At 39.3% G+C, this 72089-nt stretch overlaps 1 protein-coding gene across 4 annotated transcripts; it reads right to left on the reverse strand.

Annotated features, from left to right (window-relative positions):
* Positions 1-2068: 2068 nt before the first annotated feature.
* DCP1B (decapping mRNA 1B) lies at positions 2069-57211 on the reverse strand. 4 transcript variants are annotated; one of them, XM_045874117.3, is made up of 9 exons: positions 56986-57206; positions 50947-50987; positions 46623-46750; positions 22582-22648; positions 20019-20154; positions 9543-9671; positions 7194-8051; positions 4856-5104; positions 2069-2290 (listed from the first exon to the last, which is right to left on the reverse strand). In XM_045874117.3, the coding sequence occupies exons 1-9, from the start codon at positions 57133-57135 to the stop codon at positions 2210-2212; spliced, it is 1839 nt and encodes a 612-aa protein (XP_045730073.1). In that variant the 5' UTR covers positions 57136-57206; the 3' UTR covers positions 2069-2209. The 4 variants fall into 4 exon arrangements, with proteins under 4 accessions (XP_045730073.1, XP_045730074.1, XP_045730075.1 ...); XM_045874118.3 differs by lacking the exon at positions 56986-57206 and adding an exon at positions 56629-56877; XM_045874119.3 differs by lacking the exon at positions 4856-5104 and having other exon boundaries at positions 56986-57211.
* Positions 57212-72089: the final 14878 nt, after the last annotated feature.

Genomic DNA, 72089 nt, shown 5'->3' on the forward strand with positions numbered 1-72089 from the left:
TCTGTGATGGTCTCAGAATTTGGGGTGTAGAGTGGGAAAAAGAAAAGTGAATTTATCTATGAAATCTAATTTGGGGTGCTTTAGATAACCCTTTTTATCTCTTTCTTGGCCTCTCTAGAGAAAGCTCTTTGTACAAAGAAGCTCTCCTCTGCTTTGCCACATAGAAGGGATAAGCACTCAATCACCAAGTGTCCTTTCAAAGGGTGACTTAGTCTTTGGTTGAAATGAATTGGGCCTGTCACTTTTAAAGTGATTCATTCCAGTAAAGGATGGAGAATTTATTACTTTTCAAAACAGATCACTGTGGTGTTGACCTAAAAAGGCCCCAGTGAAGCCTGCCGTGCGGGTCTGACCATGCTGGGCTCAGGCTCTTCCTTCTGTCACATAGCGCAGTGCACCTTTGCATGGGGGGACCGCAGCCGAGGTCTCTATTCTGGTTATTCAGTGCTGAGGTTCAAAAATAAGTATTCCAGAAATTAGCCATTTTCTACCCCCAGATATATTAGCAACATTTAAAATGGAATTCATTTCTCCCTAGTTCAAGAAGTTATTCTAAACATGTAATTAGGAGTAAAGAAAGGTTTTTAAAGAAAAGGTTGGCAAGCAGTTAAGTGTACCATTGATTTGGCTCCAGTTTTAGTACGTGTGTTGCAGAAGTGAGCACCATCACTGATGTCAGGATAACAGATCCACGTGTGTGTCTCTCCTTGGCCAATTCTCCTTATAAGAATGTGGAGATATTACATGTGCAATTATTAGTGTCAAGTATTTTGTTACAGCATCACATGGGTTTACATCTGTGTGAGACAATGGAGGAGATGACGGAAAAAAATGACAGAAGTCGTTCCTTCCTAAACGTAGGAGGGTAACAGCAGACTCCTCAGCCTAGTGGACAGCACATCACGAAGGGTCAGTAAGAGTCCAATCCTTTCCCGCCCACCTTTTCTCTGTAGAAGAAAAAGCACGCTCCTGCGGGAGGTGCTGGAGGTGGTATTCCGAGGAACACCGCTGATGGCGTGCCTGCACGAAGGGCCAAAGCTTGAAGCCCAAGTCAGAAGCTGCGAGGAAACCTACTTTTCCCATGCCTCCTGGATGACCTATAAAATGAGAATAAAACCTGTCTTCCGTGCAGTAAGCTACAGATTTTTTTATGATCTAAGAATAAAAAGAGTTATAGGAACACAAAGCTTTATTTATTACTAATACTCAGCAGGGACTAATTCCCATATGGACACTTTGAGGCCTTAACAACTTGGCAAGGGCTCTTCTGTCTCCCTCCAAGATTAAGCTCCTCATCTCTGGGAACATAAAAACCAATCTGCTATGTAGCTTGAAGAGTCCTTATCCATCAGGCCCCTAAACAGTCTACTACCTCTCTTCAGAGGCTAAGAAAAAGCTTTAAAATCTTCTGTGACCTTCCTCTCAGCATGTTTGGCTGAAAATGACAAAATGTTCATTTGGAAGCACAGACAGGCGTATTCTGCTGGTCGGGTCCAAAAGAAATAACAGGAGCTGGGATAAATGAAGTGTTACTGGAAATCTGGGCCACCTGCGGACTCCTAGAACAACTATCCTCTAGAAACTAGCTATAAATACCTTTAGAAATAATTTCCCTTCAAAGGCCCAGGGAAAACATGCCAACTGGATTTTTACAAATGAAAGGTTTACTTTGTCCGGTCAAAGAAAACCTTGACTTCCAAAGGCTCGAAGGCTTGAAGGCTTGAAGGCTCGAAGGCTCGGGCAGGGCCGGGTAGGTTAGTCTGTGGGGTGACACTGCCACCTGGTGGCTGACACGCACTATGGCATGAGGAGCTCAGCAACAGGGAAACCACTCCCGCGCTCAAAGAATAACCAGAGCTATTAATAAAAAAGAAACCCAGTTTCCAGGAACAGCCCTTCCTACTGAGAGGCTAATTCTTGTAGAAGTGGCTCCATACATGCAAGGAAAAAAAATAATTTAAGCTTGGGATTTACTGTGTGATATGAGCAAAAGACTTTTTCTATCCACTGGATTCTTAGTACCAAGTGTATTGAAGGATAGGATTAAAAAAAACCATCTTGACTGAAGAAAATTCTGAAACATTTTACTTCATATTATATATACTTTTTCTTTTTTTAAAAAAAAGGCAGAAACATTTAGGGTAATGCCATTGACGTGAAAGAGCCTTGAGCCACAGGACCTTGAAAATCAGTCTTAAAATGTTTTGCTTTACATCGTCTTTTTCATGGCTGCTTGTGTCATGCTGAAGAGATAAGCTTCATAGATGATATTTAAGAAGTTGTCATCGTTCTGGAAAACAAAATCAAAAGACCCAAGGGAATGTGATTTGGTTGGCAGAAACCAAAGTTGCTGAACTGGCGTGCTGACCCTGGACACTCATCTCTACTTGTCTGCTCCAACGGCTGGTAGTTCTTCACTGCATGTGTGAATTTTTTCTTTTTTAAGATTTTATTTATTCATTTGAGAGAGAGAGAGAGAGGGTGAGTGGAGAACAGCGGCAGAGGGAGAGGTAGACTCCCCGCTGAGCCAGGAGTCTGCCGCGGTGCTCCATCCCAGGAAGCTGGGATCATGAGCTGAAGGCAGACGCTTAACCATCTGAGCCACCCAGGCGCCCTGGATGTGTGAATGTTAAGTGGGACTGGAGGCAAGTGCCAGAGTCAGCCGCTGGTTTCCAACAGTCAATAGAAGCAGCAAGTGCTCATTACATACAGTCCAGATAGGTGGCCTAACCACATGGCAGAATGGAATGAGGTTCACTCAAGAAAAGCCTGGGTCTGTTGTGTGAAAAGACACAGGTCCTAACAGAAGGCTGGATTGGGAGGCAATGATCCAGATCAGGGGTTCTCGAAGTTTGGTTAGGAGATTGCTGGTGCTTCTTAAGGGTCCGCCGAAGTCTCCCACAATGTGTATACTTTGCTTTTGGCATTAGTTAAGATTTATTTGCAATATGCTGCATTTATATCATCAAAACCAGCATAATTTTCCCATTAGTCACAGAAAGTTTTTGGTCTTGGCAAGCAGGCAGCCGTGAGACTGGTAGTCTCTGGGCTCCTCTGCCTGGCTAAGGGCTGAGGGAGAATCACGGGTCTAAACAGTGGTGCTCTTGGTTTTTAATTCTAGAGACTTCTCCCTCCCACTCAAATCCTTTAAAGCTTTAGCAATTCACCCACATTTCACATTCCCCCTTCATTCCCTCTTGGCACCCCACGCACAGAGCTAGCATTATTCTCATGCAATGAAAGACAGCGATGTTATCCCAGTCTTTCCTTATCCCACAAAGTCCCTGTGCATGAGATTGTGTCCTACCAACAGGCGAAGGCTAAAAACAGATTGCATGAGTGACTTCCAAGAGTTCACCAGGAAGACGATGTCTGCAACACTGGGAAAAGTAAAGTGAATGCAGAGAATGGAGGGAACATAAATGTAATTTTCTACCTAGCAATAGACAGGGCCTGCTCTAGACTTTCAGAGTCTTGGCTCCTATACAAAGATCTATGGAACGATGTTTTTTAAATGGAATGAACCAGAGGATTTTTTCTTTATTGCTCATAGAAAAATGAAGCTTAAGATGTCCTAAGTCCTCACAAACTTATCACGAATGGTGAGGAATACTTTTATCCTAATATTTGTTCATGAATTAGTATGGCCACCCATTTGTGGTTGATCTTTACTGGACTGCTAATCTGCTTTCACACTCAGATGCTCGTTTCCAGCCCCCTCTCCTTCCCTTCTCTCTAAAATACGTGACCTTTAAAAAATGTTTTTAATAATAGAGACCACTGTCTTTTCAACCAGGATAAGACAAGTGCAAAGTGCTAGCCAGCACTCTGAAAGTCAGCTAAAGCTTAAGCGAAGTTCTACAAAAATTTTCTTAAAGATTGTATCAAAAGGACACCTAGCTTTGTTCACTGAGGTGCCTGAAGTCTGTCTGGTTGGAAGTGCCCCACTTTTCAAGGCCTCGCATCTATTTTTGGGGTGTGCTTCGCTAGGTGGATGGCCAATTGGCCTCCCGGGGCCTGGCCCTCCCACTCCCGTCACTACCGCAGCCCCCAGTCTGGCGCAGGGGAAGGAGCATTCTGCAGCCAGACTGGGGTTGAAGCCTAGCTCTGCTATTTACTAGCTGTGACCTCAGGCCCATCACTTAGCCTCAGTTTCTCTGTCTCTAAAACAGAAAAAAAAAAAAAAAATAGGGTTGTTGTATAAGGATAAAATGAATTAATGTAGGTAAAGCATTTAAAACAGCGCCTGGCACAAAGGTCTCCACAAGCGTCAGCTGTTACGTTGTGATCACCTCCCAGAGCCGAGTGAGACACATGGCTGACAGAGAAGTCCCGTCAGTCCATCCTGTCCTAATTAGCAGGTTTCAGAATTATTTGTAAAATATGCCCTTCGTAGTCACAGTCATGACTCCTTCCCTGTTCCCTCCTCCTTCAGCAGTCCGCTGGAGCCGTCCCTGAAATGCCGCCGCTTGCTCAACGTGGCTCTGACCTCTATTGCCCAACGGTGAGCTGTCTGGGTGGCCGCGCGGCACCCGGACTCCTCCCAGGGGCTGCTAAGGATACAGTGCATGCTTCTTTCTTTTCTGGCAGGTGACAGCCTGGAGGACCCAGGCAGTCCTCCATGTTACAAAATCCTTCGTGTCGTGACACGCCCAAAGCCACAGCTAGTCTTCCGAATCTCCTCCAGTTAACCGAGCACAGAAACCATGGGCCTAGTTTAGGTCGAACTGTTACGTGGTCTCCTTATTCTTGGGGAGTACTTAGCAGGCGTTAGCTAACTGACGCTTCCTCTCCTACAGCCCACAGGTCGGCAGAGCTGGTAAGGGCAAGAAGGGAGATGACACAGCCCTCCTACCTGAATGAGGTACAGCAGTGCTTCCTGAAGTTGTAGCTTGGTAAGTGGGCTGCTGGTGATCACGGGCGGCTCCGGGGTCCGCAGAGGCAGGAGGAGGCCGGCGGAAGTGGCAACTGGTTCTTGGCTTCCCAGGGGCAAGAGCCCAGCATCCCTCTCCTTCGGTGGGGCACAGGTGGGTTGGGTGAACACCATGGGGGACATGAGCAGAGAAGGAGCCCATGTGGCAGGGACGCGCGGAGGCGAGGTGCCCTGCTCACGGCAAATACACACAAAGGGCAGTGGTAAGTAGCGGCTCACCGAACACCGAGGGAGAGGGAGAGAGACACCCGTCACTTGCAAGCGTGGAGGGAAGTGAAGCTCAATAGGAACTGTTGCCAGTTCTCTTGGTGGGCAAAGCCTGTGGGAGCCTGATTCCTGTTCGCTTCTCCACTTGCACCTGCTGGGGGCACACACACATTTCCTCCACATGGAGGAAGCTTCCCAGCCTCTCTCTGCCTGCTCACTGACTTCTCACTGAGACGGAGGCAAGCTTATCGGGGTCACCCATCTTGGGTCCCCCTTCCTGAGAGGATCTGCCCGCTTGCAGACAGCATACACTCCTGGCGTCTCCGGCTCAAGTTTTGGGTGCAGGGAGGGCTGGTCGTGCTCAGCACTGCCAGTGACTTGTCTGTCCTCACGAGTATGTCTACCTCGCTTGGCTACAGACCTAAAACCAAGTTTTCCAATAGCCTTTCCAGTTATGCAAGTGACATTCTGATCTTCGTCTGACTCCTACGGCTAGCTCTCATTTGTTTCTAATGCAGGCGAGAAAAAAGAATGTTACTTATCAGCCTTCTAATGCCCCAAAAGAACTCACAAGAAGGGGGACATAAGGCCCGCAGTCTAGAAGCTGCTGTGATTTCACTCCCTCAGTATCTTTGTGGGCAGAAGGAAGCTTGGAGGAAGGTAGGTTGCTTGTTTCCTTTAAGTGTCCCTGTCTGCCGTTTGGAGCCGTTTGGAGCTGAGGAGCTAGAACGGATGCCACCCAGTGGGGGTCCCAGCACCCGCCGTGAGGAAGAGCGCATGGTCCACACCTGTGGGCGCTCAAGAGAAATGGGAATTGTGTCCGCAGAAGCCGATGTCAAACTACTAACCCCGGTTTTCCCAGTGTCCCATCTAGTGTCCTAGTTTCCCTGGTGTCCCATCCCACCAAGAGAAAAAAAGCAGGTATGAAAGAGGGGACAACACGCACTGAAATGGGGATGCGGGAGGCTAACAACCGTTCCTCTGTGACTGTAATAAATAATGAACAAGAATGCTGGGACTCAGGCTCTCACATACACAAAGACTTATGCTACATGCCCAATATCTTTGTTTTCAAAAAAGTGAAGGCTTGTTGAGGACCTGTTGTAAGCTACTTGCCAAAACATGACAAAAGGGCCAATGATGACATCTGTAATAAACAGGGAGAATGTCCTCTAATTATTAAACCCAATGCCTTTTCAATGCATTTGTACCAATCCAAGTGGGAAAAAAAAATCAGATCTCCAGATGTTCCTCACAGGCCATGAAATGGCTGTGGTTTCATCGCTGTTCCAAGTTACTGATACATAGAGAGTCACCTTCGTTGAGGGACAGTGTTTCTAAAAGTCACAGTATTTTCCCGACTGGTACTCTGTGTGTGTGGTGGGGGGTAGGGGGCGGGGACTCAGATGGCATACTTACTTACCCCTCTCTCACTCTTCATTAAGCTACAGTGCTGATAGAAATAAAAACAGCCTGTACCTTTGAGGAGTTGATGTGTTTTTCCTGTTGACTTCAAGCACCCTCGGGACCACGGGCCCTGCTGAGGTGTGAGTATGTGAGCCTCTTCACGAACAATGAGGTATGTAACCTCAAGTAGCACAACGCCTGGCATGGAGTAAGTGCTCAGAAATATGTACTGAATAAATAAACAGTAATGATTTTAAAATAATAAGAAGAAGTCAGATGTCTGGTATCTCAAATGATTTCAACGTGGACAGGAAGTGTTCTCGGTCAAAGATTCGGGGGTTTTCCTCATGTCTCTGTTGTTTCCCGTGTCCATGTGCTTGTCTCAGACCTTAGAACACCATGCCGATTTAACTCGACAAATAAAGTACCTCTAAAAGGAGGGAAGCCCCCAGATGGCTAAGCAAAGAAAGGCTGGTCTCTCCAGGCGGAAAGTTATGGGGATAATAAGATGTGCAGATGTGGCTTGTGGTGCCCCGTTCTACACAGAAGGGTCCCCAGAGCACCGAAGCTGATTCTAGGTCTCACCGAGTACTCACGAAGTACTAGAGCAATACGACTCCCCACCCCCACCCCCGAAGATATCTACCTGAAAAAGAGGAGTCTGCTTTTCTGCGCTGGCTGTGTTGTGCATCCAGGACTCCAGCACTTTCCCCGTCCCGGAGCTCTGAGTTACCGCGGGGAACTTGGCTGCCAAGGCTGGTCGGTTAGACGCGTGCAGCTGCTGTTCCTGCTGTACAATCTGAAGCTTCCTCAGTAACTCCTGAGGGGAGATCACTCCAGAACTGCTAGTCTGACTGCCAGAGAGGGGGAGCGTGGGTCTCAGGTGTGTGGACTGCTCTTTGCCGCGAGCCTGATGTCCTAGTGGCTGAGCTGGAAGGGAGCCATTGAAATACCCCGCTTGTGCCTGAGCCAGCCCCTTTACTGGGGCACCAGGGGTGGCCGTGGGGAGAGCGGTGCTGTGGTTTGGGGCCGCTGAGCTGGCAGGTGCTGGTGTGCTAGGGTCATACTTATTTGCTGGCCTCGGGGCACTATGAAGCTTCTCCAGCAGGCTCTGAGTTCTGGAAGCACTCTGTACATGCTGAGAAGTCCCAAAGCTATGGGGAGACCCTGGCTGCACAGGTCCCAGAAAAACTTCCCCAGCAGAATGGGTACTGCTGTTTCTGCAGGGCCGGTTTTCAGGCAGCTCTGACAAGGGGTGGAGGTCTGCGCTCCGGACCATGAGTTTCTGAATGGCTGGACAGAGCTGCTTCTCAATGGGGGGCGAGTGTCTTCTGGGTTCCTCATAGGAGAGGGAGCGTACGACCCCCTGCCTTATTGGAAGTGGCTCCTGGTGCTGTTGCTGGTGGATGGTCTGTGGGGACCCCACAGTTTCCTGATATGTAGATTTGTCCTGCTTCCCAAAGAGAGCTGTCAAGGACAAGTGTTGGGGTTCGGGGTCTAAGGTCTGGAAAAAATAAAAATGTCTGAAAATGCGTCTACATACAATTTGGTTATATGGCAGGCTATGAAACATTACTAACCTAACTGATGATTTCTTTATTACATAGGATCAATTACAGAGGATGAAAAACCTATAATTCTAATCAATTTTACAAATTTAAGACCTCCTTTCCAGGTAAAAAATTTTCACAGCATTCTTCACTCCTACTCCCAAGACAACAGTTATATTTTAGCATCTGCTGATTGATGAAATAGCCCTTGATGGGCCTGGGGTTCACAGACTAGGGACCACTGTGGCGTAAAGTTCTAGATACTGAAAGGGAAATGATCTCTTCAACAGGAAGTCCGCCTACCCCTGCAGAGTGTAAGAAGATGCTGAGAACACACAGGAATATGAGGATGTCAGTAGCTTTTCGTAGAATTAGAGAAATTTAGGATAAGTCATTTAAACTAACTTGATCCTTTCAACTATATACTAGTAGCTTTAAAAAAAATCATCATATGCAATCTACCCTGGCCTAGTCAGTCACAAAGGTACCTCCTTCCTGCCCTATAGCCCCTCCTGCTCCTTCTGGGGCTTTCCGTGTTGTTGGGCTAAGAAAACATGAGCTTCCTTCTAACATCAACATATTCCAGTTTCTTTATTAAAATAAAAAATTTCCATGGAAGGCAAAGAATAAAAGCAAGCTAAAAGATAATTAGAAAAGACTTATTTTTTCAAAAATTCAATACAAGACTTTCATTAGGCAGTCTTTTATGTCTTTTGGCTCTATGTTCATTTCCAAAATTGATTTAAATGAATTCCTTTAAAAAAACCCAAACCCTTAATGAGGAATAACCATAGGAAGTGGAAATAGCTATACTACATTGACAGTCAATAATGGGCTTTGCAGATGAACAATTTTGTTAATGCTGCACTATTTTGGAAAATACATATACTCATACCAAAAAATGCTATCATTTTCATATATTTAGATGCAAATACAATGATAACCCAGCAGCTCTACAGGGGAATTTTATATCACTCCTTAGAACAGGAATCCCATTCTATACACACCGTACCTAGCACTGTACCTGGGACGGAGGAAGTGCTCAGAAATGTTTAGCTGAGTGTTGCCTTGGCTGTCCTTCTCCCAGGCCTTGGGAAACCAGCCACCTACCGCAGAAGAATGCAGGCCTGGCAGGTAATATTCCTGTCAGCTCTGACAATGTTATGAGTTTGCTGTTTTTAAAAAATACATTATCCTCTAAGAAGTTCAAGTCCACAAGAGATGAACACAGAATACGGTAAATGCCAAAATTAAAAATTTCAACCCCCTTCTAGGAAGAATACATTATTAAAATGAAAACAATCTTGAAGTTGAAATCTCTCTTTCTTGGATTTACCCTGAAGCATCCTTGAACAGCACCAGTTTCTCCCTTGACTATACTCTGGGTAAGACTTCTTTAACAATCCTATAGAGACATTGCAAATGGAAAGCAGAGGACTTCATACCTGGCTGGGCCGAGGTATGCGCTGTTGCTGGTTTTCACTGGGCTTCACTGGAATTGGTTTGATGAGATTGGGGTTGTCATAGATGGCAGATGAACTGGTTATCTGTTTTGGCTCAGAACAGGTTTTACACTGAAATGGAAAAAATAACCTAATTTTTAGTGTAAAAGAAGCTTTAATCTTTTTAAAAGAATGTAACTTCTTGCTCTTTATTTTATCTAATTGGTAGCTATTTTTTGATAGACTTTCATGCAAAAAGGAAAATTACTTACTCTCCTCTGATATGAGCTATATTTGAGTATAAATCAAATTCCAATTTAATTTTTCTTAGTTGCACAATTTTGGTGCCCTAAAATATTACCAACAGCATCAGCCTGTAAGACCCAGAGGCTCTGAGATACTTGGATATTTGAAAGGCTATAGATACGCTTAAGAAGCAATTGTTTTAAAAATATGGAGTCTAATGCTTTTCAGTGATAAACAGTGATAGAAACAATTCTTTAAATGCCATGTCTGGATTACAGTATAGTTTTATTCACCCATTAGCAGTTGACTTAAAATTGGAGAGTTGCATCACCAAAGCAACTGTCCCTTTTTGGTCTACAAACCAAAAAGTAAAGCTGACTCAAACCATTGACGTAAAAGTTACAAACATCATCTTTATTTAATAAATGACTTTTAACACAAACAGGATAATTCAAATCTTGAGTGTTCTGAGCCACTCACTACAAATTAGAACCTCACAGAGAAAGAGATGAGAGACAAGACTCATCATTTCAAATACTGAATCATTATCATACATTAATCTAACCAACCATACAATTGCTAACACAGTAGGATTCATAACACAAAGAACACAGCGATGATGGCAGTATCTATTTTGTTAAAACACCAAATAAAACTGAATATAAAACCACTACTTCTATTCTATACTCTCTATAGCATTGCTAGTTTCAACTGTCAAGGCCTCAGGTAGGAAAATATTTCACACTGTCCCTGACATGGAATGAGCTATAAACACAATCTCGTCCCCCAGGAACGCAAGGCTTCCAATGTATTTTACAGTTATCGGGTTGTATTTTCTAATTCGAGGATGTAGGAGTATGGGGTCAATCACCACCATGTTCACTTGGGTTTGTAAAGTTAATTGTACAAAAGACTAATCATTTTCAACTGAGAATTCTATCAGTAATTTGGATATCTGGCACTAGATTAAGTGGGATGTGAAATCCCTTTATGAGTCATAAAATGCTATTTCTAATTCTTAGGTGAATGCTGGTGGTTAATGGTATGGATGCATGGACCAACTGGCCTGGCTTTCCACGGCCATAACCAACACAAGACGAGAAGACAGCCTAAGACAGAGTCACTTACAAAATTTTAGCATGAATTTCTGCTTGCTATGTAAAAGAAAGTGGAGCTCAGATTACATTCGCTGAATGACACTGTCTGTACTTTTTCTTTTTCTTTTTAAAGATTTTATTTATTCATTTATGAGAGAGAGAGAGAGAGAGTGCAAGTGTGGGGGCGGGGGCGGAGAAGCAAAGGGAGAGGGACAAGTGGGGAGAGGAGCAGAGGAAGAGGGACAAGCAGACTCTGTGCTGAGCACGGAGCCTGATGCGGGGCTGGATCTCACAACCCTGAGATCCCAACCCTGAGATCATGACCTGAGCGGAAATCAGAAGTTGGATGCCCAACCGACTGAGCCACCCAGGCACACCCCTACTTTTTCACTCTCTATGTTCAGAGACCTTGAATTTCAAACAAAGAAAAACAGATTCCCCCCACCTTCGCTATACACATATCTACCTGGGCTGAGAGGCTGCTCTGTCTCTTGCTATGTATAAGCCCTAGATAGCCTTTCTAAGTAAAATTGCTAGAAGCTGTTTTCTGTGTCACTATCTATCACTGAAACCTTGCTTTCATGTAAAAATTGCTCTCTATCAAATTGCTCAGAATTAAATATCATCTACCTCAATAGTTTGTAGCTCATTTTCCGCTGTTTAATTTTCTTTAAAAAAAAATTTTTTTTTAAAGATTTTATTTATTTTTTGACTGAGAAAGAGAGAGCGAGAGAGGGAACACAAGCAGGGGGTGGGAACACAAGCAGGCTTCCTGCGGAGCAGGGAGCCTAACATGGGGCTTGATCCCAGGACCCTGGGATCATGACCTGAGCCAAAGGCAGACGCGTAACAACTGAGCCACCCAGGTGCCCGCAGCTGTTTAATTTTCTATGCTTCTACTGACCCAAGTAACTTTAAGATACTTGGAAAAAAACACAGAGTTGGAAAAAGTGTATAATGGATTCTCCATAGAGATCCCGAAGCACTTCTTTAAAGCCTTAAAAATTATGTCACATGATCTCATTTTCTCACACACAAACACAAAAACATATGTACTCATGCCAAGAGAAAAGTCTGGAAGAAAATACACTGAAAGTATTAAAAGTAGACATCTACTTTTTTGAATTTTCTCACTAAGCATCAAAAGACACTTAATTTCTTTAATTTTATAAATAAATCAGAGTATATTAAAAGAGAACTATTAATTCTTGCCTTAAGCCACAAAACACAAAATAATCCACTTCTGCATACTCAGAACTCAACTATGCAGCCAAAGACCCTTTCTGGCCCTGGTTCTTTCTCTTAGTGAGAGTTGGTGGTCTTATTGTTCATTTGCATCTCAACCATGAGTCTAATAGGGAGGAGGTAAAAGGACGTGAAGTTCAAATTAACATCATGCTACTTTATAGCAGATTCACAGAAAGTTGTTTCTTAGGGGGGAAAAACATAAAATATTGGCCAAAATAAGGTTTTCAGATTATTTTATTAACTTCATGTAAACAGTTGCATCTGATGTCACTAGGCTTCACTTTACCAACATCATGTCACCATATGTCACTTCTAGCTGAAAAGTTTTCCTCCTCTTACTTTTTGGGATTTTCATAAACTGAAGCATTTTAAAGTTGGGAAAATCTCAGAAGTCACTGAGTTTAGTCCCTACCCAGAGAAGTGAGATTTTTTTCCTAATACCCCAGTATGTCCTCATGCAGTTTCTTCCTGAATACTCCCGGTGATGGGACAGCCACTTCCTCTCAAGAATTCCCAGGGAAATCTTGTCTTCTTCTCTTTTGCTTCTGTCTGTGTTCCCCCTTTCTGTACCTCAGAGCCATTTTACTCATGATCTCCACATCTTCTGAAATGTCTGTGTGTGGGAGAAGAGGTAACACAAACACAGGCAAATATAAAGCAGGTTTGCACAATGCAGTGGAAGTTCATGGGGAAGCATATACATCTGGTTGTGTAGATCAGAAATTACAGGATGGACAAAGAACATTTGAAATGGACCCTGAATGGCTGATCATACGTTGACAGGTAAAGAAGGAAAGGGAACAGCAAGGGAAGAAGTCCATGAAGGCCCTTTGAGGAAGCAACACTGTTATTCCATTTGGCAGGAGTTTCAAATATTTGTAGAGGGAAGTGTGGGGAGAACGTAGAGACGTTAAGAGAATAAACTGGGGCTACGTTATATAATCCTTGAAGAGTCCGAAGTTCATATGCTAGGCAATGAGAAACCAAGAAGAATTTAGACCAGAGAAGTAACAGAATCACACAGGTGCTCCTAGAAGGTTACATCCTCTGGTTGTTAATGGCAGAAGGGATAATTTCTTCTGTTGTTTATCACACAGTTGGAGCAATTAACATTATGTATATAACATGTATTTGATTATATAGAAAAGCAAGTCTATATACCAATGAAACATCTGTACTTCATGTCAACATTGTAACAACCAATCTGGGGGGGGGTAATGATGAACAGAACACTGTTTTGACCTCAACAAGTTTATAGTGGGAGAAGTTGACCTAACTGTAATAAATGAGGAAGAGCAAAATAAATTCCAAATAGTAACAGACTGGTGAGTTCAGTGGGAAGAATAATTAATCTGAATGAAGAGATCTGGGAAAACTCCATGTAAAAAGTAGAATTTTAACTGGGCTTGAAGAATATGTAGATTCTGAAGGGCAAATAAAGTGAGGGGGAAACACTGCAAGTTGTAGGTACAGTATAAAGTGATGGCTTAATTAAGTCTCCGAAACCACATATGAGTGTTTCTGTGTGTGCGTGTGCGTGTGTGTGTGGGCGTGCACGTGTGTGAGCACGTGTGTGTATTCCGTGTTCTTTTATGAGACAGTCAGGTGCAGCTAGAGGGGAGACACTGGAGGGGCTCAGGAAACAAATATACTCAAAGGTCCTATAGTAACAGGAGGCCAGATGGGGAAGCCTCAGGATGGGCAGGAGACAGAAAGCAGGAGCTAGGGGTAAGTCAAGGCTAGAACCTCTATTGGGGTTTCTGCACTTTAGGATTGGCTAGTTTGGATAATTTTCAGTAGGCTTTAAACTACAGGGTGGTCCCTAGTCCCCGACCTGAGATGATTAAGGCAGAGGAGTATTGCCTCCTGGAGTCCTGGGGGCCAGATAGAGAAGGGATGGCTCTGGATGGCTAGTTTGCATGGCAAGGGCAGCTTCTAGCTGGGACCTTGGCTAGCTCTAAGAATTAACTAGCCCAGGGGAACCTGGATGACTCTGTTGGTTAAGCACTCAGCTCTTGATCTCAGCTTGGGTCTTGATCTCAGGGTCATGAGTTCAGGCCCTGTGTTGGGCTCCATGCTGGGCGGAGCCTATTTATTAAAAAAAAAAAAAAAATTGGCTAGCCCAGGGAGGAGGATTCTGGCCCCAACCAGAAGACTTTTAAGATGTCAAAACATCATAAAATAAAAATAATACAATATGTGTGTGTGCTGAGAGGAGGGAGGGAGAAGAAAGAAAATAATTTTTGTTCAGTATTTGCATTTATTATTTATTGGCCATTGTTATGCTGTCCTCACAGAACCTAAGCTCCTGGAGAGCAAAAATGTCACCATTTAAGATTGATCTTTAGGGCGCCTAACATAGTACAGTTAGGTAAAGTATAATTAATTGATAGTTGCCAAGTCATTAGGATGTCTCTTAACAGCTGCTGAAGAATTAAGCAAAATGGAAAACTAATACAGAAATCGTTGTTACTGACTGCATCTTGGATTAAAGTGTCTCTGTCCAGGCCCTCTGATTGAAGGACAATGAAACTGTGATTAATTCATATTCATATGCATTCAGTCAATCAACAACCATTTATTTAGCACACATATGCCAGGAACATTGGAGACTAGGCTTATGAAGATGAATACAGGGTGTTCTCTGTGCTCAAGGAGCTCACAGTCTACCAATCAAGGGTAAGCCAACCATCAGGTCAAAGGCATGTTGGAGAAACTTGGCCAGTTGTCCTTTAGCATGTCCCACTTCATTCAGGACTTTTCTGATTGCTTCCTTGTGGTGCCATTTAATTTGTTTTCTGCCTGCCCTTCTCCCCTCTTCTCTTTCATTTTCTGTAAACTATTAAGTTTAAGAAAGCTCACAATGGGGATGGAACTAGAGGGTATTATTTTTTTTTTAAGATTTTATTTATTTATTTGAGACAGAGAGAATGAGAGACAGAGAGCATGAGAGGGAGGAGGGTCAGAGGGAGAAGCAGACTCCCCGCCGAGCAGGGAGCCCGATGCAGGACTCGATCCCGGGACTCCAGGATCATGACCTAAGCCGAAGGCAGTTGCTTAACCAACTGAGCCACCCAGGTGCCCCGTAACTAGAGGGTATTATGCTAAGCGAAATAAGTCAGTTAGAGAAAGACAAATACCATATGATCTCACACATAGGTGGAATTTAAGAAACAAAACAGATGAATATAGGGGAAGGGAAGGAAAAATAAAATAAGATGAAAACAGAGAGGGAGGCAAACCATAAGACTCTTAACTCTAGGAAACAAACTGAGAGTTGCTGGAAGGGAGGTGGGTGGGGGGATGGGGTAATTGGGTGATGGGTATTAAGGAGGGCACTTGATGTAATGAGCACTTAACTAAACTGAATTTAGATAAAAAAATTTAAAAAAGATTCAGGATCAACAATATAGATTTCAAGGTGGAACTACATAGTTCACATTATATCACATTAGGAGACACATGATGTGTGATTATCCAACTTTTAATGGTGCTGGTCAGTGGGCTCATGTGGTGGTAGACTGACTTCCATGGTCAAGTTTCCATCATCCTTTCTCATAACATTTACATTACTAATGATCAATGCTTGAATCACTTATTTGACTAGTGTGGCTTTAAGTTCTACCATTTCATCTATATTTAATGGCTGGAATTCTTCGGTAGAGAAGAACTTTCCCTCATCAACCAGGATTATATGGTTATTCTGAAAAATTGTCTCTACTGGTCAGGCAGGATAAATGCTTAATTCCTTCCCATTAACTACTAATTTTCAGAGGAAGGAGTTGGTGTCTTAGTACCTCTAAGCATAGCCAATAATTACTTTTTTGTTCTCTTTTATATTTTTGGTCTGCTTGCTTACTCATCACCATGAACTCACATATTATATATGCTTAGTGTGTTTCAATCCACTGTAGTCTTTCTTGTTGATGTCAGAATTTGATGTTTTAGTCAGTGGTCCCTTAAAGTTGACTACTGTGCCCCATTCACATGACCCTGTTTGTTTGATTTTCCTATCCCAGACATGGCATTGGGAACTTCTTTAAAGAGCCCTGATACCCGGCAAAGAAGAAGTCAAACTCTCACTCTTTGCAGAGGATATGATACTTTATGTGGAAAACCCAAAAGACTCCACCCCAAAACTGCTAGAACTCATACAGGAATTCAGGAAAGTGGCAGGATATAAAACCAATGCATAGAAATCAGTGGCATTCCTATACACCAACAACAAGACAGAAGAAAGAGAAATTAAGGAGTTGATCCCATTTACAATTGCACCCAAAACCATAAGATACCTAGGAATAAATCTAACCAAAGAGGCAAAGAATCTTTACTCAGAAAACTAGAAAGTACTCATGAAAGAAATTGAGGAAGACACAAAGAAATGGAAAAACGTTCCATGCTCATGGATTGGAAGAACAAATATTGTGAAGATGTCAATGCTACCTAGAGCAATCTACACATTTACGCAATCCCTATCAAAATACCATCCACTTTTTTCAAAGAAATGGAACAAATAATCCTAAAATTTGTATGGAACCAGAAAAGACCCCGCATAGCCAGAGGAATGTTGAAAAAGAAAAGCAAAGCCGGCGGCATCACAATTCCGGACTTCCAGCTCTATTACAAAGCTGTCATCATCAAGACAGCATGGTACTGGCACAGAAACAGACACATAGATCAATGGAACAGAATAGAGAGCCCAGAAATGGACCCTCAACTCTATGGTCAACTCATCTTCGACAAAGCAGAAAAGAATGTCCAATGGAAAAAAGACAGTCTCTTCAACAAGCTGTGTTGGGAAAACTGGACAGCCACATGCAGAGAATGAAACTGGACCATTTCCTTACACCACACACAAAAATAGACTCCAAATGCTTGAAAGACCTAAATGTGAGACAGGAGTCCATCAAAATCCTAGAGGAGAACACAGGCAGCAACCTCTTTGACCTCAGCTGCAGCAACTTCTTCCTAGAAACACTGCCAAAGGCAAGGGAAACAAGGGCAAAAATGAACTATTGGGACTTCATCAAGATAAAAAGCTTTTGCACAGCAAAAGAAACAGTCAACAAAACCAAAAGACAACCGACAGAATGGGAGAAGATATTTGCAAATGACATATCAGATAAAGGGCTAGTATCCAAAATCTATAAAGAACTTATCAAACTCAACACCCAAAGAACAAAGAACCCAATCAAGAAATGGGCAGAAGACATGAACAGACATTTTTCCAAAGAAGACATCCAAATGGCCAACAGACACACGAAAAAGTGCTCAACATCGCTCGGCATCAGGGAAATCCAAATCAAAACCTCAATGAGATACCACCTCACACCAGTCAGAATGGCTAAAATTAACAAGTCAGGAAACGACAGATGTTGGTGGGGATGAGGAGAAAGGGGAACCCTCCTACACTGTTGGTGGGAATGCAAGCTGGTGCAGCCACTCTGGAAAACAGTATGGAGGTTCCTCAAAAAGTTGAAAATAGAGCTACCCTACAACCCAGCAATTGCACTACTGGGTATTTACCCCAAAGATACAAATGTAGGGATCCGAAGGGGTACATGCACCCCGATGTTTATAGCAGCAATGTCCACAATAGCCAAACTATGGAAAGAGCCAAGATGTCCACCGACAGATGAATGGATAAAGAAGATATGGTATATATATACAATGGAATATTATGCAGCCATCAAAAGGAATGAAATCTTGCCATTTGCAACGATGTGGATGGAACTGGAGGGTATTATGCTGAGCGAAATAAGTCAATCAGAGAAAGACATGTATCATATGATCTCACTGATATGAGGAATTCTTAATCTCAGGGAAAAAACTGAGGGTAGCTTGAGTGGGGGTGGTGGGAGGGATGTGGTGGCTGGATGATAGACATTGGGGAGGGTATGTGCTATGGTGAGTGCTGTGAATTGTGTAAGACTGTTGAATCACAGACCTGTACCTCTGAAACAAATAATACATTATATGTTAAAAAAAAAAAAAGAAGATAGCAGGAAGGGAAAAGTGAAGGGGGGGAATCAGAGGGGGAGACGAACCATGAGAGACTATGGACTCTGAGAAACAAACTGAGAGTTCTAGAGGGGAGGGGGGTGGGGGGATGGGTTAGCCTGGTGATGGGTATTAAAGAGGGCACGTACTGCATGGAGCACGGGGTGTTATATGCAAACAATGAATCATGGAACACTACATCAAAAACTAATGGTGTAACGTATGGTGATTAACATAACATAAAAAAAAAAAGAGCCCTGATACCTTTTGCGGGGCGGATAATAATAATCTGGGAGCCAGAAGTGCTTGTTGCTGCTGCATTGTCACTTATTTCTTAGGTCTCTTCAGAGAAAAAGTCAGTAACTATGTATTTAAGAAACATTTCCACTTAAAATTTAACATTAAATGGCTTTAACTTAATATTTTTCTCTTACACTGAAGGTTTTGTTCTGACCGCATAAACATACTCATTTATTATATCCACAACAGCTGAAAACTTACAATGCCAATATTACCATTAACAATGAAACCACGGAATGACATTTATAATTTCTTTGCAGTTCTTTTTTTCTAAGGGTGCTCAGTCCAAATATGGGGTTCTGAAGTCACTCCCCAATTTCTTTTCTAAGTAATTATGTCATAATGATATTCAGTTATGTACACTTATTTCAGCTAGTTTATAAATTCTAGGTTTTAATTTTCTTTTTTTCCTTAATTTTCTTTTTTCCCATATTTCCAGAGAGTGTTAATCTTTTACTTCTCAATTCTTATAACAGCAGTTTATAAAATTGGGAAATTCACCCTCCTCCTATTACTTAAGTACAAATATTTCTCAGTTTTATATATCTTTTCACTTCGCTTGTGTTTTTTTTGAACCAGGCAAAACACTTAGTTTTTGATTATTATGTAGTTGAATTAATTGCTTTTGGGTTTTAAGGCAGAGTTTAGAAGATTTCCCCTTTCCAGATTACAAAGAAATCCATATAAATTTTCTTCTGGTATTTGGTTTTATTTTTAATATTTAAATTTCTAATACATTTGGAATTTATCCTGGTATAAGGTACAAGTCCAATTTTCTATTTTTCCAAATGGCTATCACTTGTCCCAATATCATTTATTTAAAGATCCACTCAAACAGCTGATTTGAGACTTTCATCTTTATCACATCCTAAATTTCATATACCCTGGGGTGTCATTTGGACCTTCCCACCTGTCCTATTGGTCTGTCTGGCTGCTTATGCACTGATACCATCAAAGCCATACTGTTCTAAGTGCTTAGGCTTTAATGCCTTAATATCAGATATGTAGAGCTTGCTCGCTCTTCTCTCCCTTCCAATATTGCTCTTGTTCGTCAAGGTTTTCCCCGCTATTCTTTCTTGTATATTTCTCCATATGAACCTTATATTCAACTTGTGTGGCTCCAGGAAAGAAGAAACCAGTCTGTATTTGTTTAGGAATCATCTTAAATTTGCAGATTAAACAGAAGTGAGAGTTTTAAGTTTTATCTTCTTATCTAAGATCAGGACATTTGTTCAAATCTATTTTTATGCCTGTCAGGAGTGTTTAAAAGTTTTCTTCATATAGGCTTTGCTCATTTCTTGCTAATTTTATTCCAAAGAATGTTATATTAATAGTTGCTACTGTAAATGGGGTCTTCTACTTAACCTTCTGATTGGATATTCTTTGTATATAGGAAGGCTGCTGATTTCTTAGGCTACGTTTTAATCCACTTAAAACAAATGGTCTTCATTAGCCTGCTAAAAGCAAATAGAGATTTAATTTTTCATTCGATTTTGTTTGGTGGAAGGAATAGCACTCACTCTTTTTCCACAAGCATATTACCACTGTAGGATTTAAGTATGTTTCACAAAGGAAGACAAAAACTCACCTTGGTGTATTCATCTTTGGCCTTGGTGAGCATTCGTAAGATATCTACTTCCTTGCCCTCTCCTGAATTGAGGATCATTGGGGAGTTTCCTGCTCCACCTCCCTGATGGGCTTTCAACTGTTCATATTGAGTTAGGCTAGAAAAATAGAGGGGAAAATCCACACAAGAAAAACAAACTCAATACAAATGGCTTTTAAAACCATCTAATTCCCATCCAATTGATTTTATCTTTTTTTTTTTTAAAGATTTTATTTATTTGTCAGAGAAACAGAGAGAAGGAGAGAGAGAGAGAGTGGCAGGCAGAGGAAGAGGGAGAAGCAGGCTCCCCGCTGAGCAAGGAGCCCGATGATGTGGGGCTTGATCCCAGAACCCTGGGATCATGACCTGAGTTGAAGGCAGACGCTTAACTGACTGAGCCTCCAGGCGTCCCCACTTGTTTTTATCTTGTTATAGTCATGGTAGAAGTAAGACTGCTTAGGAAGTGAAAGAAGAAAAACAAGAGTTGAGGTCCTGAGTATAGTGAGTACATGTATGAACCCAGAGGAGGGGTGGCCAAACTATGTTCTGCAGGCCAAATCCGGCACACCATGTGTTTTTGTAAAGAAAGTTACAAACAGCCACACTCACTGGTTTTTGTATCATTTACATTTAAGGCCGGCTTTCACACCATGACTGCAGAGCTGAGTAGCTGTTACACAGACCTATGGCCTCGCAAGGCCTGAAATACTTTTTGGTGTTTTTTTTTTTTTTTTTTTTTTCAGAAAAAGTTTGCCAACTCCTCATTTAAAGCATTTGAAAGGACTCATTAATTGCTAAGGAAACCCAATTTAGAGTTCTCAAACATTGAGCAAACCTCATGGCAAACAGAGATTGCCCCCTTCCTTGTTTCAACGTGCCTTGTAGTCAAAGCAAAATTGATCTCAGCAACTCAAATCCTATAGTCCTCTGGCAATTTATAAACAACGAAGATTCCATTCCAGAAGAGGGGGCATTAAAACAAACAAACAAACAAAAAAAACCCAAAAACGGAGCAATGAAGAGTGTCTTCTGTTTTCCTGAAAAAAATACAGGAGGGAGACCAGATGGCTCCTATATGGTGCCAGGGGACATTAAGAAAAATACTTTTTCCTTTTGTGTGCTTTGACTTTCAGCTCAAATTTTTATAACGGCCATGCCATTTATGGTAAAAGACATCTGAGAACTTACTGGGAGATTTAATTCTAACTGAGGAAGGGCTCAGAATCCACACATATCAGCTGCTTATTGCTAGTCAACAATCAATTTCCTGCCCCAGCTGTTAAGTAATTACTGCAGAATGCTAACAATTTGAGCACGGTCTCTTGGCTGAGCCACAGGGTATTTTTTCATCTATATGAAATCCTGCTATTATTATCCGTTGTACAGTTTACAATAACATGAATGTGTTAGGAACTAGTTGTTATGGGGGTAAATACCATTTTGAACACACTTAATCACCATCTGCAACGTGAGCTGGTTACCTACAATTAGCTATCGCAAGCTAGATTTTCAGAAATCTGTTTATAAAAAAGTGTCCCACACATTTCATTTTTGGGGGTCACTTTTTAGTCATTTCATTGCCCCAGGATTTAAAATTGGAAACCGGTCCTTTCACAGATGGAGACGTGTTGTCAGATTTGCGTGGGCAGAAGCCATACTGTGTGTCTGGCGGAGCCCAGTCACCGGCCGGGACACAGCATGTGTAGGAAACGTATTTCATTCTGAGGCTCTAAACCATCCCCATAAAGCAGGGAAATACTGCGTCACAGGGAGCAGCCTTGGGGCTCAAGAACTGATCAAGGATTTGACCAGTCACAGAGGAAACAGCACGCTTACCTGGGCCTCCCTTTCAATGCAGTCAGGGGGCCAAGAGTAGGACAGTCAGACCCTGATTTAAGTTTCCCAAAACGCAGGTGAGACAAACCACAAGGTATCAAGAGATTAAAAGAAAAAGAGACTAGCAGCAAAAAAAAAAAAAGGGACTGCCTACCAATCACTAAACTAATATTAACTCCAAAATTTCCAGTAAGATTGAAAATAAAGTCTATCCTAAGTACTCACAGCATTTGAGATGTGAGGGAACTCTGAGCTTCCACAACCATGGAAATGCAGTTAAAGGAAAGCGTTTAGGGTGGAAAGGAAATGAAAGATTTTAGAGAATGTGTAGCAGCCTTTAAAATATTCCGAATGTTCTTTTTACTGAAAGCTATACTGATGACTTTTCAGAGAAAAAAAGCCTGCTAATTTACAAATGAGGAAAATATTGAAGAAAACTGCCATCTGGAACGATTCATATTATAGATATTTCACCCATGAAGAACAAAAATGAGGTGAACTATTCTACATGATAAACCTTACCTAGTGAAAATGTAAAAAGTTGTGACTATGTTTATTTTTCATTTAAGTAATAGTAAATGTTTTCCTAGCCATGGAGGAAAGGGCTGCTGTAAGAGATACAGTCTGCTAAAAATATAGTGGAGTTACTCTTGAGAAACACAAACAAATGCATCACGTCCAGAAAAATACTTAGCCTTTCAGCACCTACTTTTTCATAAGCTCTGCAATTCTTTGGCATTCTTCCTTATCGTAAAACCAAATCCCATATATGGACACTGCAAAAAACACATCAAACAAATTATGAGCACCTTTAAAACTACAAAATGGAAAGAAATTCCCTTTCCAACTTGAAGAAAATACATACTTATGGATAAACAAATCTAATCATTGGAGTTTAAGCTTGAAAACCTAGTGTTGGAATTGTCTAAGCCCACAGAGAACTCTGGAGTGGTCTTCTGCATATGTGGGGACACATATGCCCCCCAATAATCTGTGCTATCCTTAACAATATAGCACCTGAACGTAACAGGCACTTGGCAAATGCTTCTTAAATGAATGAATACAGATTGAAGTGAAATCAGAATTTCTAAACTCCAGGCTTTGAAATGTCACTGTATCCAGGGAGTCTGGGTGGCTCAGTCGTTAAGCTTCTACCTTTGGCTCAGGTCATGATCCCAGGGTCCTGGGATTGAGCCCTGCATCGGGCTCCCTGCTCGGTGGGAAGCCTGCTTCTCCCTCTCCCACTCCCCCTGCTTGTGTTCCCTCTCTCGCTGTGTCTCTGTCAAATAAATAAATAAAATCTTAAGAAAAAAGAAAAGTCACTGTGTCCAGACTCCAGTTGCACATTTATACACATATTTCATCTTTATTGTGAAGTATCCAGAAACCTGATGCATGAAATTAAGCCTAGAAACCTCTCTCCCCCCTCCACTTCCTCCCAGGAATATGTTCACCAAAAAACTGGCTTTCTAAGCTGTAAGTTAGGACACAGTGCAGGAAAAAATAAAATTCAATAACAAATCTCTGACTTCAAAATGCCTGTATGGAAAATTTATAACTGTTGAAAGATGAGATGTGACCATGACTTAATCATTTAGTAATGAAAGAAAAATGTGGTATAATGGAGCTATGGATTCATTTAACAAGTTTCAAAATAAATTGTATACTTTAGTATGTGCCTATCTATGTCATTTTTATAGCAAAGGCTAGACAGTTCCAAAATACATTTATAATGATCAAGTTGAGGATCTGCTGGTAGTAATCATATAAATAATGCACTAGCTACAGATACATTTTCAAACGCTTCATTGAAACCAGCAGCAATGTTACGATAGGGCAATGAAAAGCAACAAAATATATTTTTTAAAGGAAAAACTTTTTAAAATTTGAACATTCAAAATATTTAATTATCTGAATATTATTTGGTCATTAAAACAGCTATGATGCTTTGACAACTTCTTTCCCCACCCACCTGACCAATGCCTCAGTGTGAGATTTCTGCTTCTTGTCAGTAGTGATTCAGATAACAAAAGCTTCAGGAAATGTCTTCTCAGTGCTATTTTAGGCGGATATTTTTAAAAGGAACCCCATAAATCTGAATTACTGACTTCCAAAAGGTGGCAACGGGGTTTTAAACTTTTTGTATGATTAGTGTGCCAGGATATTTTACCAACCTACACGTGAAGAGGGGGAAAGAAATGGAAAGAACCCTCCAGCATTTTCTTGAATAGGACCATCTTATCCTCTTAAAAATACATACACATATTTCTCTTTACTACACTGACAATCTTTTGAAAAAAGAATATCTGAGTTCTGAAGCCTATGTGCTGAGAGAGCCTTACTATCAAAAAGAAATTATTTCGTCTCAAGGTCATTAAATGTGTATCTTAAAACTTTTCATTCAAGATTGTTAGCAGCCCGTCCACACTAACGTCCTACTCTGACTGCCTACACACACTGTGACACACTAACCCATCTCAGCTAGTGTCCTTGGAAGCACAAGTACCCTGGATCACCGACATTCAAAGACAATAAATCTGAATACGGTTGTGTCTTACGGTGGTTTTAATCTTAGTTATAAAACTAACAGCTCAGTGTGCTTTTTTGGTTACAGTGATAACTTCCTTTCCTGGGAGACTGGGTTTTCCAAAACTATCAGAAAAGAAAGGTGGTAGGTAGCAGGGGGAAAAAACACAGCATGACTAGGAACTTGCAGGCCCAGTCGCAGTGGGGAACCAGCCATTTGTGCCTCATCTGTAGGATATATTAGTAGAAATGCTCTGAGTGTCATTTTGTTTGTTTGTTTGATGTTACACATTGGTGGCATTTGACATAAGGAATTCGGTTTTCGGAAGAGCGGGATGCCAAGGAAACTGTTGATACAAACAGAAAAGCAGTTTGACAATGTCATTACCATGAGATAAATGAAATGTAGATTTAGGGAGGAAAAATGCTATGAAAACATCTTTCAGATGTCAGCGCAGAATGAAGGGAAGACCAGGTTTGTCATGACTATTTGAGACATTGTGGAGATTTCTTTAGGACCTGATCATTTATCATTAAAACAACATGACTTCAAGCATAAAATGGGCTCATTTTGAAATAGCATTTTCATCCCAGTTAATATTTGGTTTGAACGTAAAACGTAACTCGTCAGGGGAGAAAAAAACAGATTTACCAACAGTCCTGGCTACTGAAGGGTAGCACCAAGATAAAATGTTGAACTGGGCCTAAGTTTTTTCTCCTTAAAATAGTTTTGCGGCTTGCATTACATTCCAGTGGGAGAGGGGCCGCGGTTCCATGAACGTGCACATTCCAACCGAAGTTTTCTGCCTCTTAGGCCCAAGGTCTCCCAACCCTTGGACAAACCTATCACTTCCCGCACAAGAGGGTATATCAAAGCAGCTCGTGGTGATATATAAAAACCAGAGATCATCATGCCTCAGGGAGGTGATGAGCTGACAGGCTGACAGAAACAATTAACTTCACATTTCAATCCCAGTTTTCCTGTAAAAGCCACTGGGTGAGGGAGGCAGTGAGTGCGGCAGGCAAGGAAGAAAAAACTCGGTTGAGAAGAACCCAAAAAGAAGGTGTGGTTTTTCGAATTCTAAGCCTGAAAAAGTAATCACTGTGACCTGAATTTGCAGCGATGGTGACGTGCCGTGTGGGCCTGCAGAACGCTGAAATGTTATTGTGGGAATGACCTCTGGGCTTTAAGAAATTACAAGGAGGGAAGCTTGCGAGGAGGCTATTTATTTACTTGAAAACAGTGACCTAATAGTACACATCTGGAGGTTCACCATGCTTCGAGCCTTTGGCCAGCCCTCTGCGCCTGCATACCAGCCACTTCCCAGTCACCCCGCCACCGAAGCAGAGGTGAAGTTTAAGGGCACTTTGGTGCATGAAGCTCAACTCAACTGGTTCTACATCCCTCCTGGAGGTAAGAAACCCCAAAATGAATAGGAAGAACAGGTTGAAATGTACTCCAAAATATTCTAATGACATCTAGAATGTGTGACATAAGGACTCATCTTTTTGGCAATCCTCTTCGTATTTAATACAGGACTTTTCAGCAGCACAGTTGGGAAATTTTGCCTAAAATTGCACTGTGGTGGTCTATCTCATGCTTTGGAAATTCTCAGTCAGAAACAAAACCAATGTTTGGGGCAACAGGCAAGATAATATTGCCTTTATATAGCTATTGAAGCATCAATCTTCCCTTTTCCTTTTAAGTCTGCATGGATGATTAAGGAAAGCAAAAGCTCCCTATTAGATTTCATGTCTGAATGTCATAGGTACACACAGATGACAGACAGAGCAAGCTGATTGTATCTGATAATGGTATTTTCTTCTTTTTTAATTTCTTCAGCAGAAAAATCTAAAGCTGGTAAAATGTTAAGAGGCTAGTTAAAAGGTCATCAGAGGCAATATCAAAATGTCCTTAAATCACATTCATTTAGAACTCTTGGATTCTTTTTAGCATGGAGCATTACTTCATTCTGGATGTTCTTTGGGGATTTACCTCATCTAGTTTATGTTCCTAACAAATATTTCTATACAATCTGTTCTTTTAAGACATTTATCATTTGTTCCATATTTTACCCAAAATATCTTTCAACTCCAAATCATGAATGGTAGCTTGCAATCTTTTAACAAGGACTCATGCTAATATTTGTGCAACTTTAAAATATAAGGCATATTTCCATGCAGTTAGGAAGTAGATAATGCATAATTACATAGGTAAAGTTTAAATAGGCATGAGAAGGATATCTGATTTGGCAATGCTCTCCTTTCTCTCTCTCTCTCTTTAATAATAATTTCACTCAAAAGCATAGGGATATATATTTCTTAGAATGCAGCAAAGAAGGCATTTAAATTCTTTTTTTCACTAGGAAAACTATGGAAATGTGGCAGTGTAAATTACACAAATCTCTTCTGCGCACTTAAGGATAAACCAAAATTTTAAAATTTCTTCAAACCCCATTCGTCTCATCAAGTCTTTCCCAAATGAGTGGAATAATAATCCCAATGTAAGAACCAAGAACATCTAAACATACATTTGATGTAAACACTTGTTTTTGAGATTCGCTCAAATATCATATGTCTTGATTTATGGTACCATTTATCTATTTCAAGTTTCTGTAAGATTGACCACACTGAGGATGACTGGTTACTGGTATTTGGTAGTAAGCATGCACACACAGCTACTACCCCCTGAAAGATCACAAGGTAGCTAAGAAATTAGAAACTTAGAACCGTGAAGTTTTAGAGCTGGAAGGCAGCTGAGATGTGGGTAGTTCAATAGCCTATTTCACTAATGAGGAATGTGTGGTCTCACAAGGTGAAATGACTTAGCCAATGACATCTTGACTGGTTCCATCTGTTTGCTCTGAAATATGCTCCTCCCCCAGCCTTACAAATGAAATAAATAAGACGGAAACAAGTTTTACATTTGACTGAGTTGTAGGCTTGGTTATAAGAGACGGAAATGAGCCTTTTCTAAAGCCAAGCTTCATATGGAATCTCAAGAGGAAAAAAGGTGAGAGGGAAGGGAGGGAGGAGATGAGTGTGGACGGAAAGGAGAGGGAGGAAAGAGAGAGGAATCCGAGATTTCTAGTATTGGCCCTACTTTGATGGCAGTGAGTGCTAGGACAGCAATCACACTGCCCTTGTCCTGGCAGCCACAGATGGGAAACACAAGCTATGTTTGGCGGCTCCATGTTGACTCTGTACTTCTACCCCATTTGGAATGCTTTGCACTAAAAATGTTTTTCTTCCTCATGTTCTTTAATGCCTTTAAAGTAATGTTCTTTCATTCACCTTGCCTTAGCTCTACTGACCAAACACGGACACGATCTTGTAAAACAAAATCTTCACTGGCCACAGAGAGAATCTACATAGCACTGTTATCTTTGGCCCCTGGTCTGGTTCTTTTCATATGACATAGTTTTACTGCACCTCACAAATCAGTGATCCCATGATCTCAAAATATTGGAAAGTTCACAATAGATGAGAAGCAGTTTCTATTTTATGGGTGACTAATCCTCATGAAACATTTTGGGAGAAACAGTAGAAAACCTAAATAAATACTGTGAAGTATAACAACCTTTCTTCTAAATAAGTTAACTTCACTAGAAAGTTAATGCTATAAACAGCAACGACAAAAACAATCTCTCAACTAAAGCATTAAACTAATTTGGGTTAAATTAATATGTATCTCCAACTATAAACTAGCATTTATTATTTTGAAAGAAAAGGATGGATTTATCTTTTAAGAAGTTTTTATTTATAACAAATGCATGTTATGTCATTAGGCCTTCCTAATCTCCATAGAGGTCATTATCCTCCCAAAATGAGACCCCAGAGGTCTGCGGCTGGCCTCAAGTTCATGAAAGGCCAGGTGGAATCTTTTTCATGATACACTAACTTCCTAATTTTATTTATTTCAGGGTAAAGTTCCTTTAATCTAAGAGATTTAACAGAGTAAATAACCATTTTAAAAAACATTAGGAAGAGAAAAAGTCTTCAGTAACAATAAATATAAATAGGAACAACTTATTCTGTTTTGTTGGTCATTTAAATTTGTATTTTCTTTTTGTTCATAACCCTGCTGATAAATTTCAAAATCTAGACCACAAATTACAAACATGGGTTCCCCAAAGTGTCTTTCCCCCTCTCTGAGCTAACAGTCCTCCTGAAGACTCAGGTTTCCCCATTCCTGTAGGGATAAATAGCCTCAACTTTTCTGTTGTTCCCATAGTTTTTTTGTATATCCTTGCGCCAAAAAAAAGAAAGGAAAAAAAATTGAGCACACATCATAATTAAGTATTTACACAACTGTTTCCTCCACTAGACTATGAGCTCCAGCATAATGACAAGCATGTGGTAGATATTCAACAAATATTTGCTGAGTTGAACTGAAATCAGACTTTAAGATCTTATAGTATCAGTACGCCTTGTAATGCTAATATTAATAGTTACCACTATTCTTGGCTAATTACACATCACAGACTAGATGTCCTAGATCCTCTGTATTCAATCATCACAACCTCTACCAGGGATTACAGCATGGGGATTCTCCTCACAGTGCTCCTTTATTTCTCCTTGTAACTGGAGTTTATTTAGCTTTAAACATTTGGTAACCTTAGGCATCAGTAATGTTGATGGGATCTTGTCATTAAGGGACAAGCTCCCTAGGATTGTATATTTCTATTGATCCAGCACTATGCAAGCATTAATATATTCATTTTATGTGTATTTATTATTACAACAATTCTACCATATACCAGTCTTCCTGACTGAATACCTGTCAGGTCCTGGCAACTAAGAGCTCAAAGAATGCAATTAATCTGCAAAATCACATACATTTATCTTCAGAGTATAACTAATAGTACTTCGATCTAGCAGAAAAAAAGAATTCAAATTCCAGTCATGTCTGATAATAGTAATCTGAAGCTTACATATACAAGTACCTAAATTATCTTAAAAACATAATATTTATATGCAATGTCAATTATTCCAGCAACACACGGAAAACATACTATTTGAAGTGAATCTCAATGTAGTAAAATAAGTCTTATCTCACACAATTGTAGTTTGCAAAAAATACATGTTTAACCTAAACATAAGAGTATTTCTACAAGTCAGAACTTGTTCCAATGAAAAGCAGACTTCTTCATATTTGAATCAGATTATTTAACCAACTGTTTAATAATTATAGTAATAGCTTTACTGAAAATACCCTACCTATAAAGTATATGATCAATGAAAAATTTCTAAGATTTTATATAGCCGTGGCCTACCAAGAGGAGCTGAATATTACTTCTTCATTGAAGGAAAGTGAGCCAGAGTTTCTGTACTTTTTCCAATTTGACCTTAATCTATAATTACGGATATAGGAGATACTACTTTTCCCAAAGCCCTTTATGTTATACACAGTTGAATCATGTTTTGGTCCCACTTAAATTAGAGTTCTAAGGCTGTATATAGGATAATTCTAACATAAATTCTTGGCTAAAATTGTTTTCTTTTTCCAAAACCCATAAGAACATGAAGATTTGCAATTTTTCCTTCTGTGGTTAAGAAGAAAATTAATCCAATAGTTTCAAATTAGTTATTTGAAACTATTTTCTAAATGATTTTTGGACAAAAATCAGTAATATAAAAGATAGACTCTAAAAGAACAGATATGAACACTCAGTGTAGCCATAATGAGCACTTACTATATGCAAAGCACTGTGTTAGCGTAGGAAAACTGAAAGATGCTTCACACATTAAGCATTTCAGAAAGTGTTTTGGAATCCAGTTTTTGCTCTGCCAAGATTTAGACTTCTATCATGCCAAACTGGGCTCTCAGAAACAAAATATAAAATACAGTCTATCTCCAAGCCACAAATGTAGTGTATGAATCCAAATAGCATCACTATGCAGATGTTTCTTTGGTAGAAGTTGAGAATCTTAAAAGTTCTTAAAAATCTTATGGTTCATGGGGCGCCTGGGTGGCTCAGTCATTAAGTGTCTGCCTTTGGCTCAGGTCATGATCCCAGGGTCCTGGGATCGAGCCCTGCATCGAGCCCCGCATCGGGCTCCCTGCTCTGCGGGAAGCCTGCTTCTCCCTCCCCCACTCCCTCTGCTTGTGTTCCCTCTCTCACTGTGTCTCTCTGTCAAATAAATAAATAAAAATCTTAAAAAAAAAAGTGTTTATGGTTCAGGATATAATAAAAGTGACTTCACTTCAATTTCATTCTCACATAGTATCTGTGTATCACCTTTGCCACAGGGGTTCTTCATCTAAGCACACCAGATTGCTAAGTCAATTAAGTTTAGAAATGCTTATACAGTTTCCCATTAAATTCATGTGACGGTCCTATATCCAGTGAGTCCCCTAATAATAAATGATGAAAGTCTGGAGGCTGTGTAAATTGGGTGGTTAGGGTGAAGAGAAGTATTGTTTATCTAGCTTGTGTGTGGGTTTCAAGGAGCTACCAGGTATCACAACACAACACAGTAAAAAAACAAAAACATGAAACCCAGATGTACCATGTGGCTCACGAGTGAAATTTTGCTTTACGTGAGGCTTTTCAGAGCCTTCTTTAATTGATAGGATGCCAGTTATTTAGATTAATAGTCTCCTTTAGAGTTTAGATCTTTTCCTTTCAGCATGAACTGAGCATTGACAGAACAAAAGAGTGATTCTGGGTTAAGGTCAGAGTGACAAGTTTCATTACTCAAGTCACAGTAGATGTATAACCCTTAATCATATATTAAAACACATTAGCTTTCTGAGCAATGATGCATAATAAATAGATCAATTTTTCAGTTAGAATGGCAAAGGAGACTTATACAGACACAGTAAGATTCAGTGACCACATTATAATTTTTAAATTTTGGTGGTCTTTCTTTCTCACTAAGAAGCTTCCAGCTGGTAGAAAGAATCCTTGGTTCTCTAGTGCAACCAATGGTGCTCTCATGTACAGTAGAAGACAAGACTGTATAAGTTACCTATTCTAATTGCATATGAAATGTCAAATTCCTTGTCTCCCATCCCATATTGCACATGATTTGAATGAATTTACTTTAAGGATCTTATATCACTGGACAGATCCTTAATAGAACATTCTCTTCTTATTCCTGTGAATACTAAGATCTGCCTAGCAAGAATGTCAAGTATTTTTGGCCATATAATTAAAGATGTTTCTTGACTCTAGAGGGCTTCAGGAGTTCAGTAAAATCCCTAAAGTTGTATGCATGCAAAATGATGTGTAAATATGCAAATAGACATGTTTGGAGGTAGGGAAGTACAAAGCATAGACCCCCCCAGAACAATGCCTGGCACATAACAGGCAATTAAAAAATATTGCAGGGGCAGGCAGGAAGGAAATTCCTCAGATTCTCAAAGGGATTTGTGACCCAAAGAAGGTTAAGAACTACTATTTGAGGATCAATACACCACTAAATACCTTAGAATGGAAAAAGAAACTCTCAATTATCTGTGGAGAGATAATGTGACTTTCATTTTCTTAGTAATAAATTTACATAGAGTTCACTTTTAACCTTTCAAATTGCTTTTGTAGTAATTGCCTGAACTGATTCCAAGGTTAAGAAAATAGATGATAAAGTCTTGAGGTCTTAGAATTTGTTAAGTTGTAAGACCTTTTATTCCTCCACGAGGCCTGAAGTCTAGGAGAGGGCTTAAAAAGGAGACTTCACATCCTCAGCCACAGCAAGGGTGAACCACACAGTTCAGCTTCCGCTACTGTTTCGCATTATTAGCTTGAGAGGTGGGATTTTCTTTCTTTCTTTCTTTCTTTTTTTAAGTAGGCTCCATGCCCAGTGTGCCCAACCTGGGGCTTGAGCCCTGAGGTCAAGACCTGAGCTGAGATCAAGAGTCGGACACTTAACCTACTGAGCCACCCAGTAGGTGGGATTTTCAGTCTCTACCATAAAATGGCCAACAGGGAGGAATTTCAGAAAGCTGAGCTACTTTTTGGCTCTTTCTCAATTACCCCAAGCATAACGTCTTCAAACCTGGACAAAAAATTAGACATATGTCCATAGGGGACAATTCTAGAATATAAATGATTTGGGAATTACCTTAAGTACATTGTATGTGTCTATTTCTTATCTAGATCTGTTCATTTTTGGTGGTTATTTGGTACCACAGAACAAAATATTAAGATGTAGCCTCTGCCCTCTGTAATTTATTACTCATGCCACTGCTTTCTTGATAGCCTAGATAATCAATAATCAACCAATTAATGCCAGTATAGTGAAAGAGAAAACATTTCACAACATGCATCAAAGTATAGTGAGCAATGTTGTTTCCAAATTATGACCTACCTCTGTTTGCAAATTTGGCTTTCTTACTGCTATTATTTATGATGGCTATGCCCAAGTACATTTCAACTGGAGCTTTGGAAAAAATTAAAGCCCACACCTCGTTATATGCTTTCTAATAGCCATCAAGAAAAACCTTACTAATTGCTCACCATATATTAATGGTTTACTATATATTAGGACTGCAGAAGAAATGCTAGGGCTTCTCTCTGCCAGAAAATTGACTTTAAAAAAATGACTAAAAAATGTCTTCTTTGATAAGGTTCAATTATTTCTACTTTTAAAAATTGAACAATATTTTATATATGATAAAAGGCACAGAACTTAAAGTGTTTTGTTTGAAGAATTTTGGCAATAATACACTCTCAGGTAATCAACCACCCAAAACAAGACCTAAAACACTGTCATCCCTCCTTTTCAGGCAACAACTACAGCACTTCCACCACTAACCCAGCAGACACAATCGTTTTCTGCCTTCTGTCACCATAGACTGGTTTTGCCTGTTCTTAGACTTCATATAAATGGGATCATACAGTATATACTCTTTTGTAGATGGCTTCTTTTGCTCAGGATATTTTTGAAATTCATCCATGTTGTTGAACCAATTGGTAGTTCATTCCTTTTTATTGCTAAGTAGTATTCCCTTATATGGATACACTGAATTTGCTTGTCCATTCACTTATTGATGAATGGACATCTGGGTTATTTCCAGGGCTTTTTGTTTTGTTTTGGCTATTATAAATAAAATTGTTATGAACATTTGAGTAAAAGTCTTTGTGTGGACATGTTTTCATTTCTTTTAAGTAAATACCTATAAGTGGAACCTGTTGGATTATATGATAATTATGTTTAAGTTTGTAAGAAATTGCCAATCCATTCTCTAGTAGTTGACCATGTTACCCTCCCACCATCAATGTATGACAGTTTCAGTTGTTCCACATTCACATTAACACTAGGATAATGTCAGTTTTTAAAATTTTGGCCACTCTACTAAGTTATGTGGTATCCTCATGCAAGTTTTAATTTGCATATCCATCCAATGTGCGATAAGCATATGAAAAATTGCTCAACACAATTAGTTATGACAATATGCAGATTAAAACCACAATGAGATATCACTTCAGAACTCCTGGAATAGCTCAAGTTAAAAGGAACAATGTCAAGTGTTGACAAGGATATGAAGCATTATTGGAAAGAAAATAAATAGGCACACAACTTTAGAAAACTGTTCAGCAGTATCTATTAAAGCTAAATATTTTTATACTATATATAAAGTGGTTGGTAAATACTCAAAACAAATAAGTGCATATATCTACCTAAAAACCATAGGCCAGAATCTTCATGGCAACTTTACTCACAATAGTTCACAACTAGCAATAATTCAGATACCCACCATTAGGAGACTAGGTTAATAGATTGCACTATTCTGATGCTACTGTAATACTACACAGCAATAAAAAGGAATAAGCTATTGCTACAAATAATAATTTATAAGTTCCTGATGATTATTGTTGAGTATCTCTTTATTGGCTATTCATATACTTTCTTTTGTAAAGTGTTAAATATTTTGCCGAATTTTTAAAAAGATTTATTTATTTATTTGAGAGAGAGACAAAGAGAATGCAAAGGGAGGGGCAGAGGGAGAGGGAGAGAAACAGACTCCACTGAGCACAGAGCCTGATGTGAGCCTCGGTCTCAGGACCTTGAGATCATGACTTGAGCTGAAGTCAAGAGTTGGACACTTAACTGACTGAGCCAACCAGGCACCCCAAATATTTTGCCAATTTTTAAATTGGGTTGTCTGTCTTCCTATTATTGAGTTTTAAGAGTTACTTATATATTCTGGATCTAAGTACTATGAAAGATACATGCAGTGTGAATATTTTTTCCCAGTCTGTGGCTTGCCTTTTCATTTTCTAAAAGGTATCTTTAGAAGAAGAGAAGTTTTTGATTTGATGAAATTTTTCCTTTTGATGGGGTACAACTTATCATTTTTTTCTTTTATGGTAAATGCTTATAAGATTCAATTTAAATCTAGTGTTTGGTAATACTACCTGTTTTTTTTTTTTTTACCATTTTTTGATAAAGTGTTATAGATTTGGTTGCTTCTATAAACATGGAAAAAAGGATTTCTTATTTAACTCTCAGGTATATCTATAGTATAAACCTTACTGTTTAAGCCATATGATCATGGTTTAATAGGGCCATTGGAAAATAGGAACATGATCTGTTTTCATGTATCATAATTAAAATACCAACTTTGGCATAGTGAATAAACTTAAATATCAAATCAGAATGTCTCAATAAAAGTAAAACAATTTGAAGGAAACATTCTATAAAATGTTTTTTAAAACTTAAAGTTTCATGAAGAACTTTCACATAAGATTAAATTAACATTTTCCCACATTATATATCTCTTAGAATTATTAAATCTCTCAAGATGAGGATATATGAATTCTTACAACTTGCAATAATTTCTAGGAACTTTTAGGTAAATGCTACTATTATCTATATAAAATCAACCTTGAGGAACAGAGGAATTCCTATGTAAGCTGCTGAAATTGTTTAGTATTTTCAGTTTCTATCCGGGAACCACCCAGAGCTTTAAGTTATGTTTACTGTCTGCTAGATAATGTCCCAAAAGAAAAAAAGATTGAAGAAATAGTTGTGAAATTGTTGGTTAAGCTTTATAGGTTACCTTGAATAAAGAAATCTAATAAAAACAGTCCAGAACTCATTGCAAATATTTAATGGTACACATTTAATGCAAAGAATTAAGTGTTGCAGGCGAGTAGGATACCTTGCCTTGTAGGAGCTTACACTCTAATAGAGAAACTAAGGCATATATATAAGATAAAGTATAAGTACTATTAAGTGCCTGTTGTATATTTCCAGCTCAGCATTTAGATTATTTTGGATATTTATATTTATTTTTCTGTCTTGTGTGCTAGGATAGTAAACTCTAAGAGGGAAGGAATGTGTCTTATTCATTATTGAACCTCGAAACTTAGCACAGAATCACTATCAATAGACAAGTGCTCAATAAATACTAACAAAAGTCAAGGTAAGAGAGTATATGTTGCAGCAAGAAATCACAGCTAAATAGAGGAATTATAAAAACATTAGGGAGAGGTCCAGTTTCAGTTGGGTTTTGAAATATGAGAATTTATATGGTAGAGATTAGTCAGGGTGAGGGAGAGAATTCAAGGAGGAAAAATGAGAAGCATGTTTAAAAGCATGGAGATAAGAAATTAAAGAGTATTCTGGGAAAGCATATAGTTCTGTCTGGTTAGAACAGAAGACAAGTGTGTAAAAGTAATGGTGGATTAGGCCAGATAGGTAAACTGGGACCTGACTATAGCAAGCTTTAAACACCTGGTGAAAATGTTTACTTGGTAGGCATTTAAGATTTTGAGCAGGAAAATGACTTGATCAGACTTATGCTTTAGGAAGATAAATCTAATGGTTTTTGGATGGAGGGGATAAGCTGGGGATAAGCAAATTATAAGGCTAATGCTATATCATCCTTTTTATGTTTCTGGGCTCAATTTGCCAGTATTTTGTGTATGTGGTAAAATACAAACAACATGAAACTTACTATTTTAACCACATTTAAGTGTACAGTTCAGTGATTAAGTACATCCATGATGTTGTGCAACCGTCAGTACCATCCATCTCCAGAATTTTTTCGTCATCCCACACTAAACCGCTGTATCCATTAAACACTAACTCTCCATTCCCTCCTCTCTCCAGCCCCTGGTCATCACTATTCTACTTTCTGTCCCTATGAATTTAACTATTCTAGGTACTTCATGCAAGTGGAATCATACATTTGTCCTTTTGTGTCTGGTTTATTTCACTTAGCGTAAAGTCTTCAAGGTTCATGTTATAGCATATAACAGAATTTCATTCTGGTTGAATAATATTCCAGTGTATGTATATACCACATATTGTTTATCCATTCAGCCACCACTGGACATTTGGGTTGTTTCCACATTTTGGTTATTGTGAATAATGTTGCTATAAACATTATTTTGTTCATGATTTCTTATATCTATATTTATGTGAGATATTGGTCTATAATTTTCTTTTCTTGTAATGTATTTGTCTTGTTTTGGTATCAGGAGAATGTTGCTCATAAAATAAGTTGGGAAGTATTTCTTCTTCTTTTTCTGGAAGAGATTGTGTAAAATTAGTATTATTTCTTTTTTGAATGTTTGGTAGTATTTACCAGTGAAACCATCTGGACCTGGAGTTTTCTTTGTTAGAAGGTTTTAAACTACAAAGTCCACTTATTTAATAGATATGGGATTATTTGGGTTATTCTTGAGTACATTTTGGTGATTTGTGTTTTTCTAGGAATTAGTCCATTTCACTAACCTGTCAAATTGATGGACATGGAGTAGATCACTGTATTTCCCTTATTATTCCTTTAATGTCTGTAGAGACCTACTCTTTCATTCTTAATACTGCTCATTTGAGTCTTCCCCCCGCCCCCCCATCAGTCTGGCTTAGGTTTTATTAGTTTTATTGACTCTTCTCAAAGAACCAGCTCTTTGTTTCACTGATTTTTTTCTATTGTTTTTGTTTTTTGTTTCACTGATTCCTGGGCTTATTTTGATTTTTTCCTTCTTTCTGCTTCCTTTGGGTTTAATTTGCTCTTCTCTTCAAATTTCTTAAAGTGAAAGCATGAAGTATTCATTTGAGAGCTTTCTTTTTTAACCTAAGTATTTGATGCCATAAATTTCCCTCTAAGCCCAACCTCAGTTACATCTGACATATTATATTTTCATTTTTATTCAGCTCATATATTTTCTAATTTGTCTCCCTCTTTGACACATGAGTTATTTAGAAGTGTGTTGTTTAATTTTCAGTCATTTGGGGGATGTTCCACATATCTTTCTGTTATTGATTTCTGAGTTCAAATGCTTTGTGGTCAGAGTGTGTACTTTGTATGATTTCAATTTCTTCAAAAATTTTAAGGTTTGCTTTATGACACATGATGAAGTTTATCTTGGGGAATGTTCTATGTGCACTTGAGAAGAATGTGCATTCTGCTCTTGTTGGATGGAATGTTATATATATGTCAGTTACATCAAGTGAGTTGATAGTGTTGTTTGGGTTTCTATATCCTTGCTGTTTTCATTTCTCCTTTTACTTCTATTACTTCTTGCTTCACATTTTTGGAAACTCTGTTATTAGGTGCATATTAATGATTGTTATGTATTTTGGATAAACTAACCTTTTTATCATTACATCATGTCCCTCTTTATCGCTGACAGTTTTCTTTGTTCTAATGTTTGTCTGATATTAATGTAGTCATTCCAGCTTTCTTTTAATTAGTAATTGCATGGTATATCTTTCTCCATCCTTTTACCTTTAACCTATCTCTATCATTACATTTAAAGTGGGTTTTTAAATAAACAGCATAAGGTGCCTGGGTGGCTCAGTTCGTTGGGCGACTGCCTTTGGCTCGGGTCATGATCCTGGAGTCCCAGGATCGAGTCCCGCATCAGGCTCCCTGCTCAGCAGAGAGTCTGCTTCTCCCTCTGACCCTCCCCCCTCTCATGTGCTCTGTCTCTCTCATTCTCTTTCACAAATAAATAAAATCTTAAAAAAAAAAAAATAAACAGCATATTGTTGGGTCATGATTTTTTATCCAATCCAGCACTCTCTGTCTTAATTGGTATGTTTAGACCATTTACATTTAATATATCTAATATGGTTAGATTTAGATCTACTGTTTTATGTTTGTCTTTCCTACGTTTGGCTCTGCTGTTCCCTCATTTCTTGCCTACTTATGTATTATTTGAAATGTTTTTAATATTCTATTTTAATTTATCTATTGGTACCTATATCTCTCTTTTTTTTTAAGATTTTATTTATTTATTTGAGAGAGAGAGAATGAGAGACAGAGAGCACGAGAGGGAAGAGGGTCAGAAGGAGAAGCAGACACCCCGCCGAGCAGGGAGCCCCATGTGGGACTCGATCCTGGGACTCCAGGATCATGACCTGAGCTGAAGGCAGTCGCTTAACCAACTGAGCCACCCATGCGCCCCCCTATATCTCTTTGTATTTTCTTTTTTTTAGTAGTTGCTCTAGGAATCACTATATATATATATATATATATATATATACCTAACTTTTCAGAGTCTACTAGTTTTCATTTTACTACTTCAAGTAAATGTAAAGGCTTTACACCTATATAGCTCCCCTTACCCGCCCCCTTTTATTATAGTTGTCACACATATCACATCTACATACACTAACTCACCTCCTAACAACATTACAACTTTTGCTTTCAATAATCCTGTGCATTTTAAAGATATTGAGAGGAGGAAAAATAACTTTTATTTACCTATATATTTACTATTTATGTTGCTCTTCCTAAGGAATCCTGCAGTTCCAATTTCCCCTTTGGTATCATTTCCCTTCAGTCTGAAGAACTTCTTTTAGCATTGATTTTAGAGCAGGTCAGTTAACAAAGAGTTCTTTTAATTTTTCTTTCTCTGAGGATGTCTTTAATTTCACCTTCATTCTTGAGAGATATTTTCACTGGAGATAGAATTATAAGTTGGCAGTTCTTTTATTTCAGCACTTTGAAATGTTGCCCCACTGTCTTCCAGGCTTTATGGTTTCTGAAGAGAAATCTGTGGTGATTCAAAACATTGTTCCTCCATATGTATCATTTTCCTCTGGTTGCTTTCATAATTTTTTTTAATTGGTTTTTTTGGCAGTTTGATTATGATGTTTAAAGCGGCATGGTTTTCTTTGGGTTTATCCTGTTTGGGGTTCATAGAGTTTCTTGACTCCATATATTTGTGTCTCACCAAGTTTGGAAAGTTTTCAGCCATTATTTCTTCAAAATATTTTCTAAACAAGTCTTTTTCTCCTTTTGTTGTACTCCAGTGACACAAATTCAGACCTTTTGATATTGTCCTACAGGTTACTGAGGCCCTGTTTTTGTTTGCTTGTTCTGTTTTGTTTTGATCTGTTTCCTCTATATTCTGCAGGTTGGATAATTTCTACTGATCTTTGAATTTGCTGACTCTTCATTCCTCTGTCATCTCTATTCTATTAAATAGGCTATCCAGTGAATACTGTATTATTCAGTTCCAAAGTATTCATTTGGTTCTTTTCATACCTATTTCTCTGCTGAGAATTTCTCTTTACATTAATTTTAAGAGTATTCAGTTTTACCTCATGGAGCATAGTTATAATAACTGTTTTAAAGCCACTGTCTTATAATGCCAACACCTAGATCATCTCAGGGTAGCCAATATTGACTGGCTTTTCCCTTGAGAGTTGATCAGATTTTCCTGGTTCTTTGCATAATTAGCAATTTTGGATTGTACCAAATGCCCAACATTTTGGTTACGTTGTGAGAATCCAAGTACTCTTAAAACTTTCCAAAGAATGTTTATTTTGTTTGAGAAGGTGTCCAATTCATTTAGATTTAGATAGGAAATTCTCTCTTGCCTTTCACGGGAAATGGTTCCCATGTCAGTTCCATTTCAAAGCTGTGTCTGCCCTACATATATACCACTTAGGATGATGGTTTATTTTGTAGGTGAGTTCTCAAAGCCTTTGTTATGTTTGTCTTTGTTACATGTATGTGAACCTCACAGGTGAGACCAGGACTTGTGTCAGTTCATAATCAGAATTAGGAGATCTTATTCAGCTTTCTCCTCTATAATCTCCCCAACTCTCCAGCTTGACTCAGGGGCCCTTTTCCCCAGACCTCTGGTTATAAAGTCAGCATGTCTCTGAGTTTTGGCTTATCAGAGTCAGGCAATCTGCATAGTTTGGGCTGCTCACAGGGTGAAACAAAGGAAAGATAAAATATATAATGGGAACTCCCTGCTGTCCCTGCAAGTCTTTAGACCACAGGGGCCCTGGTTTCCAGTTACTGTGGCAGAGACAAGCTGTTTCTTGGGATCTTTAGGTGACTGTGCCACCACCATCATTGACATAGTGGCAATTCAGCTATGCACTGCAACTGGCTTCAGGGTAGGGCTAGGAGAGAAAAAAGGGGGAAACGGGGAGATTCTTTTCATACTCTGTAGTTCACAGGAGTCCGTTTCTCCAATTCCCAAACTAAAAAGAGAGGTTTCTCTTAGTTTTTGTTGTTCTTGTCCATGGTTCTGCAACTTGGCCCACTCTTGAGTCACCATCAGCAGATAAGAAAAGAATAAAATGCAGAAATTCACCACCATACTGGTTGTTCTTCAGGTTTTGATTTCCCTTCCCAATATACCTTTCGTTTACCTTCAGAATCTTCACTTAGTTGCTTTTTGTATTTAGAACTTTTAGTTTTAAACAGTGAGAGATGTCTGATAGTGAACTTACTGCATTTTGGCTGGTGCTGGAAGCTTAATCCCTTTTTGTCATAAGGAGAGAGCAGCAGAACCACTACTGAACTAGGACTTAGCAATTGTCTGAGAAAACTTCAGTTAACTTTACTATTACCAAACATGCTAAAATATAATTTATATGAATATTTAGCCTTACAAATAATCTGTTACTACAAATGAGCACTACAACACCTCTGCCCTGCAGCTAAGGAAGTTATACTTTTGGGGATATACGTAAGTTTCACTCTTGAGTGAATTTTCCTACAGAAATAATGCTATACATGCTAGTTCTGTATTTCATACATGCATCATTATAATGTTACTGTGCAACTCTTCAGTATGTGCACAATGGGCTAAAAGACTCGTGAGTTGACTCACGGAGATGTTGACTCACCACCAACTAAAATATTTTTTCTATGAATGTATTCTGCTATCCAATTTTTAAATTTTTAATTATCAAAATAATACATGTACATAATTTAGTCATATACTATTCATATAATTATTATAATCTGCAGAGCCATATAGTGTACTATAATTATATTTCCTTTCTTTTACAATATTTTGTTTTCCCAGGAATTAAGAATTGCCTCCTTTTGTTGTACTTTTCCATCCCCTCTCTCAGTTTTCAATGTTTCTATAGAATCACCAAACTTTCTTAACAAGAAACTATAAATGTCCCAATAGACTCAAGGTATTAGTTGTAAAGTTTTTCTTGGACACCCTTCCTGAAGCCCTTTATCCTTATACTTTAACTTAGACTGAATGATCTTCCATTGCACAGGGGTCATTATGGGATTCCTCTTGACCACTGTTCTCAGAATTCCTTTACCTCCATCCAGTATTTGGATCCCCTTTTTCCTGGATGGCTATGTATCCATCATAACAGGCCCAATTATGCTTCAGTAACAGATGACCCCCAAAATCTCAATGGCTTTCAGTGATAAAGATTTATTTCTTGTACACATTACATGTCCATCATAGGTCACTTTTACCTCTGTGTCATGTTATCTTCATTCCAGGACCCAGGCTGACAGAGCAGCCTCTGCCTAGAACACTGCTGGTCATCATAGCAGAAGGAAAAGAGAATGGTGAATCATGAACTAGTTCTTAAAGTATCTGCTCAGAAATGACACAAAACACTTCTACCCACATTTTACTGGCCAAAGCAATTCACACAGCCATACTTGAGTTCAACAGGGTATATATCCTACATATCCTCCTGGAGGGTGGATCAGTGGGAGGAGGAACCAAATCATGTAGTCAAGTCTGACATCAACAGAGCAGAGATATATAATCTTCTGCAGGGAGGCAAAGTTAATACATTATGAATAATAAAGCTATCATGGCATGCCTTCCTCTTTCTTGTTTATTCCATCTTTTTCATGAAATGCATCCTCCACCCTTGTAGGTTTATGTCTCTTTTTATTCCTTTATTGTCATTTCAACAGTTTTAGGAGAACAACAGGAATGTATCCAATATGCCATGTTTAACCAAAGTCCACCAATTACTTTAAAAGGGACTGCTAGGACATGGCCTATTTGAAAGAAGAGGGCTGTCTGTAATTATCGTTTTCATTTAGTGTCCCATATTCCATTATTTATAGCAGTTCTTCCCAGATCCTACAAATGTCAATAAAGGATTTAAACTGTATTTCCTTCTGAATACAAAACTATCCAATATGGTAAATTCACTTTAAAACTGAGGCGGAGTTTCTAAAACAACTTTGATCTTGAATATCTTGATTTTGCCTTTTATCATTTCCTCTAAGCTCCAGGTTTATGTCTGCAATGAAATCAAGCAGCTTAAAAGAATTTCATTCTACTCCTGTAGCCACAGACAATGGTATATTCAACATGTTGGTCTAACTCTGAAATCTACCTGCCTCTGCTGTCTGTAACTTATCTTAAATCTTATATTTGGGAAAATACAATCTTATTTAGTTATGAAATGGAAAATACAGAAAATGGTTGCTAAAGGGCTCTAATAGAAAAGAAATGGTCAAATTCAGCTTTTTATTACATTAGTTTTTATTTGATATTCTCCTAATAACTGAGATATAAGAGATTTTCAACTTAAAGAAAAACTTGCTTTTTAAATTTTGGAGTGTGCAGTAAAAAGATTAAGTATTTCTTAAAAGGTAAACCTTGCTCAAATGCATCATTCATATGTGTTAGTACTATCACTGCTTGGGCCTGGGCTTTTAAAGTTAGGCTTTCTCAGGGTGCCTGGGTGGCTCAGTCAGTTAAGTGTCTGCCTTCAGCTCAGGTCACGATCTCAGGGTCCTGGGATGGAGCCCAGCATTGGGCTCCCTGCTCAGTGGGGAGTCTGATTCTCCCTCTCTCTTTGCCCCTCCCCCTGCTCTTGCATGCTCTCTCAAATATATAAATAAAATCTTAAAATAAATAAAATAAAAAACAGAGTTAGGCTTTCCCAGTTCCAATGCTATTTCCACCTCAAAATTGTCATGGACCCTGGTAAATGATTTAAATCTCTTTAATCTCAGTTCCTCATTTATAAAACAAGAATAACAGCATTTCCAAGAAAAAGTTACAAAAGTTAAATCACCCATATAAAGCCTTGACATAGTGCCAGGCGGACAGTAAATGCTCAGTAAATGTTTGTTGAATAAATGAATTTCTGTCCTTAATTAACAGCTATCTTATATTTAAAGTTTATATAAGCCAAGTCCAATTATAACCAAGCTTAAAAACTATAAATCCTTTAATGTAATAAAACCATATATTTTGTGTTTGGTCAAGTTCAAAGTTACTTATTTATTAAACATCTTTTTTTATAATTAAATGAAGAAATTTTAAGATTTTTACTCCTTGATTTTGTTTTTCTAAATTCATCCAATCAAGACTGGGATAATTGACTCCCTAGGTACTAATTTTTTTTTTAACTTAGTAAATCTAAAACACTCCATGAGAAAACTCACCACAAACCTAAATCAACTCTACCTGTTGACATGTCCAAATATGGCCTATGACATACCTAGGCCAAGTGAAATGCCAACGCTATATAGAGAGGTTCTTAATTATACAGGTCTTGAGGGGTACGGAGTCTTAAAAGCCATTCTTGAATAAAGCTGGCTTCATTGTTCAAAGGACAATCTATATGTTATTAGAGAATATGTAAACCATATAGGATTATTACATAAAGTATTTGAATTCTTTATAAACATCTGAGAAATATCTGAGACTCTGAAAGCAACCTGGGGTAAACTCTCCTGTGAACCTTTGATGACAGAGACTGAAAAGGCTTTTACAAATAAACTAAAACCAAAGACTATGGCTGCAAAGGCAATTAGTACCAGATATTAAGGAGAAAATCAAAAGCAAATAAACCCAGAAAGGTAAATAGATCCATTCCCTTCCACTCTTCGCTGTTCAACTGATTTCACTTCTTTCTTATGGAAATTCATTAGAAATATTTTGTTATGCATCCAAAAGGCTGCTTTCAATTTGCATTCATGTTTAATAGTGCAGAGAATAGTACAGATGATGTAGAAAAAGCAAAAAAAAAAAAAAAAAAAAGCAGAATTTACAGGTTTCTGTCAGGTCTGTCATCTCATTGAGCCTACTTTTCTCATCTGCAAAATGACAGTGAAAATGTCTGCCCTACAAAGTTGTGATTATGAAATATGGTAAAATAAATGAAAATGCCTAGAACAGTGCTGTTCGATGGAAATATAAAGTGAACCACAAATGTGACCACACATGTAATTTTAAATAAAAAAATTAAAAGAAGCAGGTGAAATTAATTTTAATAATATATTTTATTTAACTCAATAGATTCAAAATATTATCATTTCAACAGATCAATCAATATAAAATTATTAATGAGACTTTTTTTTTTACATTCTTTTTTGGTACTAAGTCTTTGCAGATCAGTATGTATTTTACACTCACAGCAGAGATCAATTCAGACTGGCCACACGTCCAGCACTCCATGGCCACTTGCAGCTAGGGGCTACCATATTAGACAGGCGAGGCCTGGAGCCAAGGCGAGGCTTGATATGTTTACTACACCCAAACGCTATTTCCTACCAGATAAACCCTGTGGGGCGTAGAAAGCTATTTTTTAAAATCAACCACATTAAAGAAAGTTTGTATTTTTATATTTTTGATATAGTATGTGATATGATATATAATATGTAATATTGTGATAAGAATTTAAAATAAAATACTATCTATACTGACTAGACCAAGTATTTAACCAAAATAAGAACAACCAAAAATGACTATTATAAGTCACTAATATTCATTTATTTTATATTATTAGGGTTTGAATTATATATTAATTTGACATAGACTCTAATAATCTAAAAAAATAAATAAACCTGACATAACTATAAGCACACAAATAATTCAAAAACTAACAACTGATTTAACTACACTCCTAGCAAAGAAATAGGAAAAGAACAAAATATTTCCCTATATTACTAAATTTTTATTTCACAGGACTTAGCACTGGTAAATCATGTTACAGTTTTAATGGCTTTTTTCTCATAAAAACTTAACTGTATTCTCTAAATAACAGATGACCACCTATTGTGACAACTTGATTATATGTGACTATAATTATAAGTTAAAATGCTATATTTATCTCAAAACAAAAAATTCACTGGAGTTAAAACATTAAATATTATTTGTATTACATTCATTATTAAAATTACACTGAATAGTATAGAGTTGGCAAATTCTTGTATCTTGATCTCAAAAGCAAGGTGGAAAATGTATGGAAAACATTTCTTAACTGCCAGGTCTTTCTTAAAGTTATGCACAAAGCACAGATCACGTGCACACACATACAATTTATATTTAAGTATGCTCTCATTTTCTGTGTATGGAGATGCTCTTGCAGTTCATATATTTTTCATCAATTTTTCTCTGTGCTGCCCAGTAGTCCAACACAAGTGGTCAGATAATCACAAGAGTAAAATGGGGACAGAATATTGGATAGACAACTGCTACACCTCATTTCAAATCAGGCAAGGACTATTTAGTTACCTAATATAACTTCAACATTACAAAGTTTACGAAATTCTAAATGACCAAAACTCTTTGGACTTTGGTTTTTCATTTACTATGTGTTCAAAAGATGGCAATCTAGAATATAGGCCTTCTTCCTCCAATTTCCTATGCGGATGCTCAGTCTGAAGTGATGCACAAGGAAAAAGTACCACTAGCTAAATCATTCATTCTGTATCTGTAGCCCTGCCCATGTGTCTGTCCCTCTGCAGTCTCCTGACCAAGAATTCGCCTCACCCAGCCCTACCCAGGTTTAAAATCTACGATGGGTTCACACGAACAGGTCTAGCAGCAGAAAACAGGGTTCAAATACTTACATTACCATATTGACATCATTTTCATTGAAACTTTCACGAGGAAGAAGCGATTCCCTCAACTGGACATGCGTATTTCCCAAGTTAACTGACGCTGACACTAAGAGTCACTGATACTGAACACAAACACAAAGACATCTACTATACAATTTTAAACACTTGGCCAAACTGCAGAAATAAAACTACCCAATGCATTAAGAAAGACTCACATCTGGCATTTCTGTAGAGAAGGAAAGGATCCTGGAGCTGGAAATCCAGGTCTTTAGTAATGGGTTCTGTCCTGTTTTCCATGCTCAACCTATTCATAATGGTGAACCCATGCTTTGGAGAAGCAGACCTAAAAATCACAAGGGGTGGGGAGGATATCAAAAGACAAATTATTCCACAGAAGTACACTTTAGTAGAACTACTATTCGAACGTGTCTCTCAACCTTTTTGTATGTATAGAGAGCTTTGTGCAAGCAGACTGTACACATACAAAGGAATGATTCTTTACTATTGGCTAACAGTACGAATGTACTAATTCATGTACTACTTCATATGTAATACATCCAGCATGACTGCCCTTGCTGTCCCTTTTGCACAAGTCCTACCTATTTAGCTATGTGTATATAGATATCTTGCTTCCCTATCTAGGTTGTAAATTCCTTTAAGGCAGAAATATTAACCACTTTAAAAAAAATTACTAACAGATACTTTTAAAGAATCTTGATAGTTAGTATAGAGTGCACATCACAATCATACAAAGAAATTTTTCATAGAAAATATTAGTGTTGGTTTGAAATTGAAGTTGTAAAATTTCTTAGAGAATGATGCCCCTCTGGTCAACGAACCTGTGATGAGATACAGTATAATTAAAAGATCACAGAATTTAATTCAAGCAGCAGCTATTTATGGGGTGCCTGAATGGCCCAGTCGTTAAGCGTCCGCCTTCGACTCAGGTCATGATCTCAGGGTCCTGGGATCAAGCCCCATATCAGGCTCCCTGCTCAGCAGGAAGCCTGCTTCTCTCTCTCCCACTCCCCCTGCTTGTGTTCCTTCTCTCGCTGTGTCTCTCTCTGTCAAATAAATAAATAAAATCTAAAAAAAAAAAAAAAAAAGCAGCTATTTTGTTTTCCTCATAAAGGAAACAACTTCAAAGATAAACTACTATAAAAGTTTTTCTCCATAAAAATGTGTCATTTAGTGACTTTTTATTTTTCGTTTCATTGAATAAACCTTCAGTGCCTACTCTCTGTCAGGCAGAAAGAGCCCAAATTACACAGAGTGTAACTCTAACAACTACGTGTGCATTTGTCTACTCTTGGGTGACAGCCATATAGTAATCCAACTGTGCAACTTCTGGTGACAAATGAAACACCAAATGCTTCTACGCTGAAACTGAAGCAAGCAGAATTCATTTATTTACTTTAAACTAGGGCAGCAGGGTAACCAACCCACAGAAATGTTCTGAGCGATAGGAAGAAAAGGTGTTTGTGTTAGTTTTATTTCACATTAACCCTTTGATGCTACTAAAGAAGTAAAATACAGCTACAGTACTACTTACGGAATTTTCTTTTGAGACCTCCAATTTTAAACTTGATGGAAGGCAATCCTTGCCTAACTTATTTTACAAAAAGGTAAAGCAGTGGTGGGCATATAATCAATACTAGAAAGCATCATGATAATCATTTCAACTTAAATTCTGAGGAAAAATGAAAAAGAGTTCCCAAGATCTCTAACAGAGGGTCCTCTGGAAGTGTCAAGTTCAAAAATCACCAGTGGGTGTCTCTGAACTCTCTATTACAGAAAGCAAGCCATGGGAGGAAATAAAGAAAAGAAATAATTTTTTAAATGGGATTAGGTGTTTTTATACAGAATCAGAATTTGATTCTTCAAGTATTTCATTATCACAACAGGACCTTACCTCTCTAATAGTATGGTTACTATACCATCTCATAATTTATAAAATAGGCTCAGGGGATGAATGTGCCAGTTCCTCTAAAGCAATATCTGTAACAGAAGTCAAAATATTATCACTAGCAGCTCCATTACCTGTACTAAAAATTCCCTTCTGACTTTTATGAGCTTTCTGTCATTCTCTACTGAGGAAAAGACCTCAATATGCTAGAATCTGGCATCTATCTGACTGGGGAGGGGGGGGCTGGCCCACACCCAGGGAAGGGTCGGGGGTGGGGGTGGGGGGAGATGGGAAAAGCCCCTATTGTTGAGGAGTTAGATTTGGGGAAGAGATTAAGGAACAGGGAAAAGAGTTGTTCTCAGCCTAATGTTGAACTGACAGTTCCATTTGGAACTCAGAGTATATTAAGAAATACTTGAAAATGCAAACCTACATTTGGTTTGGGCACAAAAGAGAAAATACTTGTATAATTTGTTAATCTTCTGCAGTCAAAAAAAAAAAAGAGAGAGAGAGGGCCTACTAAAAATCCCTAAAACAAATCATTAGCATATATTAATACATCTTTTCTTTCACGTCTCAAAAGAGTAATACTTGTACGAAATGAATGAGAAATGCACTCTTTGTGTGTGCTTGGAATAAGTCAGAGGTCATCTGTTTGGTTTTCTTTTCACACTTCAGAATTCTCAAGAGGAGTTTATACTCACTTGGCAGTATGCTCTGGTGCTTTTAGAAATGTTTTTGAACATAATGTAAAGTAGCCAATGGCTCTTAGGCACTCCCACCACTTTTCTAATAAACCAATCTCCTCTACCTACTCCGATGGCCTTGCTCATCCATTCCTTTCTTTCCACTCCCACTGTAGCTTCAGCCTCCACCTACACACTCTTCCGCCATGCTTGCACTGGGCCTGCAACTGGGTTCTCGTGTTGCTTGTATCTGTATGGCTGACTCTTCTCTGTATCTCTGGGCCCCAAAAACTCAACCACTAGCCCTCATCACTTTCTTCTCCTTCAGAGAACACTTGTACTCTCATGGCTTCAATGACCAGTTTAAGGCAGATGACTCCAAGCTCAGTATCTCCATCCCTAACCTGTCCTGAGGGACCTGACATCTTATTTGAATGCCCTGCTATTACTCCAAAATCATTATTTCAAAATAAAATTATCTTCAAACCAGATTCTCCACCTCCTATCCTTCCATACTGCTCAAGATTCTGTCATTCTTTGTCTATTTAAACATCTTAGTTTTTTTTAAATATTAATATTTCCTCTATACGTGCAATCTTTCAAGAAATTTTTTCAATCTCAACTTCTACCATTCTAGTCCCATACTCCCATCATCTCATACCTACTCCCCTGCAATAATCTTCTCATTGTCCTCTCTAAGCCCAACTTCTTCTAGAACCAGTGCATCCTCATAATGCTAATACACTGACTTTCCCCACACATTTTGCTATAACTCTATTACTTCCCTGTTTATAAACCTTCAGTGACTCCCTACTGCTAAGAAAATAAATTTCAAAATCCTTGGTCTGACATTCTAAGCCAGCAAAATTTCTTTACCCTGATCTTCTAACTGATATAAACCAGTATAAACTCTCTGCAGCCCAAAGTAATTTTCCTTACTGTCCCTTCACCAAACTAGGTCCTATGCCTCAGCTTCTGCCATTCTTCCTATGGAGACAGCCCTTCCCCTCCTCTATGCAAGTTAAGTGCTACCTTATTCCTGAGGCCTACTCTGGCCGCACCAATTCTACACAGCCTTCCATAATCATAGCAGCCCATTCATTGCTTATAACTTTTCAACTGGCCCTGAGGATAAGCTATCTACTGGGACTTATCTTTATTTTTTTATTATTTTTATTTATTTTGGGGGGGGTTTATCTTTAAATGTGAATGTCTAAAAATGTGTGTGTGTGTGTGTGTGTGCATTTTCTGTCTCCCCAGTGAAGCTGTCAGCTCTAGAAGGGTTTGTACTAGGCCTTTGTATTTTATCTTTGTCCTCCCAGTGACAATGATGGACAGTTTATGTGAATGTTTATGTGAATAAAATGCTTAAGTATTAAGACAATATACATACATACTATGTGATATTAACAATTTCTGATACAAATGACAAAAAACATGAATTTATTACATTTATCCGGAAACATATTCTATAGTAGCTATATGACGGAGGACTCAAAGGTATCTTTAGTTTTGGAGCACACGTCTTCCAAGGGTCAAAGGCAGGTGAGTGGAGAGGTGACCAATAGGACCTTTTTCCAAAGAGTGACTAAAAAATCTAATATTCTTAATAGTGTACTTCTAGCTTCTTGCCAATGCATTATATTCAAGGACTCTACCATTCATTTGAATTAAAGGATAAATATTTAATACTGTTTTAAAAAGAACACAGAGATTTAAGCTCACCAATACTGGAGTTTAAATTACACTCTGAAATTAGTATTCCTCGTACTATACCAGGTGACATTATTAGTATTCCCTTCCTTATATCACTAGTAACTTCAAACTAAGATTCAGGATTTTTCACTTCTCTTTGAAATAAAACTACATTTGAAGAAGAGTAACACAACTGAGTTAAAATATTCTTTCAAAGACTGTCAGTTTCTTCATGAAGGTAAATACTCTTACCTTGTGTAAACAAATAAGGTTCCTTCCACATCAGTCTTTTCCTAAAAAAAAACAAAAACAAACAAACAGCAAAATCTGTATATTCTCTTCATTAATAGTAACTTGCACAGAGGTTAGAGAACATTCAGTTTCAAGTAAGGCCAATCCATGCAACAGGAGGGATTACTCTTAGGGAAAGGAAAAAAGCAGTTTCTTAGCCAGGTTGTGGCTCCGCTGATTAGGCAGCAGGAAGTAGCCATTCTCCTTTTGTCATTCACGAAATAAACCATCATTATCTCTCTTTACCAAAGACAGAGACAGCAACACACCTCTGGCTAAAGTAATACAAAAACAAGTACGCTCCATGGATTTCCTTTGAAAGAGGAGATGCTAAGTGTGCTGCCTTCTCCTCTACCCTGTGACCTGGGTACGTGGCTGCGGCAGTCACTGGTGTTCGCATTTCATTATCCCTCTCTTTATTGTCTGGGTTCATTTTCTCTTGCCATATCCTGTCACCTAGGAGAGCAGATGATGTCAATAATCCTACTTTGACTACAACACAAGAGAGCAACAATGCTGTAGTTTTCAAACAAATTAATCACCAACTTGGTGTGGAATATTTAGAGTCTATTTTGCATCTCTGAAATCAAGTTAGAAACATTGCCAAGCTTGGACTCAAGAAATCTGCCTGAGAGAAACTGGTTAAATGGTAAAGTGAAAGTGATAAACTATCATTTCAGTTCATTTGGAAAGGCTCTCTTCCATCTCTCTGAAGACAGGAGCCCAGGCCCTGATGAAAATGTTCATCAGTACAATGCATACTAAAAAAAAAAATGTTTTAACTAGTAATCAGATTATTGTAATTCGGAATTTAAAAGGTACTTTTGCTACTTACATGCTTTAGTTTCACCATTCTATCTAACCTCCTAATATTTTATTATTAATCTCTATTACCAAAATCATTCAAAATTTAAGTACTCTATAGTTTTGGGGAAAATACACTCTTTAAGAACAAGGGTATAATATTACATGGTAATTTTTTTAAAGGCACGTAAAACATTGGAAGCATGATCCTCTCACATGCTCAAGTAGTTTCAGCAATTCTCCTGGTCACCTTACTTCAGTGGGTCTTAAGGCATGGTCCCCCATTCAGCAGTATCAGCATCACCTGGGAACTTGATAGAAATGCAAATTCTTGGGCTCCTCCCAGACCTACAGACTCAGACTGTGGGGGTGATGCCCAACCTCATGTTCACTAAGCTGTCAGGTGATTCTGATGTACGCTATGTGAAAACTGCTGCCTTTGCCCAGAGAACTGTACTAGGAGTCCTGAAGTCAAAATCCACGATGTTCCAAATTGTGTCAAACATCACCAAACATTGTTTTTTAAGAGCAAATGGATATTGAGTAAATTACTTAGCAACAATGAGGATTTTAATCCTCATCATAGAATATGCAATTAGAAATAAAGAATTTTTAACAGTTAAAAACAATTTTAGTCCGTCTTTTCTCTAATACATAAACATTGGGAAGTTAGAGTTCATCCTCTAAATGGATTTATTATAAAGTTCGTATAAATCACTACAGCGTCCTGTGAAAAATATCCTTACTTCTCAAATGTGGCCCTTTTCCACTCTGCTTTGAAAAATACTGAGTCAAAATAAAAAAAAAATACAGAAACATTATTACTTAGCTTTTCTTGTGTAAACAAACAGGGTTAATTCTTATCTGTTGAGAAATCTATATCCTGGGTGCACTTTAAGTGCTAAAAATTACCTAAAAACTTCCACAATATTAATCATTGAGAAAATAGCCACTATAGAACAATAAATACTACCCAAACAAGTCTAAAAATTTGTGGGCATTCCTAAAGTTCAACTGGTACAGTTGGCAAGTATTTACAGTCCACAGAGCCTTCAAGAAAAAATGTGTAAAAATGAAATATTTGGTATTATTTATTACACTGATAAGAAGCTGAAACAGAGATACAGATTAAGGAACTGGAGAAGAGTCTAGGTGCATCGTTGAGGACCACTTGCTCCAAGGCCAAAACACTTTCCTGTCTTCCAGTATTTGATCTTAGACTGTTTTATCTTAGTGATCCAAACGTGCTTCTATGGATCAGTACACATAGCTAATAGCTTTTGACTGTTTCCCTTCTTCCTCCATGAAGTAGCAATGGAAATTACTTCTTAAAAAAAAAAAAAAAAAAAAAAAAAAGACCTTAGTGCCCAATTTTAGTTTTGAAAAATCTAGAATCAGAAATGTAAAAGGCATGTTTCTCCTGAAATTCTCCAACTTGTAACAAGCCATTTTTTTTTTTTGATTCCACATATTAGTGAGTTCAAACAGTATTGGTAACTTTCTCTGACTTATTTCACTTAGCATAGTGCCCTCAAGGTAATGGACCCCACTTCTTGATTGAAAAATGTGAAAGAATTTGTGGCCATCTTCAATTGCAACAGGTCTTTAAATAAAGTTTGAAATTCCCCTGACTAGCTAGGGGCCAGACTCCCACAGCCCAATACCACAAACCCGGTCTCCCTGTACAATGAACATCAAGCAACATCTTTGGAGAGTTTTCCTTGGGATCCAGACCCATAACTGGGAAAGTCTGCACCAAACAAAATCCACTCCGTACTTTGCCCACCAGGAGCATTGTCATCAGCACTAAAGTGTATAGGGGATTTCTTAAATCTTGATTACGAATACCTGGAGTGGGTTCTTGCCAGGTCATACTGGGCTAACTAGTTTATTATTCTATGTCTCAGTTTCTACACTGAAAAGAGATAACTAGCTTATACCACTGTGATCTTTCGATTAAAAAAACAAAAACATATTTTAAGTGGTCTATTACACATGGATAAAAGGGGCTTTGGAAATGTAAATTCTGATCTATCAAGGCTGAAACAGCTCACATTCATGCATTTTCCTGGTGCCTCCAGATCCAAGGGTAACCAGATTTTTTTTTTCTTTCTGGGCAAAACTCAGGGTTGAGGTTCTGGGGTATAGTTAGAACAAGATTTTATTAGATCCTCCTTAGGTCCTCCAGCCAAGGAGGACTTCTTTGTTAAATTATTAGTTTATAGTTCTGCGGAATTTTAGCTAAAATTTTAAAAGTACAATTTAATGATTTAATATTACACTCTATTATAAAATCTAACATGTATTAAAAAATTAAGCAGTTCAAAATTTAAAATAAGATGGAATATAAAATAGTGCTAGTTGGCAAATTATTGGGATGGCACAGTATTTGACACTTTTGAAACAACCCAAAGCAAGTTCTATATTACTAATTATCTATGTTAATACAATGAAGAAGTAGGTCTCCATTTATCCCCATAAACCTTTCTCTCTCAATCATGCACATAGCATCTAAGTCACTTATATGAAGTCTTTAACAAACAGCAATGCCCGGACTTCACATCCAGAGATACTGATCTGGCAGGTTACACTTTTCAAAACTCCCAAGTGATTTTGATACATAGGAAACTTAGAACACTAGCTAGAAACAGGACAATAGTCACACTAAGGCAGTTTCTCAAGCTCAGCACTTTTGACATTTGGGACCAGATAAATCTTTGTCATGGGGGCTTATCCTGTGTGTAGGATATTTTACAGCATCCCTGGCCTCTATCCTTTGGATGCCAGTGGTATGTTCCCTGTTAGTGTGACAACCAAAAATTTTGGTCATACTGCCAAAAGTTCTCTGGAGACAAAATCAAAACTAGTTATGAACCACTACTCTAAGGACTAAGAAGTGAAAATATATTCTTCAAATGACATGTAGGTATTTTGGGGGAGAGGTCTCCAGATAATGAATGGGAAGTAGTTCTAGATCTTAAATTCCTATTCCGGTCATGACATAATCTTTCTTAATCCTTCCTTCAAGCACCTCATTTTCTGTCTACCCTTCATTCCTAATACCTCCTGCACTGAATGCCTGAAGTCATTCTTCATCTATTTTAGTGTAGTAAGAATTCCCCTCTTTTACCTCCCATCTGCTTTCTTGCATATACTTTCACCACCAATCTCAAGAATGTTCTTTATAATTCAGTAGGTTTATGTTCAAAAAGCTCACATCCAGAGGCCCTGAGTGACGGCATATGGAGACGGTGGCGACAGACTGTTTACCCTCAGCAACTGCTCTGCATCTAACTAGGTCTCTTTTTTTCTGGCTACCACAGCCTTGAAGATTAGTACTTTGAAAGAATGACCTTTTACTGAATGAATTATGCCCTGTGTGAAGGCAACAAGTCCAGGAAGCAGGAAAACATAACTCCTGTAAATAATGCATTGTGACACTTCTGCCTTTTGATGAGGCTTTAGAAGGACTTCACTGGCTATCTAATAAACCTCTAACTATTTGAACAGGTATCTATCACAGAGATCCTGTCAAAAGCTTATAGGAGACAATTGTTTTCCAAGAGGAATTCTTTCCTCTACATGTTAACAATTTCTCAAGATTCTCCATACTCTAATCCCACTGTCAAGTAGGCTCACATTACTGTACATCCCTGATCCTTTATCTCCTACAAGATTACCTTGACAGAATTAACACATTATGCCTTTGGCATTTTTTTTTGTAGAGCAGTATAATAGCAATACAATATGTAGAATATCTTTGTATTTTTTCTAAATTGCCATTGATGAAATCATCCAGTACATTGCTCAATGTCCTTTATATAAAGACCCAGGTGACAAATTCCCCTGAAAATTAGGAAATAACCTCTCTGCTGACCCAAGTGGTATACTTTCTATTACATAATGGTGAATATTGAAGATATCTCCCTGTTTTCCTTTTCTGCTTGACAACTAGAAGTACAGGCCGAAATTCCTTGCTCTGTTCCAGCAAATTTCCTCACTTAAGAACTTAGGGCAAAACTATTTTCTTCTCTCCCATTTTAGGACCTCCTTTTTAATCTTTTTATTTTTGTTAATGATTTTCAGGTGAATTTTTTATTACAGACTGCTCAAGGTCCACACTAGACTAGAGAAACAGGCTATGTAAATGTTAAAAAATATATGAATTTGTTCAATATGCATGTTTTCCTTGATTGAATTTTGATGTCTTGGAGAATACATTAAAAAAAAATCACCTGAAATCCATTCATCCACGCCCCGTTCTTTATATTGTTTTCTAACTTATTTTAAAATGATGGATGGTTATATAATGGATGGATTATTATTTGGGACAAAAATCATAAACGAGGAAAAGAAAAATTACATCTCTCTCTATTCAAGTGGGTGGGTTACAGAATCACACGCAGTAATTCCTGCAAAGGACTCAAGTGTCTTATGCTCCTACCCCATTGTAATTGTGAGGAAAATTAAATTTCATCCCATTGCCATTTATTGGGTTTCTGTTTTGAGAAGTGCACTAAATAATTCGGCTCCCAAATGGACTCAAATTTCAAACTCATTTTGGTCTTGGTAGGCTGTAGTGTAATGATCTTTCCAAGAGCGTCAGCCCCCTTCAAAGTGTTAGACCCAGCCCCCATTTTGTCCTCTATTTCCCGATGTTTGCTCTTTTCTTGGTGTATTTCCTGAGTTCACAAGTTCAATTTCTCCCCTTCTATCAAGGTTTGACTTCTCTTCGTCCCATCTAAGACTGATGTTCCAGAACCATAACTCGGCTTTTTCATTCCTCCCTACCCCGCCTCCCCTGCAGCCACGTTTCACTGTAACAGAATCCCGCTTTACTTTCTCGGAGTGCATCAGTCTTCTGGCCTCAAATCATCAGGCCCCCCTCCTTCCTTCAGCTCTCCGGGTCCCGTCCCTGATCGGTCCGGTCTCCCCACGTGGGGTATCGTAGATATTTAAGTCCTTTCCCCAACTTCAGGTGGCTTCTCAGAGCGGCCTCCCTCTTCCCCAAAACCCCCGGCCCAGGGGTCCAGTTGCCACAACTTCGGCCTCAGGCCGTGATCCACCACCATCCACCTCCATCCACCTCCAGGGCGTCAGCGTCTCCTCCCCCTCACTGGGTTCTGGAGCCCCGAGTCTGACGACCCCGTCCCCACCCTCCCCCTGCCTGCACGGCCCCGTCGCGTCCGCACGCACCCACTCGTTGGCCCGATGGCCGAAAGTGTACAGAGCCACCTGGCTGGCCACGTCCACGATGCGGTTGATATAGGGGTCGTGGCGCTGCAAGGCCGCCAGGCTGATGTCGCGCCCCTTCCCCACCAGGCCGCCCGCCGCCACGGCCGCCATCTTCCCTCCCTCCCCGACATCAACCCAGGGCTGTCGGAAGCCACTCTCAATAGATCGCAGAACGAACGAGCCGCCTCGCAACCGAAAACACGCGGCGACCGCAAGTCCGGGGAGGCCTTCCTTCTCCAGCCATGCCCCCGCCCCCACGTCCGGTGACGGACGCCAGACATTACTAATCGATGGCCGCGCTCCCTCCCCGACGATCGTTGCCGGGGGCAACCGCAAGCCCGGGCTGGAGGTCTGAATCCGGGTCCTCCTGCCCAAACGCTGTTTTCTTCCTACGCGAGCCATGGAGCTGCACGCGCGACGGGGTTTATCTCTTGGATGTGTTCGACCCTTTGGAGTGTCTTTTCTTTGACGCCCAGTGGTCAAACCTATAACAATAAATAAACTTCAAGAATTAATTAACTGAAGAGAAAGGAAACCGTGATTTCTGTATGTACAAATACCCAGTGGTTCTCAAAGTGTGGTTCTCGAACCCCCTGAGAATTCCTGAGACCCTTTCAGGGGTCTACCTGTCAAAACCATTTTCATGACAATGCTAAGATTTATTTGCCTCTTTCACTGTGTTGATGTTTGCACTGATAGTGCAAAAACAATGGTGAGTAAAAGTTCAGGCGTCTTAGGGTGATTCAAAGCGGGGTACCGCGGTAAAAGTCAGCGTCACTTGAGAGTGTTCTCCACAAAGCAGTAAAAATTATTAGTTTTATTAGAGTTCAACTCTTTGGTTACTTTTTAAAGATTTATTTTTTGGGAGCGAGAGAGCGAGTGCGTGTGTGCGTGGAGGAAGGACAGAGGGAGAGAATCTGAAGCATGACTCCGAGCGGAGCCCAGAGCCGGACCTGCCTGGGTCTCCCCACCCTGAGATCAGGACCTCAGCCGAAACCAAGAGTTGGTGGCTCAACCAACTGAGTCACACAGGGGCCCCACACTTTTTAAATTCTGTGTGAAAAAAAAATAAGAAAAATATAAGAGAAGATAAAAAGATAAATATAAGAAAAAAATGAAAAAATTAAAAAAAATAAAAAATAAGCACATGTGCTGAATACCGGAGTACCATATATTTGTCTCTAGGAAAACACTTCTGTGCTTGAGTTGCAAGCTGAACTAGTATTTTTATTTTCACGGGACACTATTTTTACTTGAAAGAAAGATGGACAAACTATGGTTATTCGGACAGGTATTCGATAGACATTTTTTCGAAAATAAATAATGTGCATCTGTCACTTCCAGGAAAACAAGGACAATTATTGTTGCCAATGATAATTTTTGAGTTTTCAAGTGAGAAATAGAAGTTTAGAAAACATGTATCCACTACCAGGAGTTGGACAGCTTTTCAGTACTCAGTCTTTTCTGAGTGAGATCAGATCCGTGATGAGGGATTTGGTTTTTAAACCTTCAGAGAATGGGAATGTTGTCAGTCTAAAACATGCATAACTGGATGTACATTTTTGTTAAAGTCTTTTAGCAAACGTTTATCATTTCTTTTGTAAAGGAATTTACCTTTGAGTCTTGGATCCTATGGGCAAAGTCTACCTTTCCCAATATTTCAGAAAACATAGATACACCCTAGTTGGCTCCCTAGTATGTGGTAGGGAGCCACTCTTGTGTAGGTATTCTCTCGTGAATAGAGATTTAGTAAATGCTTATTCTGTTGAACTACACCATGAGTTAGTTGAATTTACTCATTTAATGTCTTTTTTTTTTTTTTTTTTTAAGAGCTTGTGACAGAATACTGAAATCCAAGTTGGGATAAAAGAGCATACAATAGCAAGTCCTGATCTTTCAGAATTTACATTCTAAGGAAGGTAGGAAAAAATGGAAAGTTTTTTTTTTTTTAACTTTCTATATTGTAAGGAAAAAAAAAGGGAAAAACTTTGAGGATTATAAACCACACAGAAAAAAAGATACATAACGTCACAGTGATTTCAGCATTGCCATATTGTTCATCTCCTGGCCCACAGAACTTTGTTGTCTTTTTAAAAAATTATTTTTCCCCAAATTCTTAAAGCTCCATCCTTCTAGGATGAAGACAGACTTCTGCCTACTTTCTACTTGAATAACCTGTGTAAAATCACGTCATTATTACTTATCCAAACATACTAAATTGCAGGCTCTATGTTAGTAAAAGACCATTTACAATAGGCTAATTCTCATTTAATCCACATCACATTAACTTCCACTGGCTTCCACATTGTTGGCATACTTCCACTGTGTTTTTGGAAGTCTCATTATGATACCTTGAATAGCTATTCATGACTTTGGGGTTTCATGATGATTTTATAGTTGTCATTATGAGATAAAACATGTGCTAACACTTGGTATTTAAAGTTGTATACCAGAATTTAAAACAAGTTTGTAGTATGATAAAAAAATAATGTCCAGGTCTATGATTTTTATGCCATTACAATGACTAAGATAAAATTCACCACCTAATCCATCAAGGTAATTGTGGGAACATAGTATGCCTCAGTTGTTTGAAATTAGGGATATAACTGAAAAATGTTTGGTTTTGTAGCTAGGTATGAATGCTTGTATACAAATATAAACTGGCTTCTTATGGCATAACAATCTGAAACATAAATACACAGTCTGCTTTACTAGTACTCTTTTGTTTGTTGTGTAAATGACCTCTAAGATTTGCATTTGTCCTAGAGTAGGATGTGTTAAAATGGAGGGGAAAGAGGAGCTTCCAGGATGCACCCTAAGAGTTTGTGATTCTAAAATGACTTAAACAACCTCTAATGGTTTGCTTGTGCTACCTGTATGAATCATCCTTTTTGCTAGGAATTTTGTACTAAAAGATGATAGAAATTAAGAATTTTTTCTCCTAGTGGCAGAAAATGGTTTGAAGCTTGTTATCAGTTGTTTTCAGTGCATGGTTCATTTCTTTTGTAGGCAGCAGTATACAGTGGAAGAGTCACCCTTTAGAAAGGGAAACCACTTTAACCTCTTTTTATCTACGTGACCTTCAACAAGTGACCTCACCTTTAAGTTGGGGATCCTAACTAATATCTGTCCTACCAATTTTGTGGGATCAATGAGATCAAGTTAGAAAGCGAACTTGAAAAAGATTTGCAATCTATCAAATGTTTTGCAAATGAAAAAAACTATTATTATTATTATAACTACATCATCATTAGCATTTTCATCATTGTTATTATTATTTCTTTTTTAAAAAAAGATTTATTTATTTATTTTAGAGAGAGAGCGTGTGCTTGAGGGGGGGGGCATGGGGGCAGGGGGTGGTGCAGAGAGAGAGAGGGAGACAAGCAGACTCCCTGCTGAGTGCAGAGCCCAACGCGGGGTTCTATCCCAGGATCCTGAGATTATGACTTGAGCCAAAACCAAGAGTCGGATGCTCAACTGACTGAGCCACCCAGGCACCCCTGTACTATTATTTCTAATAGAAGCCCGGAAGGATCCTTCTTGTCCAGTTACCTAGCCAATGCTCAGTTCACCTCAACAAAGTTCTGTGTGACAAGGAGCTCATTAATTCCCAAGGCAGTTCATTCCCAGAATTTTTATAAGATGGAAAATATGAGCTAAAACATACTTATCAGAAATTTCACAGAGGAAGAAATAATATAGGAGACAGAGGTCTGTGTTCCATGAGATTGCAAAGCAGTTAAGATGTGAAACAGCCATCAGAGAGCCTTGGAGCAGAATGAGAAGGGGCAGATGTGGGGAAGAAAGGGGTCTGTTGGGTAAGCCTTTGCTCAAGCCTGAATTTCTCCAATCTGGGCCCAGCTGCTGCCTGGATTAAGCCTCTGCTAAACTGGCCTGGAGTGGACCTGGGGTCATTGGAGCTCTTTGGACTGGGGAGACCGCAAATATACATTCTTTTCTAATCTCACTTTGTCTCTCTGCCAGTCCCACTAAACCTATTCACTTTACCTCATTGTCAGGGGTCAGGCTTAGTGGGCGTAAAGGACCTCTACACGAAACATGTCTTTCCAGTTGCTTCTCAATGCCTGGAACATACTAAAACATGAGGAAGTGCCTTTAATTCCACATGAAGAGATTATAGGCTTAAAATACAATGACCACTGTGATAACTAAAGTCTGTGAGTCTCAGCACCTGAGCGCTAAGAGGGAGGGAGAGCAAGATGTGGAAAGGGCACATTGGGATGGCAGAAGACAAATCTCCCTGTTTACAAGTGCACTGTAGAAGGGACCATGGACATTGCATAGACCATCTGCCCTGGCTCTGCAAACACAGGCAGCTCTGCATCATGTGACTCAGGAAGCTGTTATCGGATGTGGCTGATTTCACATAAAGGAGTTTTGTCCTGGGGCAGAGTGGGGGTGTGGGGGGTTGCTAGTGGATTGCACATTAGGACAGCAAAAGTTGGCTCTCACGTTACCTAGGTGTGTGTGGTGCTAGCCGGTTCACTGTGGTAGCACCAACACCATAGAGGGATGACCTCAGGATTATTTGATTTGGGTAGAGTCCACTGTTCTAGGCAAGCCATTTCACTTCTCTGTGGATAAAGTGATTGAATTAGAAGGATGCTTCCCTATTCCAGATTGCATGGCTGTCTATTGAACCACCTGCATTCATCTCAAATGCAGCTTTCTTTACAAACACGTAGATGAGCCCAGAAACAATAATGACCAATCTGTTTGATGTGCATTGAAATTAGGTCAAAATAGCAGCCCGTTAAGGACTTATAACATTATGTCAAAACTAAGGGCTGAATGTTTTAATCAAGAAAGAGAAAGGGTGTCTTCCTTCATTCATTGTGCTCTTTCCTTCTCAGAGGGAAGCAGTCACTGTTGGGAGGAAGGGATGTTTATCTTTACTACCCTTTAGGTGGCCTACTGCCAGGGGTGATCAGCTCTCCCTGCAGATTTTTAATCCAAGTGAAATGCATATTTCAAGTTACCTTGATGATTTACATGGTAGTCTATAGGAAGTGGTCAGAAAAAAAGTGTCAGGGACTCCTAGATGGAATACAGTTGAAGAATTTTATGATTACTTATTATCAATGCAAGCTACCATGTCAGCTCTTCACTTTGTGATTGATTTTTCTCTTTTTAAACTGATGTGTGAAGCCCCAAAAGAAAATGAACAGCAAAATATTGTGCTGAACTAAACTGAAGTCCAAGGTAAGAGGCTTTGGAAAGACACTTGGCTTGGTCAGGAGCTAGGACTCTAAAATGGGCTAGAGGCCAGAGGGGAAGCATAGAAGCTGCTGATAGAATGCTGAGATTTCAAAACATCTCCCAGCCTGGACCCTCAAGCCTATCTTATATACTCTGTATTGAGTTGACAAACTATAGCCCACAGGCCAAATCTGGCCCTTTGCCTGTTTCATAAAGTTTTAGTGGGGCTCAATGTATTGATAGACAGCCAGAGGGCTGCTCGCACCTTAAAACAGCACAGTTGAGTGGCTGCAGTGGAAACCAGATGACCTGCGAAGCCTAAAATATTTACTCTCAGTTCTTTTTCAGGAAGTTTGCTGAACGTTGGTATATTTGTTAAACAAATCAGTAAATAACTTATATCAGTAGGCACCCAGTTTGTGCACATTGTCAGCACATAATAAATTAGAAAGGGCAACAAAGTATGAAACCCAGTTTTATTCTTAAGGATCTTAAAATCTAATTGAGGAGACAAAGCTAAGCATACATGAAAAAATGGTGAACAATAAAACATAATATATAATCAAAGGTTAAATTGTGATGTAGAGACAAGTACCAGAATTTGGAGAAAGGGAGGGAGGATCCAGGAGTCCTCTAGTAGTTGGAACAGGCACTGTTCAATATAATAAAATTCCAGAATACCATAAGAGCTTGGATGTTCCCTTGAGATCCTCTGTAATTGGATTTGACCTGTATTTCTACTCTAGTATCATTTAAGTCACTGATATTTTTGGCCCTGTGCTTTGGGGATACCTTAATGACCAGAAGAATTTCTGAGTAACTTTCACTGACTGATTTTTCTGGGATTTGGGATTCCTTCAATATCCCTAAACTACAGAGAATTTAATTCAGTCATAGCAGCATAATGTCTTTCTTTTTTGGAGAAAATATAGTATAATGACGAAGAACGAGTTTTGGAGTCAGAGACTCCCGGATCTAAAATCTTGGTCTCATCTCCTCCTAGCTATGTAATCTTGGGGGTTCTGTTAAGCTCTGGGCCTCAGTTTCTTCACCCACAAAATAAGGACAATAATAGCACGTACCTCTTCAGGTTGTTGCGAGAGCTAAATCAAATAATGCATGAGAAGTGATTAGAATATAAAGTGCCTGGTGCAAAGATGGGGCTCTATCAATGTTTTATCATTGGCCATTGCTTTTGATAATGGCAAGATTTATGCCCTGGACAAGAGAGTCACACTTACATCTGGAACGAAAATTAGTACTTTATCATTCATAAAGGCACCTTGCGTTTGGTAAACAAATGTACTAATGCAAAGTGCAGAATTATTTCTCCCCCTTTTTAGTTTGCTAATGATTGTGATTCTTAATTTTTAACATTATCGCCATTGCCAGTCCCCTGATTTATTTCTAGGATGTCCTTGGGAACTCGGGGACAGGGAGCACTATATAAAACATGCAAATACAGATCTACACTCTGGTGTACTGTAGGAGTCTTGAGTGCTTTCAAGGTCTGTACTGACTGCCTTTGGAGGTGAGGTAGGTTGGCAGTGGTACTAGTCTTGTGGATCGGGGATCAGGATCCCTAGGTTTTCCCCTATTTCCGTGATTATGGGAGAAATCATGTAGAAACCAGACCAGTTTTTCTTATTTGTCATAGAGGATAATGACGTTTAGTTTTGTAACTGCTGTGAGTATTCCTGAAAGAGTTCTTTGAAACACTTTAAGTATTTTGATGTCATCATAACATATGAGGTTTTAAAATCAGGAGTGTCTGAAGAAGACTCTGCTTCCTCTGTGGATAAAGCCTGATGATAGCATTGCTTTTTGTTTCCCTTGAAGTAATTTGAAGATTAAAGGGCTGGGTGTTTTCTACATTTCTTGTTGGTAATAAGTGGCCTTCTACAGGGCTTTGACCTTCACTGCTGCTACAGACTCCTAGGAGCAGTGGCCATGACCCCAGCCAGCCTGCCCCACGCTGTTCTGGGGTTGCTGCCTCGGAGGGCCTTAAGTTTTAATACATTTCCAAAAAACTGTAAACACTGAATCCATTGTTTGGTTTTAGTTGCTTTTGTTAGGAATTATATGGGCTTTATAAGAAAACAAGAAAATGTCAGGAAAACAAACACGTTTATTTAACCCAAATAAGCCACAATTAGTCTAAACTGGGAGAGCTCTTGTACTAAGTGGGGCAGTTCCTGTCTCCTAGGTCCCTGTGAAGTAGGTAGCAAGGATTGCTGTATTCATTTGTCAGATAGCCTTTGCATTTAATCATGTATTCACTCAGTGAACATTTAATAAGCTCTTATAATGGGACAGGCACAGGGCTGGGAGCTGAGACATTACTGCAGTGAACAGGACAGGCATAGCCTGCCCCTCTGGAGTGCAGAGTCGACCTGGGAGGATGGACACATGAACAGGTAATGACAGTCAGGTGGGGGCGGCGCGATGTCAAAAGTTGAGGGTGCTATGGAGTACATGATGGGAGCCCCAGAAAGGCTTCAGTTTCTTTAAATGAATTGCCAAGAATAACAAGCTGAAGGTGTTGTACAGCCTCTCTTTAGACCCAGACCAGGGTGGATGGCCCTAAGAGTCGGAGACTGGGCCCTGATCATTCTGACACCATGAATTTTCTTGGGTGGTTCGAGCTTTTGGTCTCCGAGGGGCAGTAGAGACTTGTCTGAGTAGTGCCACAGACAACATATCCTAAAGCCACATTGCTCCCCTCTGGCCTTGGAGCAGAGCAGACTAAGGAAGACCTTCCCAAGGGCAAGCCCTTCCTCCTTGGGGCCACCGAGTCCTGGCCAGGTATTCATCTGTATGAACAGGAAGTACTCAAACTACCAGTGGTTTTCGCCTGCTTGGCCCTCCCTCATTCTGCTGCTAGGCGTTTCCCTTCCCGAGAGGACAGACTGTATTCTCTACTTCTTCACACTTGTCACCCTGAGGCAGGGCAGAGGACCCGCTGTCAGCTAGGAAAGGGCTTGTTTACTAGTCAGTAGCCTCTCCTATACCCTGCCCTTCTCCCCAGGGCTAAACAACCCATCTTCAAGTAGGGCTAGCAAGGGGTACTCCTTGGGCTACATTTATTCTTTCTTATTCTTCCTTAGGAGCTACACAGCTTTTACTCCTTCACTGCATTTCATGAAGTAAACTATAGTGCTGGCTTGTCAGAGCCCCAGCTTCCCTTCAGTAGGGGCTAAAAAATCCAGGAGAAGGCTGGCTGGAAGTCCACATATGGGGATCCCAGGAGACCCTCTTTGCCCTGCCTGAGGTTAAAGATGGATGAGGGGCAGGGATAATTCCTAGGCATTCCAGCTTGAATTATCAGCAAGATAAGTAGTTTCAGCCACTTCTTTGTAGGGAAGAAAGCTAAGAAAGTGGCTTTTCTGAGGTTACATCAGTTAAGAGTAGAGAGAGCCTAGAGCAGACGTTCTCAACCCTGGCTACACATTATAATTGCTGGAAGGCCTTTGAAAAGACATACCAATGGCCAGGGCTCATCCAGACAAGTTAATCAAACTCTCAGGTTGGGCCCTGGTAAATCTCCTTAAAATGAGTCTAACTGCTGCTGGGTGGAGAGCCACTGGACAGCCTGGTTGGCAGCCTCGTGGCAAGGACAAGCTTCCTGGGTTTGAATGTGGCTCAGCTAGTGTGGGCCATTCCTTATCCCATGTCAACCTCAGTTTCCTTCTCTATAAAACGAGGTTTCTAATGAATCTGACTTTGTAGGATTGTTGTTGAGGATTAAATACGAGTAAAACATCTGAAATCTATCAAGTGCATAATAAAAAGGGTAATGACAGAACAGGACTAGACCAGGCAATGCTCTGTCCACCGTGATCATTTATGAAGGCCTGTGGTGATCAGTTCAGCGGCAAATGGGCTGCTCCATCCTTTAAAATGATTCACTTTATTAAAAAATGACATGAATGGCCTTGTTTCTCAAATAAGGAAGAGTATTCCTTATTTTAAGCTTCTTAAACCTCGTTCTGTTTAATGTCTCCCTCTTGGTATAATTTATTTATTTGTCCATCCATTTGTTCTTTGATTTGACAAACATTTGTTGTGTTCCTATTAGGCTGCCAAGTACTATCTAAATATCATCAATATGACAAAAAATTAAAAACAGACCCTGCTTTCCAGGAGCTTAAAGTTTGATGCACGAGATACACAAAGACAAATCACTGTACACTGTCTTTACTATGACAATAGATTTATAAAAATAAATAAGTAACATTTCTAAAAACAGTTTCTGGTCCTCCAGGCAATCTGGGTGACCAAAATACTATTACAGTTTTGACATTACTTAAGGTATCAGATGATAGCTTCAGCCCAAGACATTCTGATTCAATTGATAGGTATGTGACCTGAGCATCAGGATTTTTAAAAGCTCCCAGATGATGTTAATGTATGTTAAAGTTTGGGAATCACTGATTTAGGAGATTCCTATTCATCAAGGATACAACTCTAGATAGACTGGAGCTGCATGCTTAGGAGGCTTCTGGACGTGCCAGACTTTGGGCTTGGGAGTTTATTCTCTAGGCAACAGGCTGCAATTGAAGAGAGAGGTGACATCTGATTTGCAGAAAGATAATTCTGGCTACAGTGTAGAAAACTGGTAAGGCTGGAGACAGGATAACCCACTGAGGGGAGGAGATGACATCGAGGGCCTAAATTACACTGGGATGGTGGGACTCTGATACCAGGTATCAAAACCCTGGGCACACAGGGGAAAGGAAAAGGGGTCGGAGCAACGGAAATATTTTGCTTCTGCTGGTTTTCAGCTTTGAAATTGAATTACCATCTTGGTAAACATCTAAAGAATTCAACTGATACTTCATAGGTTGGTCTTTAAATGATGACAGCTCCTTCAAGAACTCTCAAACATTTATGGATTTCAGAATGATACAGAGATGGATTTTCACCCTTAAAAAATAAAAGGATGCAGATTCTGTAATTACCCAGTTAATCTTGGCAAAGTAGATCATTAAGCTCCCAAACAGACTTTTTGGAGGGGGATGGGGAATGGTCTGGCTACTTACATTGATCCAATTACCTGGATAATTGCCAAATATCCACTTACTATTATGATGTGAGGATTTGTGTGTGTGTATGTGTGTGCCTTATCTAATGCTTCTTGTAATCAAAACGTATTTTTACTGTCGTTGGGTCTGTGGAGCTAATGTGACTCTGGTGGCAAGATGATTGGGTTCATTTGCCTTGTGCTTCATGAAATTCAGTTGTCAGTCAAGTCTTAATGCCAGACTCATCACTCTCAGGAAGGAGGTCGAAGAAAGCAAGAAGAGCCCAGCAGGAGACTTGCATCTTGGCTGGAAGACATAGCACAACAGATCAGAAAGACCTTTGATTGCCTTCTAGACTGACACAACACAATATTAATGTCTCAAACAAAGTGACATTCTGAATATTTTTCACAGCCCTCTAAAATATAAAAAATCATTCTTTGCTCAAGAGTCATACAAAATCAAGCCCCTGGCCAGAGTTTACAGACCCCTGGTCTAAACAGTGCTCAAAACAACACATTGAAGACTGATACGTAGCATTTGCTGATTTCCCTGCTGTAGATATCTTACTCTGACTTGATTTCACATAGCAACACTAATGTCACCGGCTGCAGAGTAGGGAAGAGATGCTCAGTAGCCCATGGTTTTCTACCATTCAACAGACGTAAGTAACTCCAAGAACAAAGATAATGGTAAAATGTAGTAAAGTAGTTAGGAAGTAATGAGGTTTTGACTGTTTCTCCCCTTTGTTTTTGATGTAACTTATTTAATTGTAAGTTTACATAATTTGATACCTGCTATGTTTAACAATTGGTTCACAAAATTTCTGAAAATTTAACAATCTTCTCTCACCAGCTGGTACAAGCTGGCTCCTGCACACCACTAGTAGGAAAAGGGAAGGTAGAGTGTTGAGAAATGGCTGGGGTAAAAGTGAAGGAGTGAGGAAAGATGAAATTCAAGGCTGTGGGCAAACACTTGATCCATCGATTGAGATGTAGCCAAACTTGGGCATTGCACAAGACAGTAGCTGATTTTACAGAGCTAATTTGGCCTCTCTGTCTTAATAAGAATGACTCAACTAATTTGGGAGGAAAACTCAGTTCAGTTTGACCAATACCTGGCAGAGACAGAACTCGATTTAATACACAGCAAATCTGATTTAAAAAACACAGTACGTGAATTTACATGTGAGTAAAACTATGATGGTAAAACAAAAGATCGAGCTTTTCCCTTACCATCATGTTGGGTTTCCTCTCCCAACCCAGCTTTCTTACAAACATGCACATGTACTGAAACCAGCTAAAGCAGCAGTCCCAAGTCCCTAACTAAAAATAATAATAATAATAATAATAATAATAATAATAATAATAATAATAATAACAACCCTCCTTTAAACATTGCCTGATGAGGGAGTAAAATTTGTCACTCTCCAGTGAGAGATGGAATTCCTGATTTCTGTGGATGCTGCTGGAGGGAAAAAAGTAGACGTCAAACTGGGTGGCTCCCTGAGTCATTACTTGGGCTCTAAGCTGTGTGAGTCTTTAACTGCCCCAGAATGGTGCAGAATGGATGGGTTGGTAGGAAGGAAGGAGGAAGGAGAAAGGCAGAGGTTGAGATGCTTGAGGATGGAAAGTAGAATCCAGATGGCCTCTAATGTAACATATTATTTTGGGGAGGAGGTACTGTTAACGACAACACTGTTAGAGTTGTTCACAGATCGATTCAGTTTTGTGCCCATACTATGTTAAATAGTATTTAAAACAAACTATGTAACTACACATATTTAATATTTACCACCTAATGGTATCCTTAAGATACCAATGGTAGATGGTTTTACATTTCTATTGATTTCTCATGTTCTTTAACTCTCTGTAGGGAGGAAGCATTTGTTAAATTTCTTCTTATGTTTCTTACTATACAACATCATGGCATGAACCTGGTGGGCAATCTTTAAAATAGTGTTAAAGACAAACATTAAAAGGTATATGATTCTTTCTGAGAGCTTCTCTCTCTCTCTCTCTCTCTCTCACACACACACACACACACACACACACACACACACACACACACTTCTCTTGGAAGTGGAAGGAAAGGCAGGAAAAGAATCCCATCAGCAAACGCCCTTTGATGGACATCAATAAAAATACTTCCTTCACTGAGGACTCTCTGTGTGTCAGATACCATGCTAAGCACTTTACATGCGTTACATCATTTAAATTTCAGAATAACTCTGTGGAGTGGGTACTAATACTATCCAGATTTTTCAGATAAATTAATGAGGATCAGGAATATTAAGTAAGTTGCCCCGAGTCACTCACTGTAGTTGGGAGAGCTGGTTGGGGTGCCTAGGACTGCTGTTCTCCACATCTCTGCTCTGCACCTTTACTTCCTCGTAACTTTCTTCCCAACTCATTAGTCAGGGTAGGTATCCTGAAGTCTATTTACATGGAGTTAACTTCAGAATGAAGGAATAAAAATAGAAGGCACTGGGGGATGGGGAAAGGTAGACTCCTTAAGACATACAGTAGAAAAGGAGAAGAAAAATTCTAGATGCTTTAAGCTCCCCGAGTCTATAAGTACACTTGGCTGGAATGAAATGGTTGAAGGGGAAAGAAGGGAAGACAGAAGGGCTGATTTGGTGGAAGGCCATGGAAGAATAAAATTAGACATTGTAGTTACAGAATAGAAACACTGCAACTACACTGAATCTACAGCATCTCAGGAATGGAAGAGAACTTGAATGCCATCTGCCTAATACATAAATTTGCTCTGCGTCTTGACAAGATGGTTGTTAAGCCTCATTGAATGCCCTTGAAGATGGAGAACTCATTAGACAGTCTCAACAGGTGGTGTATTAGAAAGTTTTTCCTTCTGCGAAACCCACAGATGCCTTGTGTGAAACCCAATAATTTCTCCTCAGTGGCCAGGAACTGACTTCTTAGGGCAATACACAAGTCTCAGAATAGTCCCTAGGGAAACACAGAAATATCCACCCATTGACTACTTTTTTCCCAGTAGTAAAATTATTCCTAGATACTGAGTTCACAGATCCTCCCTAACCACTGTTTATCATTCAGATCATTTCTCAATCAACTGGCTTCCTCCTAGGTAATAATAATAATAATCATCATAGCTGATAATAACTGATTGGGTGTTTATATGCCAGGAACTTTATATATATCATTTCCTATGCTATTGTTTCTATCTTATAGCTGAGGAAGTTGAGGCTCAGAGAGCCTGAATAACTGGCTCAGGGTCACCCAGCTTACAGACAGAGGAGTTGGGATTTGCATACAGGCAGTTTGGACCCCGATCTAGAATACCCAATAAATAAACCACTCTGCCTGGTATAAAAAGAGAATGTTATGGAAAGTAGGGTCTACCCAGGTCTGGCTTCATCGATGTGCAACTTGTACCTTCTCCCTTAGAAGGGATCTGAGCTTGGTTTAATGCTCTACTGTCCTTGTCTTAAAATTCCTAGTATATTAAGGGGCACCTGGGGGGCTCAGTCAGTTGAGCCTCCGACTCTTGATTTCAGCTTAGGTCATGGTCTCGGGGATGTGAGATCGAGCCTGCATCGGGCTCCTAGCTAGGTGTGGAGACTGCTTAGGATTCTCTCTTTCCCTCTCCTTCTGCCCCTTCCACACTTGTGTGCATGCGCCTGCACACTCTCTCTCTAAAATAAATAAATAAATCCTAAAAACAATCCTAATATATTGGGAACAGGGAGCCCTGCAATATCATTTTACCCTGAGCCCAGAAAATTAACTGGTTCTGAGCCCACCATTGAAATCAAGCTGACAAATAAACCACTTTTTTTTTTGGCGGTATGGTGCATCTGGTGTTCTGTAGTTCTGCAGGTTAGTATGTTTTGGAGTAACCGGGAGATCCCATTCCCCATTCTGCCCTGATCACAGCGCCCTGGACAGCCCCACTGCAGCTGCAGGGGTCTGGGTGCGAGTGTAGAGATGGTTTCTTTCCTTGTGGCTTTAAAGCTATGCATGGAGGATGGGCTGAATTCTGGCCAGGCTGCCTTTACATTTCTGGTTTTTGTTACTTTCTACTCCTTTGACATTGTGTTTTCTGTCAAATGAAATTTATGGGCACATTATAGTGGTTGACAGGAACAACAAACCTCCAGGATTTCCCTGGGAGAAACTTCCACCTGCTGAGTGAGAGCTTCCTCCTTTTGGCTAATGTGGAAGCTCTCCTCATTCCTTCTTCAGCCTGCTGTAAATGCCAAGGAGGCAGACTTCACAGGACGCGGCAGAGGTGGGATGTGAATTGCAGCTGGATCTTTCAGTTACTGTTCCAGGAAAAGTCAGCTGGAAGTGGTCAAGTCAGCGCTCCTCGGATGTCTGCTTTCAGTTGTCTTAGAAAATCCAGTTTTGGGGCGCCTGGGTGGCTCAAATGGTTAAGCATCTGCCTTCGGCTCAGGTCATGATCCCAGGGTCCTGGGATCGAGTCCCGCATCGGGCTCCCTGCTCCTTGGGAGCCTGCTTCTCCCTCTGCCTCTCTCTCTGTCTCTCATGAATAAATAAATAAAATCTTTAAAAAAAAAAAAAAAGAAAAAGAAAATCCAGTTTAACAAAAATGTGCCTAGGTGAATGTGGCTCAGCCCATGACTGCCAATTAAGAAGAAGGACCAACAACAGGTAATAACACACATCCGCCCAACACCTTCTTTATAACATCGGTTGCCTGATACCTATTTCGCTGCTCATTAGTCTTCATTTAGACTGTGGATTCCTTCAAAGTGGCGGGAAGGTATTGAGAGCCCTCATTGAGAGTTATGAAAGCTGGGTTTCTGCCCACTTTTAC

This window comes from Mirounga angustirostris, unplaced genomic scaffold (genome assembly GCF_029215605.1).
Source record: "Mirounga angustirostris isolate CCGP_5_RB_7025 unplaced genomic scaffold, mMirAng1.0.hap1 SCAF_5, whole genome shotgun sequence".
In the NCBI taxonomy this organism is placed as follows: Eukaryota; Metazoa; Chordata; class Mammalia; order Carnivora; family Phocidae; genus Mirounga; species Mirounga angustirostris.

Bases quoted from the DNA above. Each gene is read 5' to 3' on its own strand.
- DCP1B (XM_045874117.3), bottom strand. From the start codon at position 57,135: ATGGCGGCCGTGGCGGCGGGCGGCCTGGTGGGGAAGGGGCGCGACATC. The intron at 46,751-50,946 runs GTAAGAGTATTT...TGTGATTTTTAG, and splicing joins ACCTTATTTGTTTACACAAG to GTCTGCTTCTCCAAAGCATG. The intron at 8,052-9,542 runs GTATGAAGTCCT...TATTTTTTCCAG, and splicing joins GCATACCTCGGCCCAGCCAG to ACCTTAGACCCCGAACCCCA.